We start from the raw sequence: 52,014 nt of genomic DNA, 5'->3' as shown, positions 1-52,014 counted from the left end.
AAACATACAGAATGCTGCAGCACGGGTACTGACCAAGACCAGACGGAGAGCACACATTACACCGGTTTTAAGGTCTCTGCACTGACTGTGTGTGAGTTTTAGAATTAATTTAAAGATTCTTCTATTGGTTTTTAAATCAATCCACGATTGTGCACCCCAATACATGTCAGACATGCTTTTAAGTTATGTACCCAGTAGGTCCCTCAGGTCCTCTGGCACTGTAGTGTAGTGAGAAGGGGAGGAGATTATATTATCACAAAATTAACCAAACTAAAGAAAAACAACAACAATAACTAATTTTTGTGGCCATCCTCCACTCTCGCGTATGTCCGGTGCATACTTTAGCACCAGTCCGAGGTCCCTCTACACGTGCACCTCCAGAGGGGTCAGGTCTCTTCGCCGTCTGGCACAGGTATTCAGCAATGTTGGTTCTGACCTGTCTGTTTGAGAATATGCTTATAAAATGTTAAACCAAAAATCATAAGACACATCGCAAGCTCACTCATGTGCGCACGAGCACACACACCATTTTTATTTTACGTTTATTTTACCAGCGAAGACGTATTGAGATCTAAGTCTCTTTTTCAAATGTGCCCTGCACAATAAAACACAAATATACACATTATACACAAAATATTTTAGTGATAACGTCTGAGAAGCCGGTGTTTGGAGGATATATTGGCATGGGTTCGTCTCGGGCTGGCAAACCGTGCCAATATATCCTCCAAACACCGGCTTCGAGGGCATTACCACTTTTACACTACGGGTTACTAACATATTCAAATAATGATTGACATATTTTCATTAAAAACGTTATTTTCATTAATTTATTCATACTATTCCACTAGATATAGTCCCGACACAAATCTAGCGTTGCTACCCAAGCCGGCTGGTCATTCATTCTATCGGTTCAGTTGCCAGAGACGCGACCCAGTCGTTAAGTTCCATTGCCATTATGGCTGGCAACATTCTTATCCCTTGCTTGCTAGCTAGCCAACTTTGGCTAATACAGTCACGTCAAACAGTCCAGCCAGAAAAACAGCAAAGTAGCTTCATTTGCCTTTGTTTAAGCTGTTTTCTAGTGATTTGTTTGGGATACATCCATAACAATGAGCTAATGATGTCCGATTTTGCCTGTCATAGAACATATGGTCTCTCACCAGGCCACTGTTCAGACGAAATAGCCAACTACACAACTAACACAATCACTTCAAACTGAAGCTGGAATGCCAGCAAACTAGCTGCATTTCGTGTTTTTCTATTGACATTTCTTTGTATATATCAATACAAATGATGGATTCATGATTTCGACTGGCTGAGAAAAGCTGCCAGCCTGTCTGTCTCGTCCCGACACCCGAAATGTCCATTACCATAGGACAGCTGGAGATCGAATTTCAATATTGAAACAATGTTGCAAATGTCGGAGAGACAGACAGCAAGGGTATTACAAATCTCCCCTGTTGAAAACCAAATGCTAGTCTAAAAGAAATGGGAGATAATGTGTAGATGCTTTTTACAATGTAGACCTAGTACAGTGCATTCGGAAAGTATTCAGACCCCTTCCCTTTTTCCACATTTTGTTACATTACAGTCTTATTCTAAAATGTATTAAATAATTTTTTTCCCTCATCAATCTACACACAATACCCCATAATGACAAAATGAACAAAACAGAAATACCTTATTTACATGAGTATTCAGACCCTTTGCTATGAGACTTGAAATTGAGCTCAGGTGCATCCTGTTTCCATTGATCATCCTTGTGATGTTTCTACAACTTGATTGGAGTCCACCTGTGGTAAATTAAATTGATTGGACATGATTTGGAAAGGCACACACCTGTCTATATAAGGTCCCACAGTTGACAGTGCATTTCAGAGCAAAAACCAAGCCATGAGGTCGAAGAAATAGTCCGTAGAGCTCCGAGACAGGATTGTGTCAAGGCACAGATCTGGGGAAGGGTACCAAAACATTTCTGCAGTATTGAAGATCCCCAAGAACACAGTGGCCTCCCTCAATCTTGAATGGAAGAAGATTGGAACCACCAAGACCCTTCCTAGAGCTGGCCACCCGGCCAAACTGAGCAATCGGGGGAGAAGGGCCTTGGTCAAGGAGGTGACCAAGAACCTGATGGTCACTCTGACAGAGCTCCAGAGTTCCTCTGTGTAGATGGGAGAACCTTCCAGAAGGACAACCATCTCTGCAGCACTCCACCAATTAGGCCTTTCTGGTAGAATGGCCAGACTGAAGCCACTCCCCAGTAAAAGGTACATGACAGCCCACTTGGAGTTTGCCAAAAGGCACCTAAAGGACTCTCAGACCATGAGAAACAAGATTCTCTGGTCTGATGAAACCAAGATTGAACTCTTTGGCCTGAATGCCAAGCGTCACGTTTGGAGGAAACCTGGCATCAATGATGGCATTTTTTTCCTAATGAGACCAGTGTCTGAATTAATTTGTTGTGGCAGAGAGGAGGAAGTATAACCCTTCAGGGATTTGACAGTTTCCCAGAATTTAGCCGGATTCCCATTACAATCCAACATAATAATCCGATTTAGCCTTTATGATTTGTCTTACACAATGAGCATGGTCACACGCACACATTAATGTGATTATTGTGGATAGTCAGGTTAATATAACAGTTTGTTTAAAACGTTTACCTGCTTTGCAAGAAGAAGGATTTCACAAATAATCCTGCTTACATGGACACATCTTAAATCAGGCCACTGATGGGACTTTTGATTAATGTAGAAAATCAACTATTTATAAGATGCATACTTTCAGTTTTTCCGAACTCACTTCACTAGCGTATAAGAGGGAGGCACACAGTCAAGTCAATGAGGGAGTGGCTTCGAAAAAAGTATCTGAATATCCTTCAGTTGCCCAGTCTGTATACTTATGTAGATGTTATATTTTATGTTTTTTTTGTTTTTTATGCAAAAAAAAACTGTTTTTGCTTTGTCATTATGGGGTATTGTGTGTAGATTGATGAGAGAAAAAAAAACATTTTTTTCCATTTTAGAATAAGGCTGTAACGTAACAAAATGTGGAAAAAGTCAAGGGGTCTGAATACTTTCCAAATGCACTGTATACAGACAATAAATATAGATAGAGAAAGTGCAGTTCATGAGCGATCAATGATTACACTATAGACATAATACACAACAGAACACTGTCTACTACAATGTTAGCTGTAGGCCAGCTCGTTGGTCCTACTTGTGGTTTTAAACATTCAGGAGCCTTACTGCCGCTGGGACAAAGGATCGTTTGGCCCTATTTCTTTTGTGCCCTGGTACCCTGTAATGTCGCCCTGAGGGGAGTAGCTCAAACTCTTGGTAAAGAGGATGGAGAAATGGCGCTGGAGAAGATGGCTGCCGTTTTACAGCCCTCTAACCAATTGTAATATTATGTGTGTTTTTTGTAATTTATTCTGTACATAATGTTTCTGCCACCGTCTCTTATGACCAAAAATAGCTTCTGGCTATCAGGACAGCGATTACTCACCTTGTATTGGACGAATAATTTTTCTTCAACGAGTCGGACGTGAAGGATATCCTACAGACAGCCGACAAGGCCCAAATTCCATTCATTCGCATGAGAAAGAGACAGAGATATCATGGATTTAGGTCGGGTGCCTTGTAAGGATCCGACGGCGAGCGAGTAATCTGCCTCTTCCATCAAACCTATTAGCCAATGTTCAATCATTTGAAAATAAATTGGACGACCGAAGATTAAGGTTATCCTACCAACGGGACATTAAAAACTGTAATATCTTATGTTTCACCGAGTCGTGGCTAAACGACGACATGGATAACATACAGCTGGCGGGATAGAATGGCTGACTCCGGTAAGACAAGGGGTGGCAGTCTGTGTATATTTGTAAACAACAGCTGGTGCATAAAATCTAATACTAAGGAGGTCTCGCCTGAGGTAGAGTATCTCATGATAAGCTGTAAACCACACTATGTACCAAGAGAGTTTTCATCTATATTTTTCATAGCTGTCTATTTACCACCACAAACCGATGCTGGCACTAAGATTGCACTCAATGAGCTGTATAAGGCCATAAGTAAACAGGAAAACGCTCATCCAGAGGCAGCACTCCTAGTGGCCGGGGACTTTAATGCAGGGAAACTGAAATCCATTCTACCTAATTTCTACCAGCATGTTAAATGTGCAAACAGAGGGAAAAAAACCCTAGACCACCTTTACTCCACACACAGTGTCACGCCCTGGCTCTGGGGACACTTAAATGTTGAGCCAGGGTGTGGATTTTTCTATGTTTAGTTTTCTATGTTTTTTGTTCTAAATCGTTTAGATCTATGTTGGCCAGGGTGGTTCCCAATCAGAGGCAGCTGTAGCTCGTTGTCTCTGATTGGGGACAATACTTAGGCAGCCCGTTTGGCACTAGTTAGTTTGTGGGATCTTGTTCCGTAAAGGTTTGTGTTGTTGTAACCTCAGGACTTCACGTATCGTTCGTTTTGTTGTTTTGTTCGTGTGTTGTGTACTAAATAAAATGTACGCTTATCACGCTGCGCCTTGGTCCGTATCTTCCTGTAACGTTCGTGACAGAAGATCCCACCATAAGAGGACCAAGCAGCGTGCCCAGGAGGAGGAGATTGTAATGTCTCAGGTGGGCAAACGGTGGTCTTGGGAGGAGATATTCGCGGGGAAAGGGCCATGGGCAAAGGTGAATGCCCAGGCAGCAGAGGAGAAACGGCGCCAACCGTGCCGATGATGGACACGCGAGAGGCAACCCCAATAATTTTTTTGGGGGGGGGCACACGGCGTGGACAACGGGGCAGCAGGAGGCAGCTACAGGGCGAATCTGCGGACTAGGAGAGGAGGCCACCGGGTTACGGGGGCTATTGGTCATGAGGGAGAAGGAGAGTGTAGAGGCACGGCGAGAGGAACTGGTTAGGCAGCAGAGGGAGCGGAGGTTTGTAAGGAAACCCAGTCCCGCTCCTCGCACCAAGCAAGTGGTGTGTGTCACCAGTCCGGTCCGGCCCGTTCCTGATCCCCGCACAAGGCCAGTGGTGTGTGTTCCCAGTACGGTCCGGCCCGTTCCTGCTCCCCGCACTAAGTTAGTGGTGCGTGTTCCCAGTCCAGCCCGGCCTGTTCCTGTCCCTCGCACCAAGCCAGTGGTGCGCATCGCCAGCCCGGTCCGGCCAGTTCCTGCTCCCCGCACCAAGCCTGTGGTGCGCGTCACCAGCCCGATCCGGCCTGTTCCTGCTCCCCGCACCAAGCCAGTGGTGCGTGTGTCCAGTCCGGCACGGCCCGTGCCTGTTCCACCGGTGCCTGGTCCGGCACCGGTCAGCGGCTCCACTCCGGAGTCAGAGCAATCCGCTCCACCGGTGTCCAGTCCAGCTCCGGCCAGCGGGGCCAGACCAGACTAGGGGCGCAACGGGGGGGTGGAGAGAGAGTGGTGGTCACGCCCGGAGCCGGATCCACCTCCGAGGTGGAATGCCCACCCGGCCCCTACCCTCTTGTGTTTGTGTGGCGCGGTCGCAGTCCGCGCCTTTGGGGGGGGGGGTACTGTCACGCCCTGACTCTGGGGACTCTTAAATGTTGAGCCAGGGTGTGGATTTTTCTATGTTTAGTTTTCTATGTTTTTTGTTCTAGATCGTTTAGATCTATGTTGGCCAGGGTGGTTCCCAATCAGAGGCAGCTGTAGCTCGTTGTCTCTGATTGGGGACAATACTTAGGCAGCCCGTTTGGCACTAGTTAGTTTGTGGGATCTTGTTCCGTAAAGGTTTGTGTTGTTGTAACCTCAGGACTTCACGTATCGTTCGTTTTGTTGTTTTGTTCGTGTGTTGTGTACTAAATAAAATGTACGCTTATCACGCTGCGCCTTGGTCCGTATCTTCCTGTAACGTTCGTGACAGAAGATCCCACCATAAGAGGACCAAGCAGCGTGCCCAGGAGGAGGAGATTGTAATGTCTCAGGTGGGCAAACGGTGGTCTTGGGAGGAGATATTCGCGGGGAAAGGGCCATGGGCAAAGGTGAATGCCCAGGCAGCAGAGGAGAAACGGCGCCAACCGTGCCGATGATGGACACGCGAGAGGCAACCCCAATAATTTTTTTTGGGGGGGGCACACGCCGTGGACAACGGGGCAGCAGGAGGCAGCTACAGGGCGAATCTGCGGACTAGGAGAGGAGGCCACCGGGTTACGGGGGCTATTGGTCATGAGGGAGAAGGAGAGTGTAGAGGCACGGCGAGAGGAACTGGTTAGGCAGCAGAGGGAGCGGAGGTTTGTAAGGAAACCCAGTCCCGCTCCTCGCACCAAGCAAGTGGTGTGTGTCACCAGTCCGGTCCGGCCCGTTCCTGATCCCCGCACAAGGCCAGTGGTGTGTGTTCCCAGTACGGTCCGGCCCGTTCCTGCTCCCCGCACTAAGTTAGTGGTGCGTGTTCCCAGTCCAGCCCGGCCTGTTCCTGTCCCTCGCACCAAGCCAATGGTGCGCATCGCCAGCCCGGTCCGGCCAGTTCCTGCTCCCCGCACCAAGCCTGTGGTGCGCGTCACCAGCCCGATCCGGCCTGTTCCTGCTCCCCGCACCAAGCCAGTGGTGCGTGTGTCCAGTCCGGCACGGCCCGTGCCTGTTCCACCGGTGCCTGGTCCGGCACCGGTCAGCGGCTCCACTCCGGAGTCAGAGCAATCCGCTCCACCGGTGTCCAGTCCAGCTCCGGCCAGCGGGGCCAGACCAGACTAGGGGCGCAACGGGGGGGTGGAGAGAGAGTGGTGGTCACGCCCGGAGCCGGATCCACCTCCGAGGTGGAATGCCCACCCGGCCCCTAACCTCTTGTGTTTGTGTGGCGCGGTCGCAGTCCGCGCCTTTGGGGGGGGGGGGGTACTGTCACGCCCTGGCTCTGGGGACTCTTAAATGTTGAGCCAGTGTGTGGATTTTTCTATGTTTAGTTTTCTATGTTTTTTGTTCTAGATCGTTTAGATCTATGTTGGCCAGGGTGGTTCCCAATCAGAGGCAGCTGTAGCTCGTTGTCTCTGATTGGGGACCATACTTAGGCAGCCCGTTTGGCACTAGTTAGTTTGTGGGATCTTGTTCCGTAAAGGTTTGTGTTGTTGTAACCTCAGGACTTCACGTATCGTTCGTTTTGTTGTTTTGTTCGTGTGTTGTGTACTAAATAAAATGTACGCTTATCACGCTGCGCCTTGGTCCGTATCTTCCTGTAACGATCGTGACACAGAGACGCGTACAAAGCTCTCCCTTGCCCTCCATTTGGCAAATCTGACCATAACTCTATCCTCCTGATTCCTGCTTATAAGCAAAAACTAAAGCAGGAAGCACCAGAGACTCGGTTAATAAGGAAGTGGTCAGATGACGCAGATGCTAAGCTACAGGACTGTTTTGCTAGCACAGACTGGAATATGTTCCGGGATTCTTCCGATAGCATTGAGGAGTACACCACACGGTTAAGCATGGCTACCCGGACTATTTGCATTGCCCCCACACCCCACCCCACCCCACCCCATTCCCCTCTTTTACGCTGCTGCTACTCTGTGTATTATTTATGCATAGTCACTTTAACTCTACCCACATGTACATATTACCTCAATTACCACAACTAACCGGTGTCCCCGCACATTGACTCTGTACCGGTACCCCCTGTATATAGCCTCCCTACAGTTATCTTATTTTACTGCTGCTCTTTAATTATTTATTATGTTTTATTTTAAATGTTTTACTTATCTACTTATCTATTTTTCTTAAAAACGGTATTGTTGGTTAAGGCCTTGTAAGTAAGCATTTCACTGTAATGTCTACACCTGTTGTATTCAGCGCATGTGGCAAATAAAATTTGATTTGATGTCTGGGGTCCATCTGTACCTTGTGGGCTTTTGTGAAGGCTATTATATCATAAATGACCTCCAGACCTGTCTGCTTGACCCCTAGCACCTTACTACTAGAGCTAACAATTTTTCTTAACATATTTCTCTGAGAGACATTAGCATTTCCAAATGATACAATATGTTAAGATACTTTCAATGAATGACTTGTAAAACAGTGACAATAGAGCACGAACAACATTAAAAAAGCGTAGTTTCCTTAAAAAGTACAGCCTTTGCTGTCCTTTCTTATATCTGCTCAGTACACTTTCCCACTGTAGCTTGTAGTCAAATACAACACCCAGGTATTTATACTCCTCCACTACCTCTATGTCTTGTCTCTTAACATCAGTCAGCGGGGAAGGTGCCAATGTGCATCTCTTTGGTCTTTTTTGTATTGAGCACTAAGTGAGAGTCACACCCCGTCAAAAAGTCCAGTGCTGTGTCACCTGCAAACTTTACCAGGTGTCTGCCAGGAGCTTTTACAGTCATTGGTGTTCAACAGCCTTGAGGAGATCCTACGCTAGGGGTGCACTTGTCTGACATCCACTTTCCCACCTTGACTTGCTGTGTCCTATTGCTAAGGAGATCAAGGATCCACAGCACCAGGCCTCCACCAATGAAAAATTGTCTGTCAGTCTCTGGGTGAAGGTGGAGGGCTGGATTGTATTAAAAGCTGAGGGGAAATCAACAAAAAAGACAGCATGTCATTTGGCTCCCTTTAGGTGTTTGTAGATAAGGTTCAGTAGCATGAGGATGGCATCAACCCCCCTACCAGCCATAAAAGGCAAACTGAAGGGGATCAAGATGCTGCTGGGTAGAGTGCAGGATGTGGTTTTTGACAATCTTCTCAAAGCACTTCATAACCAGGGACGTTAAAGCTACCGGCCTATAGTAATTTAGCACAGACGGGTTTGTTGATTTGGGGATGGGTACTATAGCAGAGCTTTTCCATAGCACATGTAGGTACTTGTTGCTAATCCAAAGAGGGTTGAAAAATGAAAGAGAAAACACCAGCCAGTTGCTCTGCACAATGTTTTAAAACATGACCACAGATGTTGTCTGGACTTGGGCTTTTGTAGGCATTGCATCGTTTTCATGACATCTGACTGATTGACAACAAACCTATCTGTCATCTCCAGTGGAGCTTTAACCTGGAGCTTTAATCTGACTCAAACCTTGAAAATAACACATTCAAGTAATTTGCCACGTTAAGTCCCGCTCCACCTCCAAGGCCAGCACTGGCTTTCTCTTTGCCCTTGTGGTAGCAATTGCCATGGTTTTAAGTCCCTGCCAGGCAGATCTAGAGTTGCCTGATGAGTCCTTTTAACCCTGAGTTTGTGCGCATATTTATCCAACTCGATCTGCCTTATAACCTCTCTGTATGTCCTTCATTGCCTGTGGATTTCCCTCTGCGTGTACTCACTTTTTCTTATTTAGCACCACTTTCAGTTTCTTAGATGGTTTATTATTAGGGAATATTTTGCTGGTCTTGATATTTTCATGGCCCTCAGCCCGGTCATTGTCGGTGTTGCCAGAGATGACAAAAAAGCACCGTGACTGCCCTCTTCTGGTTGTTCACAGTCATTGCAACAGTCAAGGGCTGTTCACACCAAAAATAATATACATTAAGATTTCCAGAAGCTGCTTCTCCAATAGAAATCTCAGATCACACCTGCTAAGCTCATAGACACACGTCATCAGGTCTAATGGTTGTGTTGCACCGAACTTCGCATTTGCAGGCAGTCAAATCAAAGCCAATCTTTTGATATTATGTTATTTTATTGTTTTATTGTTTTATTTTTCAGTTTGACACTTTCACAAGGTTGTAGTCATGACATATTCAGGTATATAGGACATGGGCTTGAATCTAGGTTGTATATTTAGATTTCAAGAAAATTAACAACTAAGGAAGTTTTTACTCTCCCATTCAGTTCTCAAACCCGAAGCCCTGGTCCCGAAGTCCCGGTCCGGAGATCACCATAAGTACTCTGGGTTTAAAAACTCTGTGTCCGCACTTTGAGGTTTCACACCACTTTTAGCATATGCAGCATCCAGGTGCTGACAATGTCCATGACAATACCTGTGGGGGCTCTCTGGCATGTAGTATTTGCAGCAAAGCGCTAGTCCCAGGATCGACAGTAGCAAAAATACATAATTTTTATCCGGATATTTTCTACCTGCAGGCTGCAATGTTTTTATTTGTAGGCTATTTTTACATAGTTGGCAATATAAGTTACTTTTAGGTTTGTATAATTTTCATTTAGATATAATTTTTATGAATCACATGACAATGATTTTGAGATACAAAGACTTTATTATAAAATGAATGAAACTGTTCCACGAAAATGTGCATATGAAAATCATAACTGGCACGCAGATCGGTAGAAATGGTAAGATAAATTGACACTCCAAATGGAAAAGGTTGCCGACCCCTGGTGTAGCCTATTACCGGCAACTTCGGGAGTGTAATGGCAGAATCTGCAAAGGCCAGAAGCAGCGGGAGGAGGAGGTTTAGAAAGCTCATTAACCTACACATAGTAGATTTTATTAAAACACATAGGGTGTGTCTATCTATGAGGAAAAATACAGTCCATAAGTACAGACAAAGGATATCAAGGATCTGGAAATATTATGTATGGAGAAATGGTCTAAGATCTCTCCCAATGTGTTCTCCAATCTCATAAAACATTTTAGAAAAAGACTCCGTTGTCTTTATCCTCGCAAGGGGAGGGTGCTGAAGTATGGAAAACTGGGTTCCAATTATTTTAACAGCTATCTTTTTGAGAGTTGTTTTTATTACTTTCTCTTTCACTGACCGATTGTGTTAGTATAAAATAATATAATTTCCTCAATTTTTGGCACCCTTGATAAAGATGAGCAAAAAAGTATAAAATAAATAATTCAAATACTGAGCAGTTCAGAAAGTATTCAGACCCCTTGACTTTTCCACAGTTTGTTACGTTACAGCCTTATTTTAAAATTGATAAAATAAAATAAAATCCTCATCAATCTACACACAATATTCCATAATTACAATGTGAAAACAGGTTTAGACATATTTGCTAATTTATTAAAAATAAAAAAACTGAATTACCTAATTTACAGAAGTATTCAGACCCTTTGCTCTTTGGTATGAGACTCGAAATTGAGCTCAGGTGCATCCTGTTTCCATTGGTCATCCTTGAGATGTTTCTACAACTTGGTTGGAGTCCACCTGTGGTCAATTCAATTGATTGGACATGATTTGGAAAGGCACACACCTGTCTATATAAGGTCCCACAGTTGACAGTGCATGTCAGAACAAAAACCAAGCCATGAGGTTGAAGGAATTGTCCATAGAGCTCAGAGACAGGATGGTGACGAGGCACAGATCTGGGAAAGGGTACCAAAGAAATTCTGCAGCATTGAGGGTCCCCAAGAACACAGTGGCTTTCATCATTCTTAAATGGAAGAAGTTTGGAACCACCAAGACTCTCCCTAGAAAAGGACCTTGGTCAGGGAGGTGACCAAGAACCCAATGGTCGCTCTGACAGAGCTCCAGAGTTCCTCTATGGAGATGGGAGAACCTTCCAGAAGGACAACCATCTCTGCAGCACTCCATAAATCAGGCCTTTATGGTAGCGTGGCCAGACGGAAGCCACTCCTCAATAAAAGGCACATGACAGCCCGCTTGGAGTTTGCCAAAAGGCACCTAAAGGACTCTAAGACCATCAGAAACAAGATTCTGTGGTCTGATGAAACCAAGATTGAACTCTTTGGCCTGAATGCCAAGCGTCACATCTGGAGGAAACATGGCACCGTCTCTACGGTGAAGCATGGTGGTGGCAGCATCATGCTGTTGGAATGTTTTTCAGCGTCAGGGACTGGGAGACTAGTTAGCATCGAGGGAAAAATGAACGGAGCAAAGTACAGAGAGATCATTGATGAAAACCTGCTCCAGAGCGCTCAGGACCTCAGACTCGGGCAAAGGTTCACCTTCCAACAGGACAATGACCATAAGCACACAGCCAAGACAACGCAGCAGTGGCTTCGGGACAAGTCTTTGAATGTCCTTGAGTGGCCCAGCCAGAGCCGGACTTGAACCCGATTGAACATCTCTGGAGAGACCGGAAAATAGTTGTGCTGTGATGCTCTCCATCCAACCCTGACATAGCTTGATAGGATCTGCAGAGAAGAATGGGAGAAACTCCCCAAATACAGGTGTGCCAAGCTTGTAGCGTCATACCCAAAAAGACTTGAGGCTGTAATCGCTGCCAAAGGTGTTTCGACTGAGTAAAGGGTCTGAATACTTATGTAAATGTGATATTTTAGTTTTTTATTTTCCAAAAATGTCTGAAAAACTGTTTTTGCTTTTTCATTATGGGATATTTTGTGTAGATTGATGAGAGGAAAAAACAATTGAATCAGTTTTAGAATAAGGCTGTAACGTAACAAAATGTCGAAGACGTCAAGGGGTGTGAATACTTTCTGAATGCACGAATACTGGTAGGTAATTACATATGCAGAAAAAAAACGACATACAAAATACACAATTGGAATAGGAACAACCTCTCCCTCAACGTGACCAAGACAAAGGAGATGATTGTGGACTACAGGAAAAAAAAGAGGACTGAGCACGCCCCCATTCTCATCGACTGGGCTGTAGTGGAACAGGTTGAGAGCTTTAAGTTCCTTGGTGTACACATCACCAATGAACTGTCATTGTCCAAACACACCAAGACAGTCGTGAAGAGGGCACGACAAAGCCTATTCCCCCTCAGGAGACTGAAAAGATTTGGCATGGGTCCTCAGATCCTCAAAAAGTTATACAGCTGCACCATCGAGAGCATCCTGACCGGTTGCATCACCGCCTGGTATGGCAACTGCTCGGCCTCCGACCGCAAGGCACTACAGAGGGTAGTGCGTACGGCCCAGTACATCACTGGGGCCAAACTTCCTGCCATCCAGGACCTCTATACCAGGCGGTGTCAGAGGAAGGCCCTCAAAATTGTCAAAGACTCCAGCCACCCTAGTCATAGACTGTTCTCTCTGCTACCGCACGGCAAGTGGTACCGGAGCACCAAGTCTAGGCCCAAAAGCTCTCAACAGCTTCTACCCCCAAGCCATGAGACTCCTGAACAGCTAATCATGGCTACCCGGACTATTTACACTGCCCCCCCACCCCCACCCCATCTTTTTACACTGCTGCTACTCTGTTAATTATTTATGCATAGTCACTTTAACTCTACCTACATGTACATATTACCTCAACTAGCCGGTGCCACCGCACATTGACTCTGCACCAGAACCCCCCTGTAAATATAGCCTCCCTACTGATATTTTATTTTACTTCTGCTCTTTTTTTCTCAACACTTTTTTGTTGTTGTTGTTTTATTTTACTTTTTTATAAAAAAATATATGCATTGTTGGTTAAGGGCTGTAAGTAAGCATTTCACGGTAATGTCTACACCTGTTGTATTCGGCCCATGTGGCAAATAAAATTTGATTTGATTTGAATCGGAATGTCTTTATCCATGTCCATACAGTATTCCATCCACAGTTGCAATAATGTGTCCATGTGGTGAAGTCACTAGGACACAGACACTCACACACACATACCACTGTGCCAGCAAAGACCTTCATTAACCGGTTTTCAATTAAAAAGGAAAATGGCTAATATTATGCTGATGAGAAACTCAATGACCTCTTCTGCCAATGCGAAATTGAATTAAACCATGGAGAGAAATCTAATGATGTCGTTTTGAAGAGAAAAAAGCCATTCCTAATGAACTGTCATCGACACACATGCTCTGTCTATTAGAGCCTATTATTATGATGATAAAGCAGGGAGTTCAAACGGCATTCTCATAGCATACATGACTTCTGAATCACCTCCCCATCTGTATATTTCATATTATCCAAACCCAAGCCAAGACCAATGGACTGTGAACCTGTAAAAGGCTGATTTGCAGATCTGTCCCAGGTGTCTTCCGAAGTCAATGAAAAAATGTAGGGACTTAAGTGTGTTAATTAACTTCCCAGTTGAAATAACAATCTACTCAAGAGAGAGCAAAACATTTGAATTGGCCTATTTGAAGCACTACGTTTTTTATTTTACCGCAAAGTTGTGACGGAAGATGGATTGCATACTTATGACCGATAATTAATGTGATCAAATCTCCTGCTAGACACCCACTCACACTCATAGATTCACACACACACATATTCACACGCACACACACACACACACAGCGATTCACACAACAATTTACATAAGAAATTAGTGTCTGATCAACCCTCCTGCTAGACGTGCACACACATGCACATACACACTCAAACCCCTGTCTCTCTCTCTCTCTCTCTCTCTCTCACGCACACACACACACACACACACACACACACACACACACACACACACACACACACACACACAGTTAGTGTGTAGGCTACCAACCCTTGTGTTATACACTGCAGTGTCCCTGTGTGTGATTGACAGGATGAAAAGGCTGCTAGCCTGTTATCTCCGCTCAATGTGCAGGGGCTGACAGGGAGATGATGAAGATAAATATGGGACTGAGGGCCCTGGGTCATTCAGCACAGTCTCTGTGTTAATGAAATTCATACATCAGATTATCCACCTCTGGGTTGAGCATTATTGATAAACAACCTACTGTACTGTGCTCAATGCATATATGAAGAAACCGCTTATCATTGTGAAATGAATCAGTTACACTTTATTTTACTCTCTGTTAGATATCTGTATTTTACATAGACATAAAGTGGTAAATATTAGAACTATCAATAGCATTTATACAATATGTTTTACTTTGTTTAAGAGAATCAAATCAGTTATAATTTTTGTGGCATATTGCAATATGCTTCATTTGTAAAATGGTTTTTAATGTGGGGCTCCGGTACGATATACTGTACCAGGACTAGGGATTCTAGAGTGTAAATGAGGAGCTCTATGACCTAGACTATCTTCACTGCAGGTCCCATGGTTTAAAAAATTCTATAAACAACTTATATACAGTACCAGTCAAAAGCTTGGACACACCTACTCATTCAAGGGTTTTTCTTTATTTTTATTATTTTCTACATTGTAGAATAATAGTGAAGACATGAAAACTATGAAATAAAACATATGGAATCATGTAGTAACCAAAAAAGTGTTAAACAAATTAAAATATATTTTATATTTGAGATTAATGTGCCATGATGACAGCTTTGCACACTCTTGGCATTCTCTCAACCAGATTCACCTGGAAAGCTTTTCCAACAGTCTTGAAGGAGTTTCCACATATGCTGAGCACTTGTTGGCTGCTTTTCCTTCACTCTACCGTCCGACTCATCCCAAATCATCTCAATTGGGTTGAGGTCGGGGGATTGTGGAGGCCAGGTCATCTGATGCACCACTCCATCACTCTCTTTCTTGGTCAAATAGCCCTTACACAGCCTGGAGGTGTGGTGGGTCATTGTCCTGTTGAAAAACAAATGATAGTCCCACTAAGCCCAAACCATATGGGATGGCGTATCACTGCAGAATGCTGTGGTAGCCATGCTGGTTAAGTGTGCCTTGAATTCTAAATAAATCACAGACAGTGTCACCAGCAAAGCACGCCGACACCATAACACCTCCTCCTCCATGCTTTACGGTGGGAAATACACATGCGGAGATCATCCGTTCACCCACACCGCATCTCACAAAGACAAGGCGGTTGGAACCAAAAATCTCCAATTTGGAATCCAGACCAAAGGACAACTTTCCAGCGGTCTAATGTCCATTGCTCGTGTTTCTTGGCCCAAGCAAGTCTCTTCATATTACTGGTGTCCTTTAGTAGGGGTTTCTTTGCAGCAATTCGACCATGAAGGCCTGATTCACACAGTCTCATCCGAACAGTTGATGTTGAGATGTGTCTGTTACTTGAACTCTGTGAAGCATTTATTTGGGCTGCAATTTCTGAGGCTGGTAACTCTAATGAACTTATCCTCTGCAGCAGAGGTAACTCTGGGTCTTCCATTCCTGTGGCGGTCCTCATGAGAGCCCGTTTCATCATAGTGCTTGATGGTTTTTGCGACTGAACTTGAAGAAACTTTCAGTTCTTTAACCTTTCCGTATTGACTGACCTTCATGTCTTAAAGTAATGATGGACTGTCATTTCTCTTTGCTTATTTGAGCCGTTCTTGCCATAATATGGACTTGGTCTTTTACCAAATAGGGCTATCTTCTGTATACCCCCCCTACCTTGTCACAACACAGCTGTTTGGCTCAAATGCATTAAGAAGGAAAGAAATTCCACAAATTAACTTTTAAGAAGGCACACCTGTTAATTACAATGCATTCCAGGTGACTACCTCATGAAGCTGGTTGAGAGAATGCCAAGAGTGTGCAAAGCTGTCATCAACGCAAAGGGTGGCTATTTGAAGAATCTCAAATATAAAATATATTTAGATTTGTTTAACACTTTTTTGGTTACTACATGATTCCATATGTGTTATTTAATAGTTTTGATGTCTTCACTATTATTCTACAATGTAAAAAATAGTAAAAATTAAGAAAGACCCTGGAATGAGTAGGTGTGTCCAAACTTTTGACTGGTACTGTATATACTGAACAGCCATGGGTGGGCCTGGGAGGGCATAGGTCCACCCACTTGGGAGCCAGGCCCAGCCAATCAGAGTTTTTCCCCACAAAAGGGCTTTATTACAGACAGAAATACTCCTCCGCCGACATTATTACGCATATTAATTGATAATGATGGAAATTAACATATGCAAGATATTTGAATATATATATATTTTTAATAGCTATATATATCTTGAGGTGAGAGCATTGGAAATGCTTTTGGCGGTTGACCTGCTTCTTTTTTGTGGGTGGCACTGTCTGCTGTTTTCGAAGGATGGGTCCTGGCCTCTCGGGGGGCCTAGGGATCCGGGGGGACGGGGGTGGTATGCTGATTACTGGGATGACAACCCAACTTGGGATGGGGAGGGGCTTTAGCAGGGGGAATAGTGGAGAACAATTGGAGGGTTACTTAGTAGCAATGCAAATATCATGGTACAGTAATATGGACACTCAATCACTATGGTTTTTTTTATTGGTAAATTTACAAACATATATTATGATAAATAGATTTGAAACTTGTATTTCAATATGGTAACTGGTGAAATAAGTATAGCCTGTTATAATTGCAATGGCTTAGCAGATAATAACAAAAGAAAAACAATATTTACATGGCTCAAAGAGAAGCAATATAATATCTATTGTTTACACGAGACTCATTGAACAATTCTAGAGGAAGTTGTGTGGAAAAAGGACTGGGGGGGTGGGTGAAATATACTTCTCCCATGGGCAAAGAAACTCAAAAGGGGTGATGATATTAATTAACAGTAATTTTTATCCGAATGTGCAAATTGTCCAAACAGATCCGCAAGGTAGATGGATGATTTTAAATATGTTATTGGACCATAAACAGATATGGCTCATTAACCTTTACGGACCAAATAATGATGATTCGCACTTCTTTGACAATATATATATAATAAATTATCAACCCTGCAAGCAATATAAGACTCTATTATTATGGTGGGAGATTATAATACTGTTTTAAATAGCTAAATCGACCTTAGAGGAAATCACACTACAAACTATCACCCTCATGCTCTTAAGGAAATCATGAATGTCATGGATACATTAGAACTAGTAGATATATGGAGGCTTAAATATCCTGACCTAGTGAGATATACATGGCGGAGACTCAATCAAGCTAGTCGTCTTGACTTCATTCTTTTGTCATTCTCGTTGGCACCAAAAGTTTAAAAAGTGTTTATAGGGGACAGAATGCGATCGGACCATCATATAATTGGCATATACATTACTCTTACTGAATTTCCACGTGGGCGAGGATATTTGAAATTTATTCAAAGCCTATTGGATGATAACTTGTTTTTAACTAGGACAGAGGAATTTATAACAGATTTTTTCTGACATAACATAGGTACAGCAAATCCCCTTATTATATGGGACACTTTTAAATGTGCCTTCAGAGGCAATGCAATTCAGTACTCATCTCGAAAACAAAAGCAATTTAGGTCAAAAGAGTCCATACTAACAAAGCAAATAGAAGGTCTAACAGAACAGATAGCAATAAAAACTGTAACATAGAGGCTCAGAATAAATTAGAGGAAAAACAAAAGCTAATGGAGAAACTTATTCAATAAAGATCAAGTGTAATACATTATAAAAATAAAGCGAACTGGATGGAATATGGGGAAAGATGCACCAAATTCTTTTTTAATCTTCAATATAGAAATGCTACCAAAAATAATTTAATGAAACTGGTTACAAATGACGGAGTCACCCATGATTCACCAAATTATATTTTGAAGGAGGAAGCAAAGTACTTTAAGCATATGTTTTCATTTCAGTCTCCTCCATCTCCTCTAACTGAAGCTAATTGTAGGATTTTTGTGTGTTGATAATGTAAAATTAACAACCATACAGAAAGACTCATGTGAAGGTGAAATTACAGAGGAGGAACTTCTGGATGCAATTAAATACTTTAAGTCCGGGAAAACTCCAGGGTTGGGTGGCAAACCAGTCGCGGTAAACCAAACCTTTTTTGATATACTCAGAGAACCGTTCTGAGCATGTTTTAACCTCTCCTATGTAAACAGTAGATTATCAGACACTCAAGAAGAAGGTCTGATTTCATTATTAATGAAACAGGATACAAGTGGGAAATATAAAGATCCAGTCCATTAAAAAAATTGGAGGCCCCTTACACTTCAGTGTTGTGATACAGAAATTCAAGCAAAATGTATAGCGCATTGAATTAAAAAGGTATTTTCGGACATTGTTCATTCTAATCAGACAGTTTTTTTTTTACATGGACGATACATTGGAGATAATATAAGGCAAGTACTGGAAACAATAGAACACTATGAAAATTCTGGGAAACCAGGCCTGCTATTCATTGCAGACTTTGAAAAGGCATTTGATAAAGTACGACTGGAGTTTATATATAAATGCCTGAAGCATTTACATTTTGGAGAATCTCTTATAAAATGGGTTAAAATCACGTATAGTAACCCTATGTGTAAAATAGTAAATAATGGCTATTTCTCAGAAAGTTTTAAAATGTCAAGAGGAGTGAAACAAGGTTGTCCGTTATCGGCATATCTATTTATTATGGCCAACGAAATGTAAGCTATTAAAATCAGATCCAACAATAATATCAATGGATTAGAAATCCAGGGCTTTGTCACGCCCTGACATAGAGTTCGCTAGTTGGTTTGGTCAGGGTGTGAGTATTCTATGTAATGTGTATATCTATGTGGAGATCTAGTATGTTTAGATCTATGTTGGCCGGGTGTGGTTCCCAATCAGAGGCAGCAGTCGATCGTTGTCTCTGATTGGGGATCATACTTAGGCAGCCATTTTGCCTACCTTAGTTGTGGGATCTTGACTCTTGTTTGGCTTGTTTGTGTGTAGCCATTTTGAGTGTCACGTCACGTTACGTTACGTTGCGTTTGTTGTTTTGTCATGTGTTTACTTTGTAAATAAACATGTATGCATTCCACACTGCACCTTGGTCCAATCCTGTACTCAACGAATGTGACAGGCTTTAAAAAAAGGTGTCATTGTACGCTGTTGATTCATGTTTTCTTTTAAATCCACAACTTGAATCCCTCCACAGCCTCATAGAGGATCTAGATACATTTTCTAACCTCTCTGGATTACAACCAAATTATGATAAATGTACTATACTACGTATTGGATAACTAAAAAATCGTCTGATGGTGATGTGGATATACTCGGAATACATATCATAAATGAAATAGATGATCTCACTCCAATACATTTTAATAGAAAGTTAGCAAAAATAGATAAGATCTTGCTACCATGGAAAGGTAAATACATGTCTATTTGTGGAAAAATAACCCTGATTAACTCTTTAGTATTATCCCAGTTTAGCTATCATCGGTAGTACTGGTGGAGTTATGTCGCACATGCAGCTAACAAAAACATATGGAAATGTCTGCTCTACCCAAAATTACAACCAAATCATTGTAGCATTACCGCAAAAATGGAAGAGAAAAGTGGAAGGGGGAAAAAGTAAGGAACTTGTCTGTCGGCCCTGCATTAAAGAACATAATTGGTTAAAGAAAATTGCGATAAATAAAAAAGTATACCTGTTTCATTTAAGGACCAAAGGATTGACAGCCATCCAATATAGATTGCAAAATAGTTGGGAAGAGATTTTTGACGTAATACTTAGCAAAAATGTTTATTTTCAATTTACAATCTAGGAACAATGAGAATAGAAGGGTTCAGAACTTTTATAAAACATCACAGTACAGTTGAAAAATATATGGCAAATAGAAATCCAATATGGATGGTGTTAAGAGATAGATGGGTGGTGTTGTATGGAGTTGAAGGATGGGACTAATAACAACTAACAACAACTAATAACAACAAGATAACTAATGTAAAGCATACTGTCTCCATAATAAGTATATAGGTTATAGGTTGAGTACTTTTGTGAAAGAGCACAGTTAGAAAGATATGGCATATAGAAGCAAACCAGATGGACATCATAAAAATGATCGAAGAGGTTAAGGGTAGAGGAGGTTCCTGAGTAAAAAACAAACAAAATAGAATTATTGAATTAGAATTGTTGCTCTGTCGTAGCCGGCCGTGACCGGGAGACCCATGGGGCGGCGCACAATTGGCCCAGCGTCGTCCAGGGTAGGGGAGGGAATGGCCAGCAGGGATGTAGCTCAGTTGGTAGAGCATGGCGTTTGCAACGTCAGGGTTGTGGGTTCGATTCCCACGTGGGGCCAGTATATAAAAATAATCAATGCACTCACTAACTGTAAGTCGCTCTGGATAAAAGCGTCTGCTAAATGACGTAAATGTAAAATTGACTGTGTCCATGAAATGTATATAGTATGTGTAAGCTGGAAGTTGAGGCCTAAGCATTGTTGTTTACTCCAATTAGGGAAGGGATGGTGGGGTTGGAAAGTAATAAAGGGAAATGTAAATTTTTTAAAGTATATGTATGTATGTATGTATGTATATATATACAGTGAGGGAAAAAAGTATTTGATCCCCTGCTGATTTTGTACGTTTGCCCACTGACAAAGAAATGATCAGTCTATAATTTTAATGGTAGGTTTATTTGAACAGTGAGAGACAGAATAACAACAAAAAAATCCAGAAGAATGCATGTCAAAAATGTTATAAATTGATTTGCATTTTAATGAGGGAAATAAGTATTTGACCCCTCTGCAAAACATGACTTAGTACTTGGTGGCAAAACCCCTGTTGGCAATCACAGAGGTCAGACGTTTCTTGTAGTTGGCCACCAGGTTTGCACACATCTCAGGAGGGATTTTGTTCCACTCCTCTTTGCAGATCTTCTCCAAGTTATTAAGGTTTCGAGGCTGACGTTTGGCAACTCTAACCTTCAGCTCCCTCCACAGATTTTCTATGGGATTAAGGTCTGGAGACTGGCTAGGCCACTCCAGGACCTTAATGTGCTTCTTCTTGAGCCACTCCTTTGTTGCCTTGGCCGTGTTTTTTGGGTCATTGTCATGCTGGAATACAAATCCATGACCCATTTTCAATGCCCTGGCTGAGGGAAGGAGGTTCTCACCCAAGATTTGACGGTACATGGCCCCGTCCATCGTCCCTTTGATGCTGTGAAGTTGTCCTGTCCCCTTAGCAGAAAAACACCCCCAAAGCATTATGTTTCCACCTCCATGTTTGATGGTGGGGATGGTGTTCTTGGGGTCATAGGCAGCATTCCTCCTCCTCCAAACACGGCGAGTTGAGTTGATGCCAAAGAGCTCCATTTTGGTCTCATCTGACCACAACACTTTCACCCAGTTCTCCTCTGAATCATTCAGATGTTCATTGGCAAACTTCAGACGGCCCTGTATATGTGCTTTCTTGAGCAGGGGGACCTTGCGGGCGTTGCAGGATTTCTTCACGGCATAGTGTGTTACCAATTGTTTTCTTGGTGACTATGGTCCCAACTGTCTTGAGATCATTGACAAGATCCTCCTGTGTAGTTCTGGGCTGATTCCTCACCGTTCTCATGATCATTGCAACTCCACGAGGTGAGATCTTGCATGGAGCCCCAGGCCGAGGGAGACTGACAGTTATTTTGTGTTTCTACAATCTTGTAGAAACCTTGTGTAGGTCTACAATCTTGTCCCTGACATCCTTGGAGAGCTCTTTGGTCTTGGCCATGGTAGAGAGTTTGGAATCTGATTGATTGATTGCTTCTGTGTCTCCCGAGTGGCGCAGTGGTCTAAGGCACTGCATCGCAGTGTTAGCTGTGCCACTAGAGATCCTGGTTTGAATCCAGGCTCTGTCGTAGCTGGCCACGACCAGGAGACCCATGGGGCGGCGCATAATTGGCCCAGCGTCGTCCAGGGTAGGGGAGGGAATGGCCGGCAGGGATGTAGCTAAGTTGGTAGAGCATGGCGTTTGCAACGCCAGGGTTGTAGGTTCGATTCCCACGGGGGGCCAGTATGATAAATATAAAATAATGTATGAACTAACTGTAAGTCACTCTGGATAAGAGCGTCTGCTAAATGACTAAAATGTAAAAATGTTCTGTGGACAGCTGACTTTTATACAGGTAACAAGCTGAGATTAGGAGCACTCCCTTTAAGAGTGTGCTCCTAATCTCAGCTCGTTACCTGTATAAAAGATACCTGGGAGCCAAAAATCTTTCTGATTGAGAGGGGGTCAAATACTTATTTCCCTCATTAAAATGCAAATCAATTTATAACATTTTTGACATGCGTTTTTCTGGATTTTGTTGTTGATATTCTGTCTCTCACTGTTCAAATAAACCTACCATTAAAATTATAGACTGATCATTTCTTTGTCAGTGGGCAAACGTACAAAATCAGCAGGGGATCATATACTTTTTTTCCCTCACTGTATATATATATATATATATATATATATATATATATATATATATATATATATATATATATATATATATATACAGTGGGGAGAACAAGTATTTGATACACTGCCGATTTTGTAGGTTTTCCTACTTACAAAGCATGTAGAGGTCTGTAATTTTTATCATAGGTACACTTACACTGTGAGATGGAATCTAAAACAAAAATCCAGAAAATCACATTGTATGATTTTTAAGTAATGAATTTGCATTTTATTGCATCACATAAGTATTTGATCACCTACCAACCAGTAAGAATTCCGGCTCTCACAGACCTGTTAGTTTTTCTTTAGCCCTCCTGTTCTCCACTCATTACCTGTATTAACTGCACCTGTTTGAACTCGTTACCTGTATAAAAGACACCTGTCCACACACTCAATCAAACAGACTCCAACATCTCCACAATGGCTAAGACCAGAGAGCTGTGTAAGGACATCAGGGATAAAATTGTAGACTTGCACAAGGCTGGGATGGGCTACAGGACAATAGGCAAGTAGCTTGGTGAGAAGGCAACAACTGTTGGCGCAATTATTAGAAAATGGAAGAAGTTCAAGATGACGGTCAATCACCCTCGGTCTGGGGCTCCATGCAAGATCTCACCTCGTGGGGCATCAATGATCATGAGGAAGGTGAGGGATCAGCCCAGAACTACACGGCAGGACCTGGTCAATGACCTGAAGAGAGCTGGGACCACAGTCTCAAAGAAAACCATTAGTAACACACTACGCCGTCATGGATTCAAATCCTGCAGCACACGCAAGGTCCCCCTGCTCAAGCCAGTTCATGTCCAGGCCCGTCTGAAGTCTGATGATCCAGAGGAGGAATGGGAGAATGTCATGTGGTCTGAAGATACAAAAATAGAGCTTTTTAGTCTAAACTCCACTCGCCGTGTTTGGAGGAAGAAGGATGAGTACAACCCCAAGAACACCATCCCAACCGTGAAGCATGGAGGTGGAAACATCATTCTTTGGGGATGCTTTTCTGCAAAGGGCACAGGACGACTGCACCGTATTTAGGGGAGGATGGATGGGGCCATGTATCGCGAGATCTTGGCCAACAACCTCCTTCCCTCAGTAAGAGCATTGAAGATGGGTCGTTGCTGGGTCTTCCAGCATGACAAAGACCCGAAACTCACAACCAGGGCAACTAAGGAGTGGCTCCGTAAGAAGCATTTCAAGGTCCTGGAGTGGCCTAGCCAGTCTCCAGACCTGAACCCAATAGAAAATCTTTGGAGGGAGCTGAAAGTCCGTATTTCCCAGTGACTGCCCCGAAACCTGAAGGATCTGGAGAAGGTCTGTATGGAGGAGTGGGCCAAAATCCCTGCTGCAGTGTGTGCAAACCTGGTCAAGACCTACAGGAAACGTATGATCTCTGTAATTGCAAACAAAGGTTTCTGTACCAAATATTAAGTTCTGCTTTTCTGATGTATCAAATACTTATGTCATGCAATAAAATGCAAATGAATTACTTAAAAATCATACAACGTGATTTTCTGGATTTTTGTTTTAGATTCCGTCTCTAAGTAGGAAAACCTGCAAAATCGGCAGTGTATCAAATACTTGTTCTCCCCAGTGTATATTTGCGAGAGAAAAAAACATATGGGGGATTGAAAGTGATGCAGACAATTACATTGATGGAAGTTACAATCTATCTGCACTATTAAAGCTGATCTACCCCCTGAAAGTGCTTAGGTTTCAAGTGTAGAGGACATCATTGTAATGTCACACAAATGTTTTTTTGTTTTTGCTTAAAAACTGGTGTACAGTATTTATTTCACCTTTATTTGAAATTAAACACTAAATACAGTATGAGCCAATTAAAACAGAGCTACCACACATTGCAACAGTCTTTGCAAATTGGCCTCAGCACTTCTGGCAACAGCTTTTACAGCTTTGACACAACACAGTTGGCAACCATGTACTGTTGTTTGTCTCCATAAAGCAAGCTGTCATTACTGATTAACTTAACTCTGCCATGTGTATTGCCTCTCCTCCTCACTATCATGCCCCGAAACAAGATGGAAAACCAAACAGTCATCATAAAACTCTCTCCTTTCAATACCAACCAAAAGACTTGGTGAAAGTGGTTATTAACATTGTAACCCAATGACAAGGCCATGTTGAGAGAAGTATGTTTGGTTTGTAATGAACATTAGTGTGATTTTAATACGAAAAGGAATTTCTCTGTAGTGGCTCGACAGATATGATTGAAGAGAGGACACTTGCTAATGTAGCCTCGAGAGATTCGTTATTAAAAGCAATGAGGCGCAGCCGTCAATATGGCCCGAGTGGAATCCTCACCGTCATAGGACATTGTCCCTCTCATTTGTTATCAAGTCGGCGCCAAATCAATATTTACAGGATTAATATGGGATTAATTGAAGCATCGGCTTTTTCATAACAGAACATTGTGAAGTTTGTGCTTAAAGCGTATGAGTGCCTTTGGTCTTTATTTGAACATCTGTACAGCTTCTTGTAGGCCTACAAGGTTTGGACACATGACTTGGGGTGTCATCTAGTTTAGTTGGCACAAAAAAACTGTCTGAAGTTTCCATTGAGGATTTGTCATTAAACCCTACCATACAGTGTCACCATAGTGCCTTGTGAACTACAATTTGAAATGTACATAAACAAAGCAGTAAGTAATTAGCCCAGTTGTTACAGGAGGGGGTCGCAGTTCCGGAGTGATCCACTAGGTGTCATCCTCCGACAACCTTAGGCACCTCCTCACTCACAGTCTGGACTAATCATCATCCTATTGATGTCACCTGGGTCTATCTGTTCCCCTGTGTATTTATGCCCTCACTTCCCTGTGTTCCCTTGCGCCGTTTTCTCTGTTAGTTTCTTGATGTCAAGCAGTACGAATCAGTGTCTGATCACGAGACCGAAGTACAGGTACTTGAGAAGTGTTCTCCCTGTTTCATTGTTGTTTTTAGTCATAGTTAGTATTTCGTATTTTTGCTGACAGCCTGTTTTTGGAGACCAATTTGCTCCTCCTTCATTTTTCGTGATAAGTCCGTTATTTTGTATCCTGGCTTTGGGACCACCAGTAAAGATCCTTGTTTCACCATCTTTGTCTACTGCCTACTGTCTATCCTGCACCGCACCTGGGTCACACCTCACACCAACCCTTACACCCAGTTGAACTGACTGTGGTGGGGAACTGTTTACATGCCTGATGTTCTTGTCTGTTCATTCACCCTTCTGTTTCTCTTGGTCTTGACAAGTTTGCACCGTATCCAAAGGACTAATGAGCCTACAGTACTGAACCCAGTATGGATTCAACATCGATACCAGCTTGATGAGGTAGTGAAAGATTACCACTAATTAGAGAACTGTTTAAGAAAACAAGAACTGTCTAAGGCCGACTTAAATTACAATGGTGAAAGGGACTTACCTTGTGCTCCCTAATGAAGATAACATTAATTAACTTCAATAGATTTTCTTAAACACAAGGAGATTTATCCAGACCAGACAAACTCATTATAAAAGGAATACTTTGTGATCAGGTCTATCAATTCCTGATGGTTTTTGTTTTGGAAAACTATTTCTCATGCAGAGGGCAGCAACATTTTTGTATTTCTATTAGACAAGCATGTCTGGACTTCTGACCTAAATCTTGCCAAGCCTTATTTCCCCATGAGCCCTAGATTCTCATGTGATACCTCAAGTTATGTCACTAGTCATGCTGACAAATCTTTGGTGCAAACTCAAATTCATACTTGTGAATATAAAGCGCACAACTCTCTGAAAAAGGGAAAGGTCCAAGGATAACTATGGAAAATCACTCAAGGAGCACAAATATTAGAAATGTCCATTCACTTACCAGAGTTCCTTGTGTGATACACACTCTGTGACGGCACTCCAATATCTGTGTTTAATGGGCCGCATGATTTCAAAGACAAACACAACCACACGACCCTGTTCACGTCTCTCTCTGAAAGCTTTTAAAGTAGAGAGAATGGCTGGAGTGGGTTAACCAATTTAATCTCAGTAGGAGAGTGTGTGTGTGTGTCATCACCGTGGGGGATCTGACATTCCACTATGGTTTATTCCTGTCACTACAACCTCCATGTGCATAAAAGGGAAATACTCTTCTCATCATGCTACAATTCAAGCATGTGCACTTGGAAAAGCCTTTGTTGCACTTGCTGTGCACTGAGAGACACAAAATGTGTTTAAGTGTGTGCGAAAGCATGGAAAGAGATCTACTGGTATAGTTTTTATCACATTCTCTCAAGACATGTCGATGCAGTATATCTCAGTCTATGAGGGTGAGGCAGTCTATAAGGGTTAACTTAACTTTATGAGCCTGATTTACCAAGCACTTCCATACTTTCTTGAAGTATGTACTTACTTAAAGTCCCAGTGCAGTAAAAAACGTGATTTTCCTGTGTTTTATATATATTTCCACACTATGAGGTTGGAATAATACTGTGAAATTGTGAAAATTATCATAATGCCCTTTTAGTGTAAGAGCTGTTTGAAAAGACTGCCTGAAATATCAGCCTGTTTAGGTGGGATGGAGTTTTTGTCACCAGGCGGTAAATGAGTTAATAGACCAATAAGTTAGAGAGTTCCAAACAGATAGTTTCCTGTTTTCCCCTCCCCACTTAGACCATTCACAGACAGTCTTAGCAAAATTCATGCTTGAGAAATTGTTCTTTGCTAAGAAGCTATTTTTTTCTTATTTTTCCCCATTTTAATTGAAAACAATCAATGTAAGGTATTTAATTGTTACCCAAAAATGATTTGATATTGAGATAAAATCAGCTGCATTGGACCTTTAAAGCATTTAAGAATAAAATACAAAATACAGAACACAGTGGCAAAAGAAAGATAAAGAGAGGGATAAGAACTAAAGAGTTGTGAAAATAATGAAAGCTGCTCGATTTTAGCTTTCTTCTTTTGGGTTTAATTCCCTTCTGAAAATAACAGGTGTAAAGAAGCAAACTCTAAAACTAGCCTTTGTTCTACCTTACTACTTTGATTGAAACAAAATGTATTTTCATTGAAGTGTATTCCAAATGACTAAAAGATTTTAAAAGTGTAATAGTCAATTCAAAAGGGCGCAGAGAATCCCCCATCCACATACTCAGATAAGTCCAAAATTACAGACTCGCATGTGCCTAAGTGATTGAACTTGTTCCAAATCATTAGTTTCTCACCTATGCTGAGAATGTTGAGAATTATCTCCTTATCCTCTCTCCCAACTTCCTTGTGTACTAAATACTGTCTTAAAACTACTTGATGTGTAGGCTAATTCACAAAGGCACCAGGGATTTGTGTTACAAGTGCACAAATGTTACATCACACTTTTTGGAGAGAACAACTCGTGGTTGCCTGCAAATGAGAACAACGCTAAATATCAGTAATATTTTCTTCAGTCGAAACATAGGCTACACATTATTGCATGCACACAATACCATTTGTGTTGGTGTGCTGTATATCTGCACCTTATATGCGTTCATATGTGCAAATAAAACTCACAGTCGGAATTAAGCACGGGATTTCCCCCATTCCACCCTTCTAGATTTAATCAAGTGGCTGTATCTGTGCCTTGCAACTCTTTCTACGAGAGACCGTGTAAACGGATTGGAGAGCAGGCAGATGAAGGTACTTGGTGTAATACGTTTATGGGCCTCCGCGGAATTAGCATCTCTCGGCCAAAAGGCGCTAGATGCTCCGGGGTGGAACGTTTTATGAACACCCCAGGACAGTGAAGTGGAAGCTGGGGGGAACCGTGCTGTTCTTTATGGGGAAAACTGATCCTAAATCAGCACTACACTGACACGCTTTCTGAATGCAGGCCCTGATCAGGCTCCACCTCTGGATTTGGAGAAGAAATGAATGATTATCATTAGGGTTACTTAGGGAATGCCTCTTGTCAATAGACTGTCTCTGAAAGGTTAGTCGCCTCCTGGCATCCAATCTCATTAAGATTGCCAATGAGTATGGTTACATGCACACAATAATGGGGTTATTGGGATAATCAGATTAATATAATAGTTCAATTAAAATGTTTAGAAAGAACAATTTCCCTAATAATCCTGATTACCTGGACACATCTGAAATCACTTGCGCTAAAGAGGGAGGCTCACTTGGAAGGTGCTAGCATGTGCGGAGATCGCAGGAACGCCGATTAAGGTGTTTACATGTCCTAATAATTCAAAAGATTACTCAGAAAACCAGGTGTTTTAATTGCCGTACGCTTACTTCGATTTTGACCTTACGCGAATTAAGATAGCAGAGTAAGGTGTTTACATGACTATTGCATAATCTGCCTACTGCCATAATCAGTTTAATATTGAATTATTACTGTGCATGTAAATGTACTCATTGATGGGTTTACTGTGGTTCGTTACTCTTACAGAGCCTTTTGGGCTCCCCAAACCCACATCCAGCAGTCTTGTTGTGACGAGTACTGAGTGATGAAGAGGCAGGACGAAGACGCAGGAATTAACAAGGTCAAGGTTTACTTAATAATGAGAAAGAGAATAACAAAGAGAGAGTAAACGACACAACGCTAACAATCACACACAACACAATACTGAACAGTCCAGGGCTAAATAGGGGTGGAAATGAGATGATGAGGTGCAGGTGTGCTGGAGGTGATTAGGGTGCCTAGGGTTTCCATTCCAGTGTTGCCGAGGTGGTGCGCTCAGACCGGTGGCTCAGTAGACCGGCGAATCAGAGCGCCGGAGGGGAGCAACGGGAGGAGCGGGCCGGTCAGGACGGCGACGGTGAAAGTCCCAAATTAGGTTGGGGTCCAGAATGTCCCCAGCCGGAACCCAGCTCCTCTCCTCAGGACCATACACCTCCCAGTCCACCAGGTAATGGAGCCGTCCAGCAGGTCCCTCACCGCATACGCCAGACTCCTGTCAATGTCCAGGGGCGGAGGAGGCGTACCCCGGGGGACAGCATCCACCAGAGGACCAGGAACCACCGGCCTGAGGAGAGACACGGTAGTGAGGGGAAAGGAGCAGCCGGTATGATACCTCATTTATCCACCGGACCTTAAACGGCCCAACAAACCGGGGGCTCAGTTTCTTGCAGGGCGGAGAGGGAGGTTTTTTGTGGACAGCCAGAAATGATCCCCAGGCTGGAATACAGGGGCCTCACTGCGGTGGCGGTCGGCTTGGTCCTTCTGCCGACGAATAGCCCTCTGGAGATGGAAATGGGCGGCATCCCAGACCTGTCCGGACCTGTGGAACCACTCGTCGACAGCGGGCGCATCGGTCTGGCTTGGTGTCCAAAGGGCCAGGGCCGGTTGGTACCCCAGGACGCACTGGAAGGGAGTGAGCCCCATGGGGGAGTGAACGAGGGAGTTCTGGGCATATTCTGCCCAGGGAAGAAACTTCGCCCACTCACCCTGCCGGTCCTGACAGTGGCAAAGATGAAACCTCCCCAGATCCTGGTTCATGCGCTCCACCTGCCCATTCAACTGAGACCTATACCCGGAAGTGAGGCAGGCCATGGCCCCGATCTTCTCAAGGAAAGCCTTCCACACTCGGGAGGTGAATTGGAGGCCACGGTCCGAGATGATGTCCTCCGGAAGTGCATAATTCCGGAAGACCTGTTGGAACAGGACCTCAGTGACCTGGAGAGCAGAAGGAAGACCAGTTAGTGGCAAAAAACGGCATGATTTGGAGAATCAATCTACAACCACCAAGACTGTGGTGAAGGTGTATCACAGGTGTGACCAAGGTCGCTGAGGCACTGGGAGAGGAACTAGTTTGCCTGCCGGGGCGTTCCGAGGTGTCTTCGTTTGGGCACATACGGAACAGGAGTTGACATAGCGGGACACATCAGAAGCCAAGGTGGGCCACCAGTATTTTTGTGCTGGAGAATGCAGGGTACGTGTAACACCAGAGTGCCCTGCCGTAAGGGAGGTGTGCGTCCAGATCAGCAGGCAGTCAAGGACACTGGTGGGTACATACACATACCCTGGAGGGGCATCGGCAGGCGATGGGTCCTCCTGAGCCGCCAGGCAGATGTCTTCGTCCACATCCCAAACGACAGGTGCAACGATGAGAGACGAGGGCAGGATAGGACCCCCCAGATCCTTCCTTTCTCCGGTATGGTGCATCCTGGAGAGTGCGTCGGCTTTCACATTCTGGGATCCTGGGCGGTAGGACAGAATGAATTGAAAGTGAGTAAGAAATTTGGCTTTTTAGAAAAAAAGGCACAGGGATACATTTTCTCTGGCTTACCGTGCCGCTGGGAGAGGACCGCACCCACGCCCTCCTCCGATGCGTCCACCTCCAGGATGAAAGGACGAGATGGATCTGGGTGTTTTAGGGATGGGCGCTGTGGTGAACCTCTCCTTCAGCCTCTTGAAGGCAGCGTGAGCCTCAGGGTTCAAGTCCAGCTTCTGAGGCCCACCCTTAAGGAGAGAAGTGAGCGGGGCAGCTATGGAGCTGAAGGACCTGATGAAACGCCGGTAGAAATTGGCGAAACCCAGGAAGCTCTGTAGGCCCTTGATGGTAGTGGGGACTGGCCATGACCTGACGGCATCCGTCTTCACTCTTTCCATGAACACCCCCTGAGGACTGATCCTGTATCCCAGGAAGGAGATGGCCTGTTGGAGGAATTCGCATTTCTCCCCCTTCACCAACAGGCTGTGTTCCCGGAGGCAGAGTAGGACAGCTCGGACGTCCCTGACATGCTCCTCCAACGTAGCCGAGTAGATCAGGATATCGTCGATGTACACCACCACCTGTCTACTCAGCATGTCTCGGAACACGTCATTGACGAAGGACTGGAACACAGAAGGTGCATTGGCGAGGCCGTAAGGCATGACGCAGTATTCATAGTGGCCTGAGGTAGTGCTGAATGCCGTCTTCCACTCGTCTCCTTCCCGGATTCGGATCAGGTTGTAGGCACTCCTCAGGTCCAACTTGATAAAGTACCAGGCCCCTCGTAGCTGCTCGATGGCCGACGGAACCAGAGGGAGGGGTGTACCGGTACTTGGTGGTGACTGCGTTCAGCCCCCTGTAGTCAATGCATGGTCTCAGTCCTCCGTCTTTTTTGGCCACAAAGAGTAAGCTGGAGAAGGCAGGAGAGGTAGAGCGTCTGATAAACCCCTGTTTCAGGGTCTCCGCCACATTCTTCTCCATGGCCTCAGTCTCCGCCATGGAAAGGGGGTAAATGCGACTCTTCGTGGGGTGTTGTCCCTCCAGCAGGTCAATGGCGCAGTCCCAGGGCCTGTGAGGAGGGAGACACGTAGCCTTTCATGAAGAGAAGACATCGGAGAGATCTGAGTACTCACGTGGAATGTTGGGCTGGAGGGCGGACTCCGGACTCTCCACTGACGTGGAACAACAAACCACCGGCAGGCAGGTCTTGAGGTGGACCAGGCTGTGATCCTCTTGGTGATCCAATTCAAATCAAATCAGATTTGATTGGCCACATGCGCCGAATACAACAGGTACAGACATTACAGTGAAATGCTTAATTACAGCCCTTAACCAACAGTGAATTTATTTTTTATAAAAAAGTAGAATAAAACAACAAAAAAGTGTTCAGAAAAAAAGAGCAGAAGTAAAAACAAAACAACAGTAGGGAGGCTATACACACAGGGGGGTTGTGTAGTCTGAGCCAGGGCAATCCCAAGACGATGAAGGGGTGACGTGACGATGTGGAATGACATTTCCTCATGGTGCTCCTGTAGTGTGGAAATGGTGATGGTGATGGGGAGAGTGACTTGCATAATGGTGCCTGATCCATGTGGTTTATTGTCCAGCGAGGTGACGTGTAGTGGAGATGGCAGTGCCACGGTGGGCAACCCCCATTCAGAGACCAGCTCCCTATCTATAATGTTCCCCGCTGATCCGGAATCTATCATTGCAGTAGAAATGGAAGAGAAGGAATAACCAGTCACCGTTAAGGGAACTAAAAACAATGGTTTTGTGATAGGAGATGATGTAACACTCATGGAGCGGCTACGGGAGTCATACAGCCTAGATTGGGAGCTGCCAGGAGTTCTGTGGTCCGTGGTGGAGTAGGGGGTGCTGCCCACCTCCATGGGTGAGGACTCGGAGGCAGGGCGGCTTCCATAGCTCAGATGGGGTGAGCGTCGAGGCTCCGGGAGGTTTGGGAATGCAGTTTCTCTCTCAACATGTCGTCAAGACGGATGGACGTGGTGATGAGGGTATCAAGGTCCATCTCGTCGTCCCGACATGCGAGTTCCATCTTAATGTCCTCCCGTAAGCCTCTCCTGAAGGCCGTGCACAGAGCACGCTCATTCCAGCCGGAAGACGCTGCCACCGTGCGGTAGCTCAGAGCGTACTCGGACGTGGGCCCCTCTCTCTGTTGTTGATGGAGGAGACGCTCACCCCGGTCTTTCCCTCCATGGGATGATCAAACACCGCCCTGAACTGAGCTAGGAAGGTGGAGTAGGGAAGCGCCACTGCCTCCTCTCCTTCCCAGACTGCCGTGGCCCAATCCAGCACCTTTCCTTTAAGTAGCGAAATCACCAGCGCTATCCTGGCTTGGTCAGATGGATTTGCCCCAGGCTGACGCGCCAGATAAAGTGAAACCTGGAGCAGGAAGCCGCTACATTTAGTAGTTTTACCGTCATAGCGCTCCGGTAGGGCGAGGGTTCCCTCAGAAGTGGGTGATAGCACGGGAACAGGTGGATTGGGTGCACTGGCCGCTCCCTGAGGTGGAACCGGAGCGCTGGGCAGATTATGCAGAGTTTGAAGCACTTCCTGCATGGCAGCGTTCAACTGGGCAAGCTGCTGCTGGTGCTGGTCGAGGCACTGGGAAACTCCTGCTGCATCCATTTTCGTGAGTGTGTGTGTGATTCTGTGACGAGTACTGAGTATATGAAGAGGAAGGACGCAGACGCAGGAATTAACAAGGTCAAGGTTTACTTAATAATGAGAAAGAGAATAACAAAGAGAGAGTAAACGACACGACGCTAACAATCACACACAACACAATGCTGAACAGTCCACGGCTAAATAGGGGTGGTGATGAGATGATGAAGTGCAGGTATGCTGGAGGTGATTAGGGTGCGTTGGGTTTCCATTCCGGTGTAGCCGAGGTGGTGCGCTCAGACCGGTGGTTCAGTAGACCGTCGAATCAGAGCGCCGGAGGGGAGCAACGGGAGGAGACGTGACACTTACAGTGGGGAGAACAAGTATTTGATACACTGCCGATTTTGCAGGTTTTCCTACTTACAAAGCATGTAGAGGTCTGTAATATTTATCATAGGTACACTTCAACTGTGAGATTTTTAAGTAATTAATTTGCATTTTATTGCATGACATAAGTATTTGATCACCTACCAACCAGTAAGAATTCCGGCTCTCACAGATCTGTTAGTTTTTCTTTAAGAAGCCCTCCTGTTCTCCACTCATTACCTGTATTAACTGCACCTGTTTGAACTCGTTACCTGTATAAAAGACACCCGTCCACACACTCAATCAAACAGACTCCAACCTCTCCACAATGGCCAAGACCAGAGAGCTGTGTAAAGACATCAGGTATAAAATTGTAGACCTGCACAAGGCTGGGATGGGCTACAGGACAATAGGCAAGCAGCTTGGTGAGAAGCCAAGAACTGTTGGCGCAATTATTAGAAAATGGAAGAAGTTCAAGATGATGGTCAATCACCCTCGGTCTGGGGCTCCATGCAAGATCTCACCTCGTGGGTTATCAATGATCATGAGGAAGGTGAGGGATCAGCCCAAAACTACACGGCAGGACCTGGTCAATGACCTGAAGAGAGCTGGGACCACAGTCTCAAAGAAAACCATTAGTAACACACTACGCCGTCATGGATTAAAATCCTGCAGCGCACGCAAGGTCCCCCTGCTCAAGCCAGCGCATGTCCAGCCCGTCTGAAGTTTGCCAATGACCATCTGGATGATCCAGAGGAAGAATGGGAGAAGGTCATGTGGTCTGATGAGACAAAAATAGAGCTTTTTGGTCTAAACTCCACTCGCCGTGTTTGGAGGAAGAAGAAGGATGAGTACAACCCCAAGAACACCATCCCAACCGTGAAGCATGGAGGTGGAAACATCATTCTTTGGGGATGCTTTTCTGCAAAGGGGACTTGACGACTGCACCGTATTGAGTGGAGGATGGATGTGGCCATGTATCGCAAGATCTTGGCCAACAACCTCCTTCCTTCAGTAAGAGCATTGAAGATGGGTCGTGGCTGGGTCTTCCAGCATGACAACGACCTGAAACACACAGCCAGGGCAACTATGGAGTGGCTCCGTAAGAAGCATCTCAAGGTCCTGGAGTGGCCTAGCCAGTCTCCAGACCTGAACCCAATAGAAAATCTTTGGAGGGAGCTGATAGTCCGTATTGCCCAGCGACAGCACCGAAACCTGAAGGATCTGAAGAAGGTCTGTATGGAGGAGTGGGCCAAAATCCCTGCTGCAGTGTGTGCAAACCTGGTCAAGACCTACAGGAAACGTATGATCTCTGTAATTGCAAACAAAGGTTTCTGTACCAAATATTAAGTTCTGCTTTTTTAATTTATCAAATACTTATGGCATGCAATGAAATGCAAATGAATTGCTTCAAAATCATACAATGTGATTTTCTGGATTTTTGTTTTAGATTCCGTCTCTCACTGTTGAAGTGTACCTATGATAAAAATTACAGACCTCCACATGCTTTGTAAGTAGGAAAACCTGCAAAATCAGCAGTGTATCAAATACATGTTCTCCCCACTGTATAAATACAAAATATATTATTTAATGGACAAATAATCACCTCTTTACAATGATGATAAGCCTTCCACTCATTAAGAGCATATTCTACTTTAACCATTCCCTCCTCATCCTTTTCACTGGCGTGCTCCCCCCCCCCCAAAAAAAATGGAACAGCCCTGGAGGTGCTGTTTCAGGTAACACACAAACAGTTCCTTTCCATATTAGTTCATTGGGGTAAAGCTCCTCCAAAAGCTCCAATGTCCTTTTACTTTGAATGGGTTATAGGGTCAATGTGATATGAGGCACGAGTGAAGACTGAAGAAATGAACAGGGTGAGGAACTAAATAAAGAGCAAGATATATAGATAAAATATACAGCCCAGAACTAATAACATAAGTTATACGTTAAACTCCACTAGGGTGGGTCAAAAAGGTTCCTTGAATTTGGTATGAGGTTTTGGACAGAAAGGTAATGTGTTTGTTTTTCAAAAGTTTGGTTCCCTAAATCTAAGGATGCTATGGTTGAATGACAATTTGGGTGAGCTATCCCTTTGAATAAACGGTATGGTAATGAGCCAAATAGCCATGTATTATCAGGTAAATTGTAATATCAGTGATGCCAGAAAGCTCCCCTGAATGCAACAATGATAATACAACCTTTCGTAACTTAGAAAAACATGTTGATCCATATTTGAAACTGCACATTCTCACATGCTCAGGGAAATTATGCAAATCTTGAATGGAAACCTGGACAACATTTGCATTTGTGTGCATGAATTTTGCTATGGCTTCATAATAAACATGACAATGTTGTTTTCTGTTGACTTTTTATTCCATTTCCATCAATTAAAGGAATTTTTAATCGAGTGGGTTGCATTTACCAACACAATTACTGCTCAGTATGATGGAATTGTTCATGGAATTGGCCACATTTCTCCTTGACAAAAAGACAGCAAATTCCATTGACAGATATGAATGCAAACTGTCAAGGAGAAGAGGAATGATGATTGGACGAAATATCATTTTGTTGTGAAAAGAATAATCTGTCAAATTGAAGCCATATGGTGTATATGGAAATTAGATCAACTAATCTGACTCCCTCTGCCAAAATGTGAATTCCATAAAGAAATGTAATCTTGAGTTTTGTTTTCAAAGACTATTCATTAGCATAACATTCTCTTGGATCTTAATCGGTGCTGTATCTTATAGTGTGTATGGTTGACTGGTTACATTACAGGTAACCAATTCCTTTGAACAACAGAAGGGTTCAGAGGAGAAGAGTCTAGTGAATTCTAGGCACGTGCCATAGCTACTCCTCATCAATGACCACGTCCCTTGAATCCAATGACCACGTCCCTTGAATCCAATGACCACGTCCCTTGAATCCAATGACCACGTCCCTTGAATCCAATGACCACGTCCCTTGAATCCAATGACCACGTCCCTTGAATCCAATGACCACGTCCCTTGAATCCAATGACCACCCTATAGGATACTTTTCAAATATTAACCTTGAGCAAAGCAGCCCTCCCTATTTTCTTCCTTTTCACCAAAGTCTGGAACATTCCATGGAATGTTAAATCAATTTCCAGCTGCTCTTTGATAGGCCTACAGTACAGGAATTTGGAATGGTCTTTCTCCCAAAAGGCCATGGCAGCAAATTGAAATCTAAGGCCCAACCATCCCACATCCATGAAACCTATTTAAGGAAAAATCCACCCACAACCACTAATTTCTTTAATTTACAGTATTAAAACACTAACATGTGAACAATATTTTTTGTTATATTTTGGCGTTATAATAAGGTTAGTCGCAACATGGAAAATCGTTGTGGAAATCTGTTTCAGCTCAAGTTGACTAAAAAATCCACAATGCAATGCTCGGAGGCTGGCTGGCTAGCTAGCTAGCTTGGTAGGTAGCGGCCTGGCAAACGTAGCTACATACAATAATACCAAAGACAATATCAGCATGTAAAGTAGCTAGTTAACTGTAAAATCGCCTAAACAAACTGCACTATCAATTTAGGAGTCTACAATCTCACCATGTTCAACCTGCAGATCAATGTGCCTCACAGAGTGGAGTCTAACATTCAGCCATACTTTTGAGGAGGAGGGAAACGTTGCCCATGCTTCGTCAATGGGCCGCGCGGTGCATTCTGAGTGATTCTGTCCTCCCGAGTGGCGCAGTGGTCTAAGGCACTGCATCGCAGTGCTAGCTGTGCCACTAGAGATCCTGGTTCGAATCCAGGCTCTGTCATAGCCGGCCGCGACCGGGAGACCCATGGGGCGGTGCACAATTGGCCCAGCGTCGTCCAGGGTAGGGGAGGGAATGGCAGGCAGGGATGTAGCTCAGTTGGTAGAGAATGGCGTTTGCAACGCCAGTGTTGTGGGTTTGATTCCCACGGGGGACCAGTATGAAAAATAAAAAAACAATGTATGCACTCACTAACTGTAAGTCGCTCTGGATAAGAGCGTCTGCTAAATGACGTAAATGTAAAATTCTGGGACAAGGAGCGCTCTCCTTCAAAGAGTGAATGGGAGTCTATTCGGCGCCAGCTCAAAAACCCAACATTAACACACATTTAGTACAACATTACAAATATTTTCCGAGATGTGAGATCATTAACTTGCTATCTGTAATATTCCGTAGCTTTGGAATTGTGACATGACGTACTTTCGAGGAAAATATGCACGTTTCTTGACATACAGTGCATTCGGAAAGTATTCAGACCCCTTGACTTTTTCCACTTTGTTACGTTACAGCCTTATTCTAAAATGGATAAAAAACTGTTTCCCCCCCCCCCCCCTCAATCTACACAAAATACCCCATAATGACGAAGCAAAAAACAGTTATTTTAGCAAATGTATTACAAATAAAAAACTGAAATACCACATTTACATAAGTATTCAGACCATTTACTCAGTACTTTGTTGAAGCACCTTTGGCAGCAATTACAACCTCGAGTATTCTTGGGTATGACGCTACAAGCTTGGCACACATGTATTTGGGGAGTTTCTCCCATTCTTCTCTGCAGATCCTATCAAGCTCTGTCAGGTTGGATGGGGAGCGTCGCTGCACAGCTATTTTCAGGTCTCTCCAGAGATGTTAGATCGGGTTGAAGTCCGGGCTCTGGCTGGGCCACTCAAGGACATTCAATGATCTCTCTGTACTTTGCTCCGTTCATCTTTCCCTCGATCCTGACTAGTTTCTCAGTCCCTGCCGCTGAAAAATATCCCCACAGCATGATGCTGCCACCACCATGCTTCACCGTAGGGATAGTGCCAGGTTTCTTCCAGAGATGATGCTTGGCATTCAGGCCAAAGAGTTCAAACTTGGTTTCATCAGACCAGAGAATCTTTCTCATGTTCTGAGAGTCTTTAGGTGCCTTTTAGCAAACTTCAAGCGGGCTGTCATGTGCCTTTTACTGGCCACTCTACCATAAAGGCCTGACCAAGGCCTTTCTCCCCCGATTGCCCAGTTTGGCCAGGCGGCCAGCTCTAGAAAGACTCTTGGTGGTTCCAAACCTCTTCCATTGAAGTATGATGGAGGCCACTGTGTTTTTTGGGATCTTCAATGCTGCAGAAATTTTTTGGTACCCTTCCCCAGATCTGTGCTTTGACACAATCCTGTCTCTGAGCTCTACAAACAATTTATTTGACCTCGTGGCTTGGGTTTTGCTCTGACATGCACTGTCAACTGTGGGACCTTATATAGACAGGTGTGTACCTTTCCAAATCATGTCCAATCAATTGAATTTATCACAGGTGGACTCCAATCAAGTTGTAGAAACATCTCAAGGATGATAAATGGAAACAGGATGCACCTGAGCTCAACTTCGAGTCTCATAGCAAAGGGTCTGAATATTTAATTTGCACAAAAAAAACAACTATTTTCGCTTTGTCTTTATGGGGTATTGTGTGTTGATTGCTGAGGATTTTAATTTATTTTATAAATTTTAGAATGAGGCTGTAACGTAACAAAATGTGGAAAAAAGGAAGGGGTCTGACTTTGAGAAGGTTAGCTTAGCAATCGCATGACAACTTGAACGCGATTGGCCGACAGTCTGCTGGGTGGGGCATTCTACCTTCATTTATTCACTGGTTTCCTATCTCCTTTCTATAATATCTCTGGCATCGGCACCATGCAATGCACCCTGGACTACAGAGGTAGACAAATAGGAAAAATGTGCTAGACCCTCTACGTGAAATTACAAATTTCTCGAGGTAGGAATATCACAAAAATGTGATCAATGGCTCATTCGAGAGAAGACATTTGCCTGAGTTATGACAATGGCCAGTATTGAAATCTGACATGTATGATAGATGTTTTCGCGATCTAAAAGTCGTATTCCTATTAACTTCCAGTGTAGTGAGAGAGACTTTATCACAGTGCCACGTCATACCAGCCGGATTTCTTCGTGCCTGAACGCCAATAACTCAGATACACATGAAAACATGAAAAGACCCAGGGAATCGATAACATCCCTCAAAGATGCACAAAAACATTAAAACATTCAAAATGGGTGAACCTTTAAGTGGAGTACCAACTATTGAGCTGAGACACACGCACACACAATGTACTACAGGTGAACGGAGGAAAGAAAAAACAAAAAAATGGGAAGAGTGACAGAAAAGAAGAAGGGAGGGGTGGAGGGACTAGCTGTCTTTTAATATAAAAAAAACTAATAGGGGGACCATGTCTCAAAGCCTGCTGTGATATTTTCTGCCAAAGTAATTCTTATTCGTGGAATGAATTGTTGAATGTTGAATTGAATTATGTTGTGCCAGTAACCGAAAGGTCGCTGGTTCTAATCCCCGAGCCAACTAGGTGAAAAATCTGTCGGTGCCCTTGAGCAAGGCACTTAACCCTAATTGCTCCTGTAAGTCGCTCTGGATGAGAGCGTCTGCTAAATGATTTAAAAAAAATTTAAAAAATTAAAAAATTAGACGAGAGCTAATAGGAGCTTGATATTTGATATAGACAAATTAGCTTATGGGGAAAGACGGGTAGACTTATTGGTAGTTGGATTCCCTGGGGTTTCCACATTGCTTTAGAGGATAATTGTTGGGAGTCTTCTGCCACTCCTTTGTAATATTTGAGGGCCCATTTCGAGTATCTTCATATCGGCCAGAGGCGAATGAGAGAAGTTGTGCACATGCATTACCTGAGGGATTCATATAGTATCAATATCCGAACAATTGAAAAAGCCTCTACATTTTCACAGACATGCCTTGTGCCCAGTACTTATGATAACACGTGTGGTATGTTCTTTGAATGAAAATGGTGGGCAGTCTTGAAGGAAGTAGAAGAAAACGATCATGTTGCAGCGGCTCAAGTGACTCTTTCTATGGAGGACTAAAAGTGCCACAATTAAATAAATAAATACACCATTAAATAATTACTTAAATGTGTCATTAATTAATTCAAATTATAATTAAATACATAAATGTGTAATTAAATGTATCATTAATTAATTAAAATACCGATTCATTTTATGTAAAATACATATATAATTATTTCACTATTTACATTTACATTTCATGATCCTGCATTGCAGTGATTCATGAATTACTTAAAACTGTCAAACTGACCCATCAAAGTCAGTGGGCGGGGCTAACGCGAATCTAGTCTGATCCATTGCTTTGGTCTGAAGTAGAGTAGGCCAACCTGGATAGAGACAATGGAGGATCTCCGTGAACTTTCCAGGGAGTTGGTTAGAGACATTTTAAACTTAGCAGAGGATGTAGAAGCAGGACCTGCTGACCCAGAGCATGTAGCTAGTAAAGCAGAGGAACTTATTGAAGTTGTTGGAGTCATTTCCGCACTTTCCGACGAAGATATCGACCACAGAGTGATTGCAAATCTAGAAGAAGTTGTCTACCGCTTCTCTGGTACCAGGGCACTTCAGGCCCAACACACACAGGGACCGGGGCGTTTGGCGTTTGACATACCGAGTGCAGTTCTGGAGCATCAACTTCTTTGTGGAGTTCCCGCAGTTCAAATTGCAGCGATGTTCGGTGTGTCAAAGAGGACCATCAGGAGGCGCATGCAACAATACAGTTTAAGGTATTTACACTAAATTCATGAGTTTTCTGTTTATGAATTGCTGCTCTCATACACTCGGAAAGAATATGACGTTTAAGGTAACATTACTTGATGTTGTGTTTTTCTTGTTTGTACAGAAAGACAGATCTCTATTCAGCTGTGAATGATGAGGAGTTAGACCGTATTGTAAGTGAAATTCACAGAAGTCATCCAAACACCGGCTACAAGCTAATGCGTGGTCACCTGAATGCAAGAGGTGTGCATGTTCCAAGTGAGTAGATAATAATATGGGCATTATTTAAATGTATTTTTAATTTGGAGCTCTGCCCCTTTGAAAGGTGAAGGAAGCCCGCTTATGGAAAGACATCGCCTCTGAGATGTAGAATGTGTAGAAGAAATGTGAAGAGAAACACACATTTCAGGACGGCTGACTTGTATCATCAGGATAGACATGTCCTGTGATTTTTAGCCTCCTGTTTAATGGAGGTGGAACAATATCTGACAGTAATATTCTCAGCTGTCCGGATGTGCCCCTGCTGTAAAGGGTATAATATAATCATAGAAAAGCAAAATATCATAGGAGGCAAAAAATCTCAGGTCATTTCTGTTCGAGCATGTGGTATCTATCTATCTATCTATCTATCTATCTATCTATCTATCTATCTATCTATCTATCTATCTATCTATCTATCTATCTATCTATCTATCTATCTATCTATCTATCTATCTATCTATCTATCTATCTATCTATCTATCTATCTATCTATCTATCTATCTATCTATCTATCTATCTATCTATCTATCTATCTATCTATCTATCTATCTATCTATCTATCTATCTATCTATCTATCTATATATGTGTGTATATATATGTATATGTGTATATGTATGTATATGTGTATATATATGTATATATATGTGTGTATGTATATATATATATAAATATATATATATATATAAATATATGTATGTATGTATATATATGTATGTATATGTATGTATATATATATAAATATATATATGTATGTATGTATATATGTATGTATATGTATGTATGTATGTGTATATATATATATATGTATATGTATATATAATTTTTATATATGTGTATATATATGTGTATGTATATATATATATATATATATATATATATATATATATATATATATATATATATATATATATATATATATATATATATATATATATATATATATATATATATATATATATATATATATGTATGTATGTATATGTACAATATCTGACAGTAAAGTACATTTTTGAAGCTGTGGTGGTTCTGTAATAGTTGACTGTTTTACACACATTATTTATTTTATTATGACACCACTATATCCTCAAAATAAGTAGCCAGTGAGTGTGTGGTTATTCATTTTAAATTCCTCCCCTCAGTCTCAAGACTGCAAGAGTCTTTACGCAGAGTCAATGCAGAGGGAGTCTACATGAGACGTCTGAGGCTGCGTGTATTAAGGCGACGGCAGTATTTTGTTCCTGGCCCAAACTCTTTGTGGCATATAGATGGCCACCATAAGCTTATCAGGTCAGTGATATTAGCAGATAAACAATGCATCTTTCTATATGTTTCATTACAATTGTTATACAATAAAGTTATATTTTTTCATGTGTTTGCAACAGGTGGAGATTTGTTGTCCACGGTGGGGTGGATGGATTCAGTCGTTTAGTGGTCTACCTGACTGTGGCCGGCAATAATAGAGCTCATACGGTCTTACAGAGCTTTATCGCCGCTGTTGAGCAGTATGGGCTGCCATCAAGGGTACGGTCTGACAAAGGGGGGGAGAATGCAGATGTAGCAGAATTCATGATCAGAAGCAGAGGTACCGACAGGAATTCACACATCACAGGCAGAAGTGTCCACAATCAGCGGTAAAGAAATATGTTTGGCAACTAGGCTCACACAACTAACATACTAGTTGAATGTACTTTAGCATATGTCATAAATTAACAATTTCTCAATTTTATCCTAAACACAGAATAGAGAGGATGTGGAGAGATGTTTATGAACATGCCCTGGACCTCTTCTATCAGATCTTTACTTCATTGGAAGATCAGGAGACACTGAATCCAGACAATGAAGTCCATCTTTTCGCTCTGCACCGGATTTTCCTTCCACTGGTTCAGCAAAGCCTCGACTCTTTTCGAGATGCTTGGAACTTCCACGGTCTTAGAACTGAAAGGAATCAGTCACCACAGCAACTCTGGAGAAGTTACAGAGAGCAAGGCCCTGAGGAGGATCCTACTGAGGTTAACAATGAACTTTAAACACTTTCTTAAAATTGTTTCCCCAAAGGAATTATGGGAGAAAAAAATGGTGCTAAATGTGATACTTTAAATGAAACATTTACTATAGATTATTGTCTCTTTAAAATCTCCCGAGCTTTTAAAGATCAACCTGTGAGCTGTAGTTTCTACAGTGCATACTATGCAAAGCTGTATTATTTTAAAAAACTGAATAAGTAACATTTCATTTCTCACTGCCTTGGTGACCAAAAATAACAATCTTGTGTAAGGACATGTCAAACTAGTTTTAAGTACAAGACTGATTATGCTTGTCATCCATTCAGGTTCCTGAAGAATATGGGATCGATTGGAACGGACCTCACTGCCTTCATCGAGGCACTGTGTCAGTCCCCGAGGTTCAGCTGGCCCGTGAGCTCTCAGATGAAGAGGTTGCAATTTTGCCAGCTCCAGGAGTTTCTGTTACTGATGCACTTAGACTATATGTAGAGACTGTGGAAGTGTTATCAAGAATCTTAGACTGATGTCCAACCCATGTTTTTATTTGTTGTGTTAGAACAAGCAAGGAAAAACTGAAAGTTTACTTTCCTTTTAAAAGAAAGGAAAAAAAGCTGTTTCTTTGAAGCTTCCTGTCTCATTATGGTCCACAGAATGACTAACATGAATGCTGTACTGTTAGCACTGAAGGTGCAGAACAGTTTGATTTTAGTAAATGGAAGAAAAAAAAGTCAACTACTGCACAGTGTGTTAATGTTTTCAAAGACACTGAACTTGTGTCAATTCATCTGAACTGTGTATGCATTGACATTAGGGCTGGGCAATATGGAGAAAATCAAATATCACATTTTTGACCTAACACCTTGATGTCGATATTGCAACGATATTGTAAGGTTGACAATTGGTGCATTCACAAAATATCTTCCACATTTAGATTTCGGATAAATAACTATCATATTGTGGATATAATGACTAAGTGGTAAAAGGCAAATAATAGAACAGCTAGAACAGTCTGGTAAGTTCAGAAAATGACATCACTTTACTGTAATGCAGCCTTTGAAACCAGGAAAAGACTAAACTTACCATGTAACGATATTACACTTCTTCAAAATCTAATGGTGCTTTTCCATTACATGGTACCTACTCGCCTCGCCTCGCCTTTTTTGGTTTTCCATTACGAAAAAAAGTACCTGGTACCTGCTAACATATACTTTTTTTAGCACCTGCTCAGTCGAGGTTCCAACCGAGCTGAGGCGAGCCGAGAAGGTGACGTGAAACCCTGCAGGCTGCTGATTGGTCGGAAAGAATCGTCACTGATCACTGCATTGCCAGCGACAGACAGCATTTTAAAATAGTTTAGCCAGCGGTGGTTTTTACTGCCGGAGGCTCCACGCAGAGCTTTCTCCGTAGCATACAAGTGGCCTGATGGTTATACTGGTGCGCTGGTGTGTGTAATGTGTGATGTGTGTGTGTCGAGTCGCCATATGTGTGTGTGTGTGTGTGTGTGTAGCTAGTGAGCGAGGGAGAAGTGAGAGAGTGACGGCGATTATCTCCGCAGCGAGTAGCGACTCTAGTCATATATATGTGAGAGAAACAAAGCGAGTAGCGACTCTAGAGTCATATATATGTGATCACGGTGGGAAATCTGGAGCAGTTAACGTTAACTATCTCTTTGATATCATGTTGTTCACGGAGACTGAGAACCAGGAAATGCGGCGGGGATTTGTCAATGGGAAAGCAAGCTACTAAGCCACGCCCACGGCAGTCGCTATGACGACCAGCCACGCTGAGGCAATCCTAAAATCTGCAATGGGAAACGGACGCACAGCGAGTCGAGGCGAGGCGAGTCAAGTAGGTACTGGTAATGGAAAAGCACCTTAAGACGATATCTAGTTATATATATCACGATAGATATAATATTAAAATATTGCCCAGCCCTAATTGACGTCTGAAAAAACTTAAACAAGCCCAAATCCAGTACTTTTTATGGCAGCGACAAGTGCTTTCTCAAAGTCCATGTAGAGTTTGAAATGAGCTGGCAGCTTTAGGGTTTCAAAGCATGTGGAGGACGTAGGAAGGGTTCCCCCAGAAATCTCCACTCTCAGTTCAGGAGGAAGCATCTCCCAGCCAACCCAGAATGTCAGCAGCTGGGCCAGGGTACCTGATGAAGCTAAAAGTCATAAAATGGATTAAAGACATTTAGTTCAACTGTAATTGATCATATCTATCCATGAGACATAGAAGCATTTGTAAAGAGAGAAAATAAGGTTTATACCTGTTTCAATGAACATCCTTAGAAAGCCAGTGATGCGGCAGGTGGTGTCTAAGTCAAAGTCTTCATCATCACTGTCCTCAACTGGCCATGTGATTTTTTCTAGGAGCATCTTAAAGAAAACAAAAATTGTAATTTAAAAAAAGGGAGAACTTATTTTGGTGAAGGACTATGCAGATCAAATTCTTAGAAAATGGAAAAATATCCATCTCAGTCATTGAAAATACACGTAAATTCATCAAGTTAAGTCACAAATATAACTAAATTACTGACTTACCTGGGGTGTGAACTGCATTTCAGCCATTTTGGGGAAAAGAAGTGGTACAACATCCGGCCTAGATGTCAGCAGGGGCCATACCATCACATCTTTCAGTCCCTTTCTCAACTGTTTAATTTGGCGCATGGTCCTCCCAACGACCTAAGAGACAGACCGACCCATATTACAGCCCAAATCCTTAACCCAAATTTGACAAAAGTTGGCACAGTAGGAAAAATGTTAATAAACACAATAAAGTGCTTTATAAAAATCCATTAAAACTCTAGTACTTAAACTCTCGTGTTAACATAACAAGCCAGGGTTCACAACACATTCTATAATTTCAACAAGTACAGCGATGAATTCTGTCACTTAACCAGCAGGAACTCACTGCATGGAGTAGAAGTTTGTTATGTAGCCATCTCCGATTTGTTTTGGTGACTGCCGGAAGATCCCAAGACATGGAAAGATCTGAAACTGTGTCCTTCTGTTCCGGTGTAAGATCTTCATGTTCAAGCTAGAATTAAGACCATACAAGTTATTATATCTGCCCAAGCAATATTTTTTACATGGCAAAGTTTCTTTTAGGTTACATACCAGTTCTATGATGCTCCTGATGTGCAGATCAGGACAGTCTTCTGTAACAACAGTAGCCATTTCAGGGTCCCCATTGAACAGTACATGAATTACAGCAGGACTTAGTCCTGTGACATGGGGACCATCATGCAGAAAGGTGTGGCCCAACATCCTTCCTGCAACCCGGAAGAGGTTGCTTTCAATAAGTGCCTCTGATGCTGCTGGAACAAGATGGTCAGGTTCACCCTCAAATAGCAGTGTTCGGCCCATTCCTCCTGTAAAGTACCAAGAGAGCAGGGAATAAAGTCACAACAATTAACCTCTTAAATACATTAAATAAAAATGTATGATAGATAGATAGATAGATAGATAGATAGATAGATAGATATATTACATCATACTAGTGGCGATTACTTGGCCTGTGGTATTGCTGCTTGTAGAATTCACTTAAACCAAATTGTAGCCTACTCCAAAATGACTTACAGAAGGACCCCAAACCACTTCAAATTCAATTCCCCTGTATACCCTACTACAGACTTACCTGACACAAAACATTGCCCACCGGCCCTCCGCTAAACAGCACATATCCGCGTTCATCAACCACCAGAACGTACGTGTACGCGTGTGTGTGTGTGCGCGCGCATAGAGAGAGGCGGTGTAGAGTGAGTCACGACACAAACAGGTGCTCAGTCAGCGTTGCATGCAGTGTGAGAATGGCAAGCAGCAAGAGCGGCAAAAGCCAATGTGTGCTTCTTTTACCTATATATGTAACGCTATCTTTTGCGTTTATCCAAACGTCGTCAAACTTGGCACTGCACTTACTCGTGACCAGAGCAAGACACCTGTCAAGTTTGAAATCCATCGGACTAACTGAGAGACATGCGCTACAGACAGACATTTCTGCAATTTATAGATGGATTAACCTTCAAAAAATTAGTAAGATACTTACCAAGATCTAGACTGAATCCAAACTGGAGTTTGGATATGATTGTTGTCATAAAGTACCGCATCACTCCCTCTCCGATAGCAACATCACCTGAAATAAAATACTGATAATAACACTGGAAAAAAAGTGGCGGCCTAATACAGGTAACTGGATTTGGTAACATTTAACAAGAAAGGGAGAAAAACTTATATTGGCTGTAATTCTAGAATAGCATCCTTAATATTGATTATTCCAGATAACAAGAGTATATTGTGCACAATATTCACATACATACATATAACATTTTTATCAATTATATAATTTTGTGCATTCCATTCTCCCATTTAACAATTCCATATAAGCTACTTGAGTGGTATAAACTGTACTGATGTATTTATATTATAAATGTTATATTACTTACCAACCAGAGTACAATGAAGTGGACATGCCCATTCTTGCTGCTGTTTATATAATAAGAGAAGCTCCCGTTCCCTGTCCTCTTCAGAGTCCCTTACATCCATCTTCATTCTAAGTGGTTTCCCAGTTGCATGTTCCCTTAGCAGATTCTCTTTGAAAACTTTGGCAGCTTGAGTGGGTTCTTTAATAAGCTTCCATTCTAAACAAACAACAACAATAAAGTTATCTATTACAGAGAGACATATTGTGAGTTGGCATGTTACCTGCATATACAGATATCCTCTCACTCTACAGAACAGGAGGAAAATTCTGTTCATTTCACTGACAAAACGTGAGACCCAACATCTTCAGAACCTGTCACAACGCTGAGTTGACATAAAAACAGCACTACTAAACAACTACAACTAAATATTAGAAAAATAGAAAAACCCAGTTGCATGTTATTAATTGTCTGTAACTGTATTATCTTATCTAATTATATCCTACAGGTGTTATCTTTCTATTAACTTTTCAGTTACACACAATCTTATAGCAACACTATTGTGATGACACAAACCACTGTCTGTTTCTTTGCGATCCAACTCCTCGTTGACCATAACTGCCGGTACTACTGCACTCTCAGCTGATGTTTCAGGCCTCACTGGAACACTGTCACTGACTAGGGCTGTCTCACTATCATTTTCTTCACTTTGGCCTCCCTCTTGTTCTCTTTCTGATTCCTGCATGGGTGTCTTTGAAGTTAACACAATTGAAATGATGGTCATACTCGCTTATTTGTGTGCACAACAATAAGAGAGACATATTCCCAAAGAAAATAAATTATGTTACCCTTGCATTGCTTTAAGAAGTACATACCCATTGCAGCTCAATCTGTGCAGCTTCATCTCTGAAAAGGGAACTTCCTTCTGACAAGTGATGCAGGGGATGACTGGACCAGAGGCAGGACGTGAGCTCTCCTAACAACAACAACAAATGGCTTTTAATGAATGATTAAAAGTCACCAGTAATCTTTGTTTTGATTATGTATTAAACTAAGTCTCTGTAAATGTATGTACACAATCTAAGGGTAGATCCTGTTGAAGTGGACGTATGTAGATTGTAGCCTGTCCAATCATCGTCGATGGATCTTTCAGATAGGCAAGGGTGTATCCAGTGCTGGGACACTGAAGCAACGCAAGATTTCGACTGCGAGTAGATCCTACAAGTTTTAGAAATTCAAAGCCTCCCCCTTGTTGGAGCTTCGGAAACACTTCCATCAGTTTATTTGTTATAACCATGGGATCGTGGTCATTCCCTGGAGAAAAAAACAAAACAAAATCATAACTCACCTCACCTTAAATTAAGCAAATAAGCCTGTGATAACTATTATTGACACTATGAACACCAATTAAGTTTGAGTCACTATAAAAAGAAATGCAAATAATTTCAACAAGCCACAGACAGTACAAACTTTTTTTACTTTTGGTAAATGCCTAGTTTCGCACTGACCTGAAAATGTTACTTTTTGCTCTCCAAGTCCTGAAGTAAGAAGTTCAGCTTTAAACAGTACGCTTGGAATTTTATCCGCATTGTGGTCAGCCAAACAACAGACAGTGTGTGTGTAGCTTCTTCGGCTAACTTGGACTTGTGCTGGTCGTCTCGTCATATTCCTTCTGGCTCCAATGTTATATGGCGCAAAGAGCCTTGCTACCTCCGCTGCAACACAGAAAAACGTAACAGCTCAATGGTCACCAGTCAGCTAAAACCGCCTCTACTTCTATCTTGGGATGCTCAAGCCAGCTAACACCATTTAGCCGATTAGCGAACTAGCTAGGTTTATGCTTCCCCCCCCCATTAACAATAAACGTGTCACGCACGAAGCATCATAATACCGCATGCAAATACATGTTCGAGTCGATCTAATTTAACCTACACGTGTGTCCCGAATCATTAAATAGTAGCACACCTGGCTAACATGAAATTACTTAGCTTACCTTGGACAGGTGTACGTGATTGAGCGGCCGGTATCTGCTGTGACTGAGCTGCCGGAGTCACCGGTGCCGCGGGAGCCGTTGGACTTCTGCTCAGAGCTTCCTCAATCAAATTCGCTGCTTCTCTCAGCAGCTCCGGGCAACTTTTAGACATTTTGTCCTGCACCTCACACAGCGTCTCAACATTGGGGCTAGCAGGACCGAGTCTTCTCTTGATTTTTAGCCGTTGCAATGAAAGTTCTGTTTAACCGTGTAACTAAACCAACGTAGAGGTGAATAGCGCCACCCAGTGTATTGGAATGTGTTCAGTAGCTCTGCATCAATCCATTATCCGGAATTGATTTGTCTTGGCTTGATGCAGAGGGTAACCAATCAGGCGTTAGGTTCCGCCTACCAACTTTTGATGGGTCAGTTTGACAGTTTTAAGTAATTCAGGAAGCACTCCAACGCAGGACCATGAAATGTAAATGTAAATAGTGAAATTATTATATATGTATTTTACATAAAATGAATCGGTATTTGAATTAATTAATGACACATTTAATAACACATTTATGTATTTAATTCTAATTTGAATTAATTAATGACACATTTAAGTAATTATTTAATGGTGTATTTATTTATTTAATTGTGGCACTTTTAGTCCTCCATATCTTTCATCCCCTGAATTGCATGTAAAAATTAACATACTTTTGAATGTTCTCTAATGAAAAAATAATGAACTGCCCTCAAATCTAATTGTATGGTGCACACTTCTTAGCAGTGGAGTATTTTTGTAGCTAAGGAAGTACAAGATTAAATGAGTTAATTCTGCAGATCACAGAAGCTCCCTGTGGCATCTGCTCCTTTATTTTCCCCTGGATTGTGGCACCCTGTTCCCTATATAGTGCACTACTTTTGACCAGAGCCCTATGTAACGGGAATAGGGTGCCATTTGGGACACATCCATTGAAAGCGACTGCATGATCCGACTAAGAAAATGGTGTTGTAAATTGATATCTCGGGGGCGAAAGACTGATAAGAATATAATTTGATAAGAGCCACTCATTGATTTTTGTTTCACAAAAAAAACAAATAAGTGTGCATTTAATAAAAGATGAATTAAACCTTTCCTCTTTAATTTCTGGAAGATTGCCAGGGGTGCATTGTGTGGGGAAGAAATGTTATTATGTCTTTTACATCTCTGAAAATTAAGTGTTCACAGCAGTGGTAGGGAATAATTCAAACTCTTAATTTATCCTTAGCTATTACTGTACATTCAGGGAATCGTCAATTTGATGACCCACCGAACAGTTTTAACATGTACAGTTGCTTGCGGAAGTATTCACCCCCTTTGGCATTTTTCCTATTTTGTTGCCTTACAACCTGGAATTAAAATAGATTTTTGGGGGGTTTGTATCATTTGATTTACACAACATGCCTACCACTTAGAAGATGCCAATTATTTTTTTATTGTGAAACAAACAATAAATAAGACAAAAACAGAAAACTTGAGTGTGCATAACTATTCACCCCTCCAAAGTCAATACTTGTAGAGCCACCTTTTGCATCAATTACAGCTGCAAGTCTTTTGGGGTATGTCTCTATAAGCTTGGCACATCTAGCCACTGGGATTTTTGCCCATTCTTCAAGGCAAAACTGCGCCAGCTCCTTCAAGTTGAATGGGTGTACAGCAATACGCTGGTGTACAGCAATCTTTAAGTCATACCACAGATTCTCAATTGGATTGAGGTCTAAGCTTTGACTAGGCCATTCCAAGACATTTTAATGTTTCCCCTTGAACGACTCAAGT

At 42.7% G+C, this 52,014-nt stretch overlaps 2 protein-coding genes across 3 annotated transcripts; one reads left to right on the top strand and one right to left on the bottom strand.

Annotated features, from left to right (window-relative positions):
* The first annotated feature begins 41,408 nt into the window (after positions 1 to 41,408).
* On the top strand, positions 41,409 to 44,525 carry LOC311106888 (uncharacterized protein). Its single transcript, XM_084149275.1, has 6 exons — positions 41,409 to 41,552; positions 41,669 to 41,802; positions 42,946 to 43,093; positions 43,189 to 43,437; positions 43,545 to 43,815; positions 44,136 to 44,525. The coding sequence occupies exons 1-6, from the start codon at positions 41,497 to 41,499 to the stop codon at positions 44,331 to 44,333; spliced, it is 1,056 nt and encodes a 351-aa protein (XP_084005401.1). The 5' UTR covers positions 41,409 to 41,496; the 3' UTR covers positions 44,334 to 44,525.
* Positions 44,526 to 45,712: 1,187 nt separating this feature from the next.
* On the bottom strand, positions 45,713 to 49,210 carry LOC311106648 (uncharacterized protein). 2 transcript variants are annotated; one of them, XM_084149040.1, is made up of 8 exons: positions 49,108 to 49,210; positions 48,257 to 48,451; positions 47,860 to 47,946; positions 46,932 to 47,185; positions 46,726 to 46,851; positions 46,356 to 46,496; positions 46,082 to 46,190; positions 45,713 to 45,976 (listed from the first exon to the last, which is right to left on the bottom strand). In XM_084149040.1, exons 1-8 carry the CDS (start codon positions 49,109 to 49,111, stop codon positions 45,765 to 45,767), a joined length of 1,128 nt encoding a protein of 375 aa, XP_084005166.1. In that variant the 5' UTR covers positions 49,112 to 49,210; the 3' UTR covers positions 45,713 to 45,764. The 2 variants fall into 2 exon arrangements, with proteins under 2 accessions (XP_084005166.1, XP_084005165.1); XM_084149039.1 differs by lacking the exon at positions 49,108 to 49,210 and having other exon boundaries at positions 48,257 to 48,675.
* Positions 49,211 to 52,014: the final 2,804 nt, after the last annotated feature.

The sequence above is a fragment of the Coregonus lavaretus genome (assembly GCF_964263955.1).
Source record: "Coregonus lavaretus genome assembly, chromosome: 31".
NCBI lineage: Eukaryota > Metazoa > Chordata > Actinopteri > Salmoniformes > Salmonidae > Coregonus > Coregonus lavaretus.
Note: the sequence above shows the minus strand (reverse complement) of the source record. Positions and strands in the feature narration are given on the sequence as shown.

Coding starts and splice junctions, on each gene's coding strand:
- LOC311106888 (XM_084149275.1), top strand. CDS start 41,497: ATGTTCGGTGTGTCAAAGAGGACCATCAGGAGGCGCATGCAACAATAC. Junction 43,094..43,188: donor GGCCACCATAAGCTTATCAG/GTCAGTGATATT, acceptor TGTTTGCAACAG/GTGGAGATTTGTTGTCCACG. Junction 43,816..44,135: donor CTGAGGAGGATCCTACTGAG/GTTAACAATGAA, acceptor TCATCCATTCAG/GTTCCTGAAGAATATGGGAT.
- LOC311106648 (XM_084149039.1), bottom strand. CDS start 48,569: ATGAACAGAATTTTCCTCCTGTTCTGTAGAGTGAGAGGATATCTGTAT. Junction 46,497..46,725: donor ACAAACTTCTACTCCATGCA/GTGAGTTCCTGC, acceptor TCTGTCTCTTAG/GTCGTTGGGAGGACCATGCG. Junction 46,191..46,355: donor AAATGCAGTTCACACCCCAG/GTAAGTCAGTAA, acceptor GTTTTCTTTAAG/ATGCTCCTAGAAAAAATCAC.